This window comes from Dermacentor albipictus, chromosome 4 (genome assembly GCF_038994185.2).
Source record: "Dermacentor albipictus isolate Rhodes 1998 colony chromosome 4, USDA_Dalb.pri_finalv2, whole genome shotgun sequence".
NCBI classification, from domain to species: domain Eukaryota; kingdom Metazoa; phylum Arthropoda; class Arachnida; order Ixodida; family Ixodidae; genus Dermacentor; species Dermacentor albipictus.
Window position 1 is genome coordinate 94,432,703 of NC_091824.1, and position 72,089 is coordinate 94,504,791.

General features: G+C 46.8%; 1 protein-coding gene across 1 annotated transcript; it reads right to left on the reverse strand.

The window, feature by feature from the left end:
* Positions 1-1,959: 1,959 nt before the first annotated feature.
* LOC135919980 (phospholipid-transporting ATPase ABCA3-like) lies at positions 1,960-50,123 on the reverse strand. Its single transcript, XM_065454009.1, has 26 exons — positions 49,588-50,123; positions 49,156-49,515; positions 48,120-48,424; positions 43,248-43,481; positions 42,145-42,432; positions 41,465-41,696; positions 40,523-40,711; positions 37,620-37,801; positions 36,521-36,643; positions 35,959-36,073; positions 35,215-35,369; positions 34,571-34,726; positions 32,178-32,648; positions 29,346-29,522; positions 27,418-27,753; positions 25,151-25,348; positions 22,197-22,503; positions 20,757-20,882; positions 18,166-18,423; positions 16,480-16,670; positions 12,826-13,050; positions 11,557-11,751; positions 8,142-8,263; positions 5,471-5,644; positions 4,048-4,270; positions 1,960-2,857 (listed from the first exon to the last, which is right to left on the reverse strand). Exons 3-26 carry the CDS (start codon positions 48,378-48,380, stop codon positions 2,669-2,671), a joined length of 5,127 nt encoding a protein of 1,708 aa, XP_065310081.1. The 5' UTR covers positions 48,381-48,424; positions 49,156-49,515; positions 49,588-50,123; the 3' UTR covers positions 1,960-2,668.
* Positions 50,124-72,089: the final 21,966 nt, after the last annotated feature.

Here is a 72,089-nt window from a genome sequence, read left to right on the forward strand (position 1 = left end):
GCAAGATACGGAGTGATTGCTGAGGAATACGACCTTTGACGTATTTGTTGATTGCTGCGCGAGAATCGCTCAGTATGGTGTGACAGGCTGGGTCAAGAGTGGCCAAGGCGATGGCCACTTCCTCAGCCATCTCGGCATTTTGGGTAACGATGCTGGCAGCATGTCGGAGCAAGCCGCCTGCTGTGGTAACCGCCGCAAAGCGCCGTCCATCTTGGTACTCAGCTGCGTCGACGAAGGTGACGCCCGCGGTATTGGCATAAGCTTTGATGACGGAGATAGCTTGTGCCTTCCTGCGTTCTTTGTTGTGGTCTGGGCGCATGTTTTTTCGGAATAGGGTCGGCGTGTATCCATCACTGGATGTCGCGTGGTATTGGGTGTTTGTCTCCATGTTGACGGCGGTAGGAGATATCAAGCTTGGTTAGAATGCTGCGGCCCGTTTCCGTGAGGGTAAGCCGCCTAGTTGAGATCAACGTTGGGCTTCGATTAACCTGTCTAGCGTATTGTGGATACCTAATTGTAGTAGAAGTTCCGTGCTGGTGTGATTGGGTAGATTTATGGCCTGCTTAAAGGGTCCTCCTCTTCTGATGAGAAATTGGAGACGAAATGTTTTTCCTTTCGACGCGACGCGTAGACGGACGGACATCGACCACCACCGGAGGTTGGGTATGTACAGCTTCGGTGTAAAAAAATTATCCGCGTCTTCAGGGAGGCGAGCGCCATATGCAAGGCTGGTGTGTTGGTGCTTGAAGAAGGTATTGTTATCCCGGACAGCATTATCGGCGTCCGATATACAGAGCCCGAATGAACTCTTGGCTTGAAGTAGACGCATAGCTAAGGAAAGCTACAAGTGAAAACCATGAAACGCGCTTTTTATGAGTTGATGCTTTCGGTAGGACGGTAATAAAGGTTGGGTCTGCGATGTTCCAAGTCTCTACAAGGTCGGTGGTGTCCCTTTTCAACGAAAACAACCTTCATCTTCTTCAGTCTGACAAGCAAGGACGCTTTGTGCTTTTCTGGTAGTTCGGGTACATACTCAATGGCCCATGCCTGCTTGGTATGACAGAGGCCAGCCCATACCTAATCGCTAGGGGACGGGCTAGGGGACGGGCTAGGGGACTATTTGTCCCCTCCCCATTTCAAACGGGATTCCAATAAACCGCATCATCATCATCATTATGGTGGCATGTTCAGCGAAAAGGTGCGTCGAGCTGTTACAAATAACTTTGTCCAGTTGAAGGAAAAAACATCAAAAAGTCAAGAGAAGCTTTACCGCTGTTCAAGTATCCTAAACTATCATAATTAGGAAGACCCAACAAACAAATGCACATGTGGATCACTAAGAGTATGCTTTAACAGCGAAGTTTCGCAAGGAAGGAATCCCGTCCCGCGTCGTCATAAATGAAAGAGTATCTTGGCAACAACTTGTTAGCCAATATTTTTCAAAGCATCCGAATACGTTGCAGGTTGAGCTCCAACTCTGTTCCTTTCTGCTACTCTCTTCATAAACATTGCCTTTCTTGACGCGCTATTATGCGTTCATTTCGGTGTCATTATTAAAGCGAAAGCCTTTAGTGCCTTATGAGCCGAAAATCCGTTGTCCGGCGTTATCGCACCAAAATTCAATGGCAGCGAAATTGATGGTACCACGCCCGACCACTCGTGGGAGTCGAACACATGACCTTTGGTGTTAATTAAGGCCAGTTAATGAAGGCACAGTAAAGATATATTTAATCAAGGCACTCGAACCCACGACCTGTGGTGGGAGAAAACAAGTAATAAGAAGTAACAACGCATTCGAATGAGAATATCAAGTAATTTAATGAATGTCTCGTGAGTGCGCAGCCTTTCGCCTTTATGCTCTTTAGCGTATGCCGAATTGATCGTCAACTTTTGGGGTGTAATTACATAAATGCCACTAGAAGGTTCGTAGTTCCAACATGGCAAATACTCCAATGTTAATCGTGCGATTAACTTTTATTGAACATGAGCAAAACGCTAAGTGTTATGACCGCTATCATTCACAATTGACAGCATTTTGCCACCGTACTTTCATTGTGCCTTATGAAAAGAGCCCGCGAACAATGAAGAAACATTCGTGCTACGACTGACGCGCGTACGGGCGTGCCCAGAAAGTTTCTACGAAACGTCGATTGTCCGAGCGCGTCTACAAGTCAAACACGGCGCGGTTGGAGTCCGAGTTCAAAAAATCTACAGCAGCACTCCATGACGCAATTAGAGTGCTCAGGCAGCAATAAGTTACTGCGGGAGGCTTCAGCGCCAACGACAACCGTGCGAAATAGTCGTGTCCATATGGCTGGTGCAACGTCCTTCACATTAAACTTCCGAATAAAACGCTTTTAGCACTGAGGCACTCTTGATGAGGGATCGAAGAAGTGAACAGAACGATGAAAACGAATACAAACATGAAAAAGAAGGAATACAACATCGAACCGCTATGAGCGTCGTTATAACAATACACGCAGTATATACAATTCTATGTACAACAAATACGACGTTACATATTATACACAGCATATGTACAGCGTATGTACAGCAACGTACAGTGGTCCATATGCTGGTCGAATTGGCAACCAAATGCAACACAGAGCGCAGCACAATACGCCACTGGCCAAGGAGGTTAACTAGTGCCGTCAAGCTCGCCCGACAATCAGGAGGTCGAGGCGAGGGCCTTGGTAAAATTGATCTGCTTGCGGGCGTAGCTGACGAAGATCTGCTCCAAGGTGGTGTCGCACACGTAGAACTCCTTGAAGCGGTATTTCTTCTGTATGACCGCCATCTTGGAAAACATCTCGCTCCAGGTGGTGTACGTTGTGGCGATCCGGTATTCCAGCACGCCCTGTGGGCCAGTGACAAGGCGGTGTTATCCCCGTATCCCTGAACGAATGTCAGCAATTGAATTATCGAGTCGGTGAAGTCGACCCAGTGAGTTTGTGAGAATGGTCTAACTTTGGCAGCGAATATGAATGAGTGGGTTGGTGATAGAGTGAGTGAGCGAGTGATTCAGAAAGAGCGAGCGATGGTGTTGCGTATGCGCAGCGTTATACCTACACACGGTGAGGCCCACTCTTGCTCCTGTACGTAAATTAATGCGAACACTAAATTTGGAGTACTCGTGCTGGCATGGCGTAGCTTCTTTTGTGGTTCTTGCAGTCGCACAGCTAATATACCTTACGGTTGTGTTAGGAAGAGTTGCACGTTAAAAAGGACGAACACGGGAAAAAACGAAGCATACGGAAAGCGCGCTGACTATCTACTGGTTCTATTCGTTTCGAAGCTGCATATATAGGCAGTGTTCACAAGTGCCAAAAAAAGTAAGTGGGAGGAGGGGGAGATCGCATATCAAGCCTGCCTCAAGCCAATAAAAGCTGCACAGAATTTTTTTTTTCTGTGGAAGCATGCGGAAAACAATTAGGAGTTCTCTATACCACCGCAACACTAGCTTAAGTTCTTTAAAGAGCAATTGCAACAAAATTTCGGGTGGCGTAAGAAGCCTAGTTTTGTACGATGTAGGCATACAACAGCTTCCGCGCAATACTTACCTTGGAAATTCGTGTGGGTGTATCACGAAAACCTCCTTAATGCAAAGGTTTCCGATACCAGAATTAGAAACAAAAAAGAAAAAAAACCCCGCCGCCATTACCACTTATAGTACTTAGGTGCTCTATTTTAGGGCTGCAAATAAAAAAATAGGACATTTACCAGCCATGCAGCTTTGCCAAGGTTTGTTGAGAAGTGTAAGCGTCTGTAGGTGGCAGCCATATTTTCCCTGGGATTGCATGATTAGGCGGAACGAACAGTCTCAATAGCCTTCAGTTTGTTTTTATCACGTACTTGCCGCCATTGTTTGCTCGTCACCAGCTGTCACGTCATCAAACTCACAGTCCTTGCTCGAGTCGCGCTAACAGATGATGACTGGCCTCTAGATAGGGTGCGCTTGCTGTTAACGCGGGCGCGAGAGTTAAAAAAAATTAAAGTGAAGTTTCGTTGCAGCTGTCCTTTTTTGAGTGGACAGTGAAGAAAGCTTGCCTGGAAGGAGTGGTCGAGCTGGCAGCTGTGGAAGTCGGCCTTCATGTCCTGCGTCAGGTCTTCTCGGTACGAGGAGTCCTCGAAGGTGTCCTGGCGCAGTTTGATGGTGATTGTGTAGCCACGGCCGAACTTGCTCTTCAGCTCGTCCACAGTGCCGATGCACTCCAGCTGGCCCGAAAGCATGATGGCGATGCGGTCACACAGTACCTCGCACTGCTGCATGCTGGGGGGAGTAACGGGGAAACACCTTTCATTGCACGTACTTTCTGGCGTTATTAAAGAAAAGAATATTAAATTATGCATACGATCGACGTAGGACACGCAGAGAAGCGAATTGTTAGCGGAGTGCATTTGGAGGCAACGGCTTCCGTATCTTTTAAGTGCCAATTCAGGGGGCATTCCTTGCCGTTATGGCCTGTCCGCGCTTATGAAACTTAACGATACATACTTGAAGCGCTCATATTTAGACGGCTTCATTTTACTAAGGACCGCCAGGAAATAGATTAGGAGATGCTCTTAGGAATACAGGCATATTGGTAACAGGCAAGGTAGATGTAGAAGATTTAAGGAAGACAGGAAATATTAAGGAGAGATAGGCAACGCGCTAGACCGATAAATACATTACTATATGTCACCCCCCCCCCCCCATTTCGAAGGACATGCGATTAAGTCATAATCATCATTACCATCATTAACAGCAGCTTTAGAATCGAAATATTGAGTTGCTAGTTCGGAATTATTGTGGACAAAACTGGCCGGGGATAGGGGGGAGGGGTGTTTAAGCAATGCCACGAAACGTGGTAATGAAATAAACTCACTGGAAATCGTTACTGCCTCTTATCTAAAATTTTAGCGGGAAGGCGCCACTGGTTTATCTATACTTGGTCGTTCTATTTATGCAACAGTCAGTATATAGCAAAAATCTTGCGACACATACAAATGCTAGCTAGTCCACACTTTACCTTATAGGCTGGACTGCAAATAGGCTTGCACTATAAATTTGTACTATAAAGCTTGTACCACAATGTGTTTTTTCCCGTCTCTGTTTTTCCTCACCCAAAAATTGTTGCAGCGTTCCTTCCTGTCTCTCTTTTTCCTGGCCCAAAAATTGTTGCGCTTTACCTACGCTATTCACGATAAATTTCGAAAACGTTCTAAGACTATCGACTGCAAGGTATTTCTATCACTTGGTGGAACAGGTGGACTAAAGGACCTAATTGGTTTTAACATTGGCTTCAAATCGCGGAGCAAGGGGTGATCGACTTTGTTAATTCCGAAATGGCGAAATATGTAGTTATGCGTTAGAAAAGAGAACACCAATGAAAATATACACAGGCAGTACAGTTCACTCTCACTTTAGTTGAGTTGGCCAGCTAAGTCACCATTGCTCGTGAACTGGGTGCCACAGTAACACTGAACCAACCTGTTCGAGGTGAGCAGTATGGCGCAGTCTGTCATCTGGCGGACGATGCTGAGACTACGCCGTATCTGCGCCTTCGCAGCGACATCCACACCAGTGCTCGGCTCGTCCAACAGAACGACGCTGGGCAGGCCCGCGATCGCCAGCGCTATGCAGAGCTTACGCTTGTCACCGGGTCTGCATAATACAAAGTTAGTACGCAATTCGCATACACCATTTGTGTAACTCAATGCCTGCCCGGATGCAATAAAAACTCACGAAGAACAATGTGGCTATAAGCAGAATTAAGATTTCGAGCTCGAAACACAAAAGTATACGGCCTCTACGAGCCGATGTGGGGACTGAGAATTCGTTTAACGAAATAGAAAATAACCCGCCGTGGTTGCTCAGTGGCTAGGTTATGGTGTTGGGCTGCTCAGCACGGAGGTCGTGGGATCGAATCCCGGCCGCGGCGGCCGCATTTAGATGGGGGCGAAATGCGAAAACACGCGTGTAGTTAGATTTAGGTGCACGTTAAAGAACCCCAGGTGGTCGAAATTTCCGGAGTCCTGCACTACGGCGTGCCTCATAATCAGAAAGTGGTTCTGGCACGTAAACCTCCACAATTTTTTTAAAATAAAAAAATATTTATTCAGATGCGGTAATCAGTGCGGTGTCCACTCGTTGGCGGACACGTCATCTCATGAACTGCGCTTGTAGCGGGAAAGAAATAGCGTACAGAGAGAGTGGTATACGTCACGGTGGCGTGCATGAGCCATCCAGGGCGGAAAAGTGTGTACGGTCCGCAAGTCTTTGATCCATGATTCTGGTAAGTCGAACAGGTGTGCTAAGGGCATACGTCTTTGGCCGGCTGCCCTTGATGATAGTACGCTAGCTATCACGAATGGCCGCGTCTGTCTCTACGAGCTGCTGTAGCATGCATATATCTTTATGAATTAGGATTAATTCGTGGCAGAGACGAATGTTCCAACAGCAGTGGCTCCATGCCCGGACAGATATACCAGTGTAAAATTTAACCCAGAGCAGAGATGGACACGCAGCCTCATGTATAGTGTCGAGAGGTCATTGGTTCCGCTGAGATATGGAATACTCGCAGAAACGAGCGGCAAAAAAAAAAAATTAAGGCGGGGGTTTACGGGCCAAAATCACGATCTCGTTATGAGGCCCGCCGTTTAATGGGGGTCTCCGTAAATAATAACGAAATTATATATATAAATATATATATATATATATATATATATATATATATAGTCATATAATGAAAAGCCAACAAACACATGACACCAAGGACAACATAGGGGAAATTGCATGTGCTTAATATATGAAATGAAGTAATGATAAATTAATGGAAAGTAAAGTGGATGAAAAAACAACTTGCCGCAGGTGGGAACCGAACCCACAACCTTCGCATGTCGCGTGCGATGCTCTACCAATTGAGCTACCGCGGCGGCGTTTCCCCATCCACTTTCTTGGGTATTTATGTGTACTAGTAGAACCCTGGGAGTGTTAGCCAGCGCCCCCACTCACAGACCTTGGCGGCGGACGTGGAACGTCTTTTTTGCCCCAGGCGTCACGAGAGCGTGATCTTTTTCGGGTGAAGGCAACTGGTCAATAACTGATGGGGTACAAAGCATTCGACGCCGTAGGCTTCCCTAGCAAAGTAATTGAGCCTACCACCTTAGAAGGCCACCTACATACCACTTGTTTCTTCCCAGCACTCAATGCTTAAATAACAACCACTGGCAAATTCACGTCAGGCGTAACGTCGACGTGGCGTCATCCTGTTTATCGCTTTACTCAAGGTACCCACTTTGTGTTCCCCGCCAAGAAAGGAATTTCCTGAGGCTTTCGTGAATTTCCTGACACATTAGCAGCCTCATTCTTGATTGATTCGTGGGGTTTAACCAATACCCCTAGTTGGTTTAACGCCCAAGCACAACAAATGGGCTGCAAGAGGAGCCGTGGCGGAAGGCGCGGGATTAATTTCGATCACCCGAGCTTGTTTTGATGTGCGCTTGAAATCTAAGTACACGAACCTCATTGCATTTCGCGCCCATCGCAATGCAGCCTCTGCGGTCGGGATTCGAACCCGCGCCAGCGTGCTCGGCAGCAGAATGCGATACAGAACACTACGCCGTCACGGCGGGTAGCTTCAAGCCTGAAGTCGATGCGGACAACGCTATGTGCTAAATGGACGTGTCAGCGCCATACCTAATCATGTTCTAAATATGATACATGCTTGAGTGGATAAACGAACCAAAAAATAAAGAAATTCCTGAAGCAAGGGCCAGAATGTTCACAGTATGGCACTGGACTATTTTTTACAACCGCAATACGAGAAAATATGTGTGCCCGCGTCAGTTACGCATGCAGTTGTAAATGCAAGCATCGACGAAATTCTGGTATCTCTACAGTCATATTTACCTCTTGCTGAGAAAATGCGTTGACGAACAAGTTCTTGTTCTATCTGAAATTTCTCTATCTTACGGCTCGCTAGAGCATTAGCTTTATATTGATTGATACAGGTTGATTCATTACTTTCCTGTCTCTCACTGTTCCTTCTTTTATTATATATTTTTTTATAATGTATCGTGCCATTCGCCGAGCCCTGTACTTTGTTACGTGCTGTGCGCTCGGCCCACAGAGCTCAGTTAAGTCGCGAGAAAGCACGCACGTGTAGCTGCTGGTGATGTCGTTGGCCACGGAGGTCAGCTCCATGATGCGCAGCAGGTTCATCACTATCTCCGCCGTGTCGTTTAGCCGGAAGCCCCGAAGCACGCAGAAGAGCTCGATTATCTGCACCCGCACATTCGATGACGATTGGTCACCGTCATTGCAAAGAAACATAGGCAGAAGAAGCGGGGACGCGAAGAAAAGCAAGACACATAAGTTTCGTACCAGCATAGAAAGATGACAGTGCCGTAGCACATTTGGCCAACTGTCCGTTATCATACACCTTTGGATTTAATTTACTGCCCTCCTGGTAATGCGTCTATTATTTGCGTTTCGTTTCTGCTATCCGTTTCCATCATGACATTTTTGTCGCGGGAGCGAAACGTTTGTTGTGTCACGGGCTTGTCAACGCATTTATTGAAATTTACGCTCACCAGGAGTAAAGTGTACTAGCTTTCTAAATAATCTATTAAGAGAACCTACGAGAAGTCTCACATGACTGCGTTAGTAAAAGAGCCTCAACATGTTTGCTATGAGCCAGAACGATGTCTCCAAGTAACTCACTGCAAGAAAAGAATAAATCTCACACACGCTATCCGTCATTTTCTCGATAGCTGAAGCGTATTTTATCACAAGAAATATTGCGAATATTCCTGCTGGTAACCACGTATTACTAGAAGACTAAGCGTAGATCATCTTGCCAGCAGATATGTTCTGTAACACGCACTTTCGAGTGATTCTAACAGCCACTTTCGCCAATATTAAGCAATCACAGTTCCACAGGCAGAATACTTGAGGAACACGTGTCCAGCATGGTCGTGCAGTCAACGCCAGAACAATGAGTAATGCATCCACTTACACAAACAAACGTTCTGTACCGTTCACAATAGCGACAAATTGTGCGTGCTGTTGTGCAACGCCACAGAAAGAAAAAAAAAAGATTCTGTAACGGATCGGTGGCGCCATCTGTCTGTTGTGGAGCGCGCCGTTCACCCCAGCAGCGCCAGATGGCGCCACCATTTCGTTTCAAACCGAATTGACTTTCTTTGGCAGCGTAATTCAGCTATAGCGGCGCGGTTAAGCTCCGCAGTTCAGCAGCAGTTCAGCTGACGCGCACTTCAGCTTCATTGTGAACGAAAGAGGCAAATCAAATTTGCAAACGTGGTGTCGAATTTAACACATGGTCATGATCATGCACACCTCGCGCCTCTACGTTATGTAAAATGTATACTGCCCGGTGAAAAGCAACTTATAATATCATAAGCCTTATACTGCAATTACCAGCAACATGTACCATCTTATTGCTACTACTGGACCGCTCTCCGAGCACAACGTGGAAGAAGTCCCTTTAGAGTAGCGAATATTTCTCTAGCTGCGGTTTTTGTCCCGTTCAAAGTTTTGTATTTAGCGACACGCGTACTTCGTCAGAGTGTTGCGATTGATGTGTTCACTGCAAACTGTGGGTCAACACAAGTTATCTTTGAAAGTAAAAAGCTCACTGCTGTAATAAAAAAAATCAGGACAATTAGAGAACACTGAGCGAAAAGCGTACAACAAAACTTAATCTAAAAAAAATTAGCCCCTTCTCATCGAAGCCGGGACAAGTCGCCAAGAGATCTGTGAGCAGCCGATCACTCCGACCCATCAAGGTGACTGTGGCTATACATGGCGTCCTGCTACCGAGCCCGAGATTGCTAGTTCCACTCTCGGTCAGCCGCAATCGGGCGGGGCTGGAATGCAAGAACTCGAAATTTACGCGCCGAAGTGGTTGACATTATTCCGTTTTGGGTTATTCCGCCTTCCATCGCCTATGCTCTCTTAAGAGGAGCTTCATGTTGGTAAACGAAAAAATTACCGACGATTACGTTACTTCCTAATGCGAAATTTGAGCGCAGCAAATAAGCTGTTTCACCTTTTCGATAGATTGAGGCAAAGAAATCGAGCAACACATGTATGCGCTATCACAGAATTTTTTTTATTATTTTTCACACGTATTCCTTTAACAAAGACTCCACTAGCAGTTCTTGACAGTCATGAAGGAAGCTTTGTGGTCGGAGAAATAGACTGATATATGTTCGACTTGGTACACCAATGCTTGATTCTCAAAGACGAGATCTGTACAAGTGCCTCGCGAGGTTGTCACAGCCGTGGGACGCGTTACGAGCGAGAGGAACGGGATGTTCTCCCGCATAAGTGTTAGGAAATTGCTGTTTGCCTTTATGTCAACATTAAAGTCCCCCACTACTAACATCGGTGTGGATCGATGGACGGTTAATGCGAGTTGCAGGAAGTGCACGACGTCTTTCGTGAGTGCGGTAGCGGACTCACGAAAGCGGTATCAGTCGGTCGCTGCTAGCGCTGGGGGGATGAAAGGGGGGCGGAGCTGGTTACGAGGCCGACGACAACGCCGACGCGAAACCCAGGAACGGACGCCAAAGAGCCATTTGTGTAGCCAGCCCTCCTCCACAGTCTCTTCTCCTCCCTTCCATCATCCTCCCTCGCCCGGAGAGCCGACAGCGCGCATGCGCGGCGGCGGAGCAGATTCGTCGGCGAGCTGGTTACGAGGCCGACGACAACGCCGACGACGACGCGAAACCCAGGAACGGACGCCAAAGAGCCATTTGTGTAGCCAGCCCTCCTCCACAGTCTCTCCTCCTCCCTTCCATCATCCTCCCTCGCCCGGAGAGCCGACAGCGCGCGTGCGCGGCGGCGGAGCAGCAGATTCGTCGGCGAGCTGGTTACGAGGCCGACGACAACGCCGACAACGCCGACGACAACGCCGACGACGACGCGAAACCCAGGAACGGACGCCAAAGAGCTGCGCTCTAAAACTTATGACGTCGCTAGAGCGCAGGCGCTTGGGCAGAATAAGAGACACACACGTTTTGCTGTTTCTCGCCCAACCAATTCCGATTACAAGTTCGTGGCACGTAAAAATCGGAGGCTTTGGTGGTTTTCCTATGCGACAATAAAAACGCGAGACCAATTGAATCACGCGCTCCTGCCAGAACCTGCAGGTTCGCTGAAGGCATATCGGTATACCGCCATCTCTGTGACACAATGGCTTGGAGCAACTCAGTAGACCGTGTGTGGGTTTGGGTGTTAAATAAGCAACCACGAATTCACGTTGGCGTGAATGATGAAGGTTGGCTAATGCCAACCTTCATCATTCACGCCATCGGAGTGCATATCCGCGCAACTTTCCCACGTGCTGCATTTCTTTGCGCTGCTTTTCTTCAGTGTCGTTCAACGCATTACCCGTTACAGCCATATTATATCCCTGACTTCGTGTAGCATTGTCAACTAATTTTACCGTATATTTGGCGCTCTTTGGCCTGAACCGACCCTTGCGACACGACTGCCCAATAATCACGAACATCAGCACATTTTGCAGACTGGGTTACGCCCTATCGCACCTCTCGGCCGGTGAGGTGGTCGGGCAGGCCAAGCGTGTCAGGGCAGTAGCCGATCTTGGAGGCGTACACCCTTGGTGTGCGTGACAGCGACAACGACCCCAGGTAGACATCGCCCGACGAGCTCTCGGAGAGGCCGGTCAGCAGCTGCATCAGCTCCGTCTTCCCCGCTCCGGTAACGCCGATGATGCCAAGGCACTGCGATGGCGAGGCGTTGGCTAGCTCATCTGTTGGCTTTCAGTCTATCCATGGGTGCTTTTTCTGTGCACTATGGAGTATTGTCATCGATAGAATTTAGGACGAATGTAACTTAATGGTTAACTTTCTTTTTACTTGTTGGTACGTAGGTTTCTTTTGGCTTGTTGGAGCGCATTTTTTTGTGTTTTCGTTTGCTAGTGGCTCGCTGTTATCTTCTTCAGGGGTACCTGAAAGGCTTTAAAAATGAGCTCGATACTATATTCAAGGCCTACGATTTAGTCTTTGTGATCTTCCACACCTCACATACTTACGAGTAGCGTTAAGAGCTGAAAATACCCGCCGTGGTTGCTCAGTGGTTATGGTGTTGGGCTGCTGAGCACGAGGTCGCGGGATCGTATGCCGGCCACGGCGGCCGCATTTCGATGGGGGCGAAATGCGAAAACACCCGTGTGCTTAGATTTAGCTGCACGTTAAAGAACCCCAGGTGGTCAAAATTTCCGGAGTCCTCCACTACGGCGTGCCTCATAATCAGAGAGTGGTTTTGGCACGTAAAACCCCAAATATTATATATTTATTAAGAGCTGAAAATATAAACTAAACGAGAAAAGAAAGATCGAAAAGGAAAATATTTCCTCAGAACATATCTCGCGAGGACTGACGGCGGTAATGCGATTAACACCGCAGCAATGTCCCGCCACAACGCATTGCCACCGCCGAAACGCGCCCTGTGTGATGGATATACTCCCAAACGGGAGTCCTCTCTCGCGCTTCCTTATTAGAGTGCCTGCAGGCTTTTTCGAGCAGATGAGCATTCAGGTAGCCTGTTCCCCATGGACACACTGTGCCATCTAGCGGCAACATCGGGGAGTCTGCGCGAAAGACTTTTGCGTGGTCTCCAATATAGCACCGGTGCCGAGCGCTGCCTGTGAGCCATGTACTAAAGTTGGGTTCCTCTTTAGCGCTTCCCTGTGGACACGCTGCGCCATCTGGCGTTCTGATGAAACTCGTGACGTTCCCGTCATGATAAGCCGTTGCGAGGAATTTGCGTTCCCTAATACGCGCAGGCACGCATACCTGGCCGGTCTTGAGGGTGAAGCTCACATTGTTGACGCCATGGCAAAGGCCGAAGGACTTGGTGAGTTTGCTCACGACGAGTGCAAACTCTGGTGGAATGGGTCCCGAGCGCAACTTCTCAACAACCTCGGCCTCGTGGGCGACACCCGAGTCGAGCGGTGACGTCGCCAGCCGTGGGCCCTCCTGGCACTCTGAGAACGAGCCCCTGCTATGGCTCCTCTGGAACTGAATAGTCGTGTACCAGAAAGGCGGTTCAGCCGCATATGATTCTGAAATTGCCTTTACGGACAGCGTAGCCAAAAAGACATCTAAGCAAGCCAACTAGTTATGTCAATACAGCCGCAGTTAAAACTCGATGCAATGAAACCTGATTTTACGAAGTTCCCGATATAACGAAGAAATTTCCATTCTCCGGCAAGTACCAATAAAGTTCAACGTTGTCATCTACCCAAATTAAAGAAACTAGCCCGCATTAAACCCGATTTAACGAAGCTTTTCCAGAAATAAATTAGCAAAAAAACTACGCGCTTTTCCGCTCTTTGAAGAAGGATGACCAGTGAAGCTGTGTATGTGGGCCCCTTAATGGCGAACTGCAGCTCCATCGCGGGTCGGCCCACCATTGCATTATCTTCGGGATCAGCCCAGGTATGGGGAGTGCTCAATGCCTGCTTCACCTCCACCGCGGGTCGTCCTGGCACTGCACTATCTTCAGTATCGGCCCACATATGGAGAGCGAGCGAGCGAGTGAGCGAGAGAGAGATAGATCGATCTATCGATCGATCGATCGATCGATCGATAGATAGATAGATAGATAGATAGATAGATAGATAGATAGATAGATAGATAGACAGATAGATAGATAGATAGATAGATAGATAGATAGATAGATAGATAGATAGATAGATAGATAGATAGATAGATAGATAGATAGATAGATAGATAGATAGATAGATAGAGCAAATAATAAACGAACGGTAGGGAGGTTAACCAGGACTGAGTCCGGTTGGCTACCCTACACTGCGGAAAGGGAAAGGGGACGGAAAGATTAAAAGAAGAAGAGAAATTCCATTGGAGATATCATTCGATCACTCAGTCCGGATCACAGACGCTGGCTCAATCCGGTAGCTTTCAACTATCGCAGCAGCGCTTTTGTGGCTTTATGTAGCTGCGATATGCGAGGCCATGGTCCCAAGATCTTGTTCAAGGTGAACGGCTTTCTATCTAGCTGATTGAGAGCTGTGCAGAGGTTATGGCTTTCATTTTCAAAAAATGGGCAGTAGCACAGTAGATGTTCTATAGTTTTCTCGACACCGCAGGCTTTGCACTCGGCGCTATCAGCCATTCCAATAAAAAAAGTATGTGCATTGGTGAATGCGACGCCCAAGCGTAAGCGGCACAGCACTGTTTCCTCATTACGCGGAAGCCCTGGTAACAGCCGCAGTTGCATAGATGGATCGAGGGAATGCAATCGATGTTGAGTGAATTCAGGTGTACGCCACTTCTCCAATGTCATACGGTACGCTAGCTTGCTTAATTGTTGGGCTGCGTAAGTCCACGATAAAAATACAGAAACAAGGGTTGCTCCTTCGTGTGCTCTCCTAGCAGCTTCGTCAGCGAGGTCGTTGCCGCAGATACCGCAATGGCCAGGCAGCCACTGAAACGCGACGTCGTGTCCTCTCGCGCTCATATGATGGTGCATTTCTCCTATTTCGACATCGACACGAGTTGTTCACAGGACCCGCGACGAAGAGATGACATGTAAGGCCGCCTTCGAATCGCAGAATATTGCCCAGCGATTAGCCAGTTGGTTGTTAATATAATCAACGGCACCTCGGAGGAAAACAAGCTCCAAACCGGTCGATGTTGTCAAGTGAAAAATCTTGTATCGTATGCTTAGTGATCATGATGGTATAACCACTGCGCCGGTGGAGATGGTCTAAGTGGAAGAGGCATCTGTATATATGTGGGCTCGGTCAAAGTAGAAAGTGTGAAAACAATCCAAAGCTGCTTGCTTCAAGGCCAGGGTAGGCAGCTCGGTCTTCTTTCTTATCCCTGGAACCGTAAGACGCACTTGAAGTTGTTTTAAACACCACAAAGCTGAGGTTGAACGTGCTGAGGGTGTGAAGCCCGATGGTAAGGAGGCACGATGAATGCTGGCCTCGTTGGAGAAGGACGCCTGTGGTCGTCCTGGCAGGCAGACAAAAGAGCTTGACCGCATCCGTGAAACACGTGTGGAGAGTTTTGTGTACGCACGGACATGATCCTGGGTGAACTAGCCTTTAACAGCTTGGCTATAACTCGCTGTAAAGTTGTTTACGTCCTCATCTTCCTTAATTATTTATTAGACGACGAACGCGGGAGCAGTGGCACGAGCGCTTTCGCGTGGTAGCGGCGAGGGGCGCCAACTAGCCAGCTGTGGAAGACGACGACGCTGGAGCAAATCTTGATGATCATATTGTTGTGTTAGCACACGGACACGATCCTCGGGGAACCAGCCTTTAACTTCGCTGTAAAAGTTGTGATTTCTTTCTAATTTTGACGCAGACGAGTTTTCCTTCCCAGCGTGCGCTCTAACACTATCGCGTTAAAGCATCTTGGCACCCTAGTCACGGCCCTGGCTTTATTTTTACGAGACGGCACGCCGCGCCCTTGCACGGAACAACGGACTCGGCGGTCTCTAGCGTTCTTACGTACCAGATGGCGCTAGGGGCGGTGGTAGTTTCTTACACGCGCATGCGTGGGTTAGAGGGAAATACAAGGCCGCGGTACTGTTTGGGTGTCGCTACGTTACAATTTCAGACTTCGAAGGACCGAAAAATTAGTTACTCAAATTTCCGAACTTCCCGATTTAACGAGATAATTCGAGCGTGTGATTTGTCGAGCACTTCGACAAATCGATCGAGTTTCAACTGTATTTCTTCAGTTCCACTTGGTTCGCAAGCCTGCTGTTGGATCATGCAAATGATCTGTAAACTTACGAATGACGTGATGTACTGCAAGCCACAGACACAGCATTACCTGCTGTAACGAGTTAAAAGCAAGATTCTTCATTGAATCAGTCATTGTTTCTCAAAATCGGGACAAAGTGGAGAAGGTTGTGGGGACGTTGAGGGGGTAACTGTTGTGTGGTGCCATTGAGGGGAGGGGATGAATAGCTTTTAAATGTGAGAAGATGGTAGACGGATTCGCCTGCCACAGGTAGAGTAACCCTCTCTCTCATGAATTAATGTGCAAAAAGCCAGGCGCAATAGACCAGGAGAGAAGAATAACACTAACGACAGGACCGTTACCCGTCCTGTCGTTTGTGTTCTTCTGGCCTGGTCGATTGCGCCTCGCTTTTTACGCGTTCAAGCATGAACCAACTAGCCCAAGCAAAAGTTTTACGTCTCTCTCAAGGCGGACACCTCGAACAGCCTTCGGCAAAAGGAAGCCATCAGCATACTGCGCTTCCAAGTGGTCTCCTTTCAGAAAGCTGGGCAAACGTCAGTGATGCTTAGCCCATTTTATATAACGCGAACTCGCACATTGGCCATGTCATGGTTGATGCCCGTTACCAATGCAGCAGTGCAAGCCTACCCGCATATACATACCCACATATACAGAAATACAGCTTAGTTACAAGAACCAGCTGGCAAAGGAGGACGCATAGCTTACCGTCCCGCGTAACTTCCTGCGGATCCTGACGTACGCGGTGGCGTCCATGGCCACCACAATAGCTAGTAGCACGACGGCCTCGACCAGCATAACGTACACGTCGATCATTACGGCACTCGACAGCTCGTACGGCTCCACCATGGCTGGGCGGGTGCGCTCGGTGGTGTCGTTTACGTTGCGGGATGGTAGCGCTGAGTTGCATTTGACAGAACGAATAAATAAGACAATCACTTGAAAGAAAAAGATAGCATATCCGGGTAATCACTGAGCTCCCTCACTTGCCTGCTGTACATTTGCGATTGAAAGGTGTTTATGGTCGCCAAATCATCAGAAATAGATCGGGCAGTTCGATATGATGAGTCAATTTAAAAAGAAACAAGATATGTTGCTAGAACTGTTGGTACTGTTCAATCCTAACCTATTCATCTGTCTCGTTTTCAAGACTGTCGAAAACATACAAAATTATGTACGTGAACTTGAACCTTTACAGCCGAGGCTGCTTATCAATGCAACTTTGTGCGGATTTCTGATCATGTGAGTTAGCTGGGATAATGTGAAAGACAGAGCGTTAGAAAAATAAGTAGAAACAGAAGCATTTATTGACTGACAAAAATAATTCGACGACGTTAGGTAACTCAGTGGTCACTAAATTAAGCTACAATGGCGGCCTAGTCACCGACTATATGTCCAAAAATCAACAATATTTTCTCAAGCTCGAAAGTAGCCTTTTCGGAACTGTTCAGTATGCTTGTAGAAGTGCTATTGTTGGATAGTGCCAAAATCACTTTGGCGTCCTCCTGGTGGAGAGGACACGCACAAAAGTTAGCGTAATAGCAAACGAACAAGATCACATATAAATGGCAAGAAACCATTCACATAATATATAATTAGTTGTTACTTATACACAGCCTGTGTAATATTATTTTCGGAAGATACATCATGACAACAGCATGCAAAATTTCAAATCAGGTGGCGCCCGATCCTCATCGCATGCATGCAGCTACTAGCTTTCAAATTGTGACTTAGATTGCGACATTAGTATTGTCAAAATAGAAGAAAGTGTATCTGTGTGAAGTGTGGGAAGCCGACCACGTGGTAGAGGCAGAGAGTGGAGGAGAGCGCTTAAGAAAAGCGCATATGTATGTATATATGTTTGTATATATACGCTCTAAGAGGCACCACGAAGTGTGTCGAATAAGCTCCTGAGCAACGCTTTGCAATATGGAGAACGCAGTTTAAATCATCAATCCGGTGCCTCAAAGAGGTGGGACGTAATGCCAACGCACTTCACTCGCATGTACCGCTAAAGTGCCACTGAAGTTTTGAAAGCTTACTGGAGATGTCGACTATAGCCACGAACCTTATACTTTTCTGACAACCTATTCGCTCATGCTATCAGAAAAGAAATCTATTAGTCAACAGCCATCACGTTTTCTCTGTGGAGCAAGAGGTTGCGGATACAATTATCGACCGCGGCACGCTCGTGTTGTCGTGCGAGTTTAAAGAGGGGCGAAAACAGAGACCAAAAATAAAGTTAAGTCTTACCATCCCCTGTGCTCTCAAGAACATCGGGCGATAAAACCATATGTGGAAGTTTATGCCGCAGCCAATGCGTAGCCACATGTAAGCCTAACTACGCGCGAATCACGCTGACAGACGAATAGCTGTGCGCACGCTGCACCTTACCGCTGCAGCAGTACTTGAGCGAGATGGTGTGTTCGAGCTCGATGCTCTTGCAGGCGGTGGCGAGGATCTCTTCGGTGGCCTGGCAGATTTGGTTCTCGTGCTGCAGGCGCTGCAGCTGCGATATGCCGCGCGTGAGCGTGAATGTTGGCACGCTGCGAAGCAGGATGTCCAGCGCCTGCGGCACCAACGAGAGCAGTCGCGACTCGGCCACGGTGTGCGTGAAGTGGACGATGACCGTCTCCAGGGCACCCAGCAGCCCTGCGAAAATATTACATGAGCTCACGTACCTAGTAGGTGCACAGATCATTGCCGCTGTGGCGCGAACTCGCCGTAATTATGATAAAGAGAAGAGTGGGCAAGAGAAGGTAGCCATGCATGACTTCTCATGCCGGGTTGGTAATGATTGCACAATGCGTGCTTTGCGTATGATGGTCTACATGCGCAGTTGAGTGGGAAGCTCAATACGAAAGGAACCAGCCCTAATTGTTGCGCTACTGAATATGACCGCCACTTATTGACGCCTATACCTACCTTAACGTACGATGCTCACATGCGCTTTATAGAGCCGGACGTCATTGTCTATTCGTTAACTTTTCGCTAAAGAATCCGGCAGCTGCTATGAAAAGAACGTGAGAAACAACAGGACCGCATGACCAGGCAACTTGCTTTAGGTAACTTGAATCGAGACAGCAAATGAGTGCGCGTCCTAGTTCCTGCGACGTGTATTTATCTTTTGTGCTACTGGAGTGAACGCTCATACTTTTACGAGATTCAGCTGAGATCAGACGAAGTAAAAGCTTTGTGCAAAAATTGTTCGCTAGGAATAAACTCATAGCGCCACGAAGCCGGTCGGAATGAATTAGCTATGAAGCGGGTGACTGCTGCTTCGATCGGTGCCGTCATGCTAGGAGCGCGTGGGTTAGACTTGTGAGACAGCGAACGTTTAAAGAACGTTCGAAGTATTAAGTATGAAGTATCAAGAAAGGTGGATAAGTTTTCTGTGCAGAAGCAGGGATGCAACGAGGGATTTGACTAAAGCTGTACGGATTTATGAAAAAATAAATAATTTTTTGGCTATTCAGTGGCAAATGCGAGAGAAGTGCGTTCTTACTTTGCACTTCTAAGGTCCTGGTTGTAGGATTTAAACCACGTGAGCTACATTGGAAAGTGCTGTATAGGAGCGCACTCAGCACACGCTCTGGCTCTTCGAGGAGCGAAGTGCCAGTGACGATAGTCCGGAGCAGATCACCGTCAGTGGAACTATATATATATATATATATATATATATATATATATATATATATATATATATATATATATATATATATATATATATATATATATATATATATATATATATATATAGTCATATAATGCGAAGCCAACAAACACTGACACCAAGTACAACATAGGGTAAATTGCACGTGCTTAATAAATGAAATAAAGTAATGATAAATTGAGGGAAATTAAAGTGGATGAAAAAACAACTTGCCGCAGGTGGGAACCGAACCCACAACCTTCGCATGTCGCGTGCGATGCTCTACCAATTAAGCTACCGCGGCGGCATTTGCCCATCCACTTTCTTGGGTATTTATGTGCACTAGTAGAACCCTGGGACCTCATTTGCTGGCTTCTCATTATATGACTAATAAATATCGGGTCCCTCGGTTAACCCCCTTTCTTCTCGATTATATATATATATATATATATATATATATATATAAATGTATATATATATATATATACACACACACCATTCTGAGCTCTCCCACTTCCTTTTTAACTCTGCCACGTGACTGCCGTCTCACACCTCACACACATACACCTTTTTCTTTTCACTTTTACACTCCTAATGCTAACGCATCAAAAACATTCAACAACGCCTCGTATTGAACTCGTGGTTCGTGCTTTGTTTGGGCGGCCTTGAATCGCCCTCGCTGCATGTGTGCCTGTGAAGGCGAGAAGGAATTAAAAGCAGAAACAGAGCAGGCAGCTACAGCTGCATGAAAAGGCGGCACGTGGGCAGTAAAGGCACTGCAAGAAATTATTTGCACGGACTTAAAGGCTGAAAGTGTGAGCGAACGGCTTTAATGTTGCGCAAGACCACCTCAGCCACTGCACGTACGAAGAGTACGAAGACATTGAGGGCTGGCTTGATGAGATTAAATTTTTCAACTTCATATAAAATATTTCAGATGTGGAAAAATACTTACAGAGCTCCTAGGTGGTTACCACATGAAATGCCAGATTATGCATCCCAAAGAAATGCACTTTCGCTAATGAGCTGCTTTGGTGTGGGATTTTGACGTCTCCCAATAAGAAGACGTGGAATTACATATGTCTGAATGGTGCAAGTACTCAGTGCCTAGAGATCGATTTCATGACATTATGACAGTGGTGCAAGTACTCAGTGCCTAGAGACCGATTTTATGACATTATGACAGTTTACATTTTGCTTGCGCGAGTTTTCTCTTGATGTCTCAGCGACAACAAACGTGGACAGTAGGTAGGCGTATCTCTACTTGTATATGTACACAGAACAGTGGCGCAGTGCAGTAACGCGAGGGACGAGCATTAAGGAGTAAACGTACCGATAAAGAAGAGGAACATGACCATGATGGAGAGGGCGAACGAGCTGTCGCGGAATAGGGTGGACGCCACGTAGCAGAAAGGCACCATGGAGAGGCCGTGTGCCACGAAGAGTAGAGCCAGCATAGCTGCGAGACAGCGGCAGACTCTCATTGGGACTGCCCCAAGGTTCACATGTGAGAAACTGCGCCAATATATTGTGACGCCCTTATTCGACCACACATAACTCTAGCCAAAGCATCAAGCATTAATTACCCTGAAACTAATGAATATACGCAAGGCAACTGTGCCAAAATACTCCAAGGAGCATTTCATTTCAGGGGTGTTAACCATTGCATGCTACAGACGTGTTATGTCCAAACAACTCAGTCCAAGTCGCTCTTAGGAAGCACATAGCGCTGGCGGCACCAGAATTGCCACTTGGCTTAGCGTCAGACCAAGGCAAGGGTACATTTACCTACGACGCATACCAGGTTTTGTATGCGGTAGGGTCTCTGCCAAGGCCACTTGTTCACATTCTTGAATTAATCGCTGACTTGAACCTATGTTGCGAGTTGCGTTAACAAAGAAAAAAAAAGACGCAGCGCATGGTTCCAACTGTGTAGCGCCTGCCTAAAAGAATTTGAACGTTTTACTTATAGACGAATAGAGAAATTGGTTTTGGGTCGGAGCTTAAATGTTCGCCTTAACTCCCGTACCCCTCCTTGTGCCTGCAGATGGCTTGACGGACGTTAAATCGTGCCGATTCATTGGTTGATTAATACTGGGAGTATTAATGCCTGAAAGCCCAACGTTATCGTAGACACTGTGGTGGACAGTTCAGAATGAACTTTGTCCATTTAGGTTTCTTAAAAAGTCCGCCCAAATATTTCATTTAGGCGCCTCTAGAATGCGGCCACCATACTCTTAAGAGGAAGCCTGAAACTCGCGCTCAGCAACAGGACGTTATAGCCACTAGGGAACTCCAGAGAACCTAGCCGCCGGGATTAGGCAGTGGACCTGTGACTTGTGTCAAATTGCAGTGGCAGATTCGGAACGGTTAATCAACTACGCGCGCAAGTGCGGCTTTCAAGTCTAGAGAAACGCGTAAACATTCGTGGTTCCTACAAAGCCCTCCTCCGTCGCAGCAACCATGGCAGAGAGCACATTATCTGAATTAGTCCAGAGGCTACTAAATATCGTTTAATTCCGACCCACTGCAGTGATATTGCTTGAGATATCTCGGTTTCTCCTTGAGGGATCTCGGCTCGACAAGTGCTCCCGATGTGCCACTGTAATACGAAGCCGGCCTTCCCAGTTTACCAGTGGCACAACGCCTCTCCAGAAAAAGGACATTGAATGTTTCTCCTGAACGCTCCGAATCTGCAACAGCAGAATTCACCCCGAGACGCTCCAGGGCGATTAGAGGCAACTTTGACGACAGCGAGGAGGGCTCTTGTCACCTATGTATTCGGCTTTCTGGAAGTATCTGTGGCTGAAACAGATGGTGGGCACGAAGATCACGGCACAGCAGGCGGCAAGCAGGGTGTCAAAGATGAAGTTGCTGAGCCAGTAGACGGCGCCGGACACTCCCGTCATCATCTGCAGGTGCTTGAACTTGGAGCAGCGTTCGGCGACGGGGTACACCACGAAGCTGGCCGCGTGGAAGCACAGCGCCAGTGGCGTGAATGTGCCCATGAGCACTTCGACGAGGAGCGTGTCGGCGCTGAGTGGTAGGCCAGCGAAGAAAATCTTGCTCTTCAGCAGTACCTGCATGCAGGTAGCGTTGCCAGCCATTGTGTGATCATTTCAACGCAGATGCAGGGGTGAAGGTGTGGAGCGATAAATATTCGAAACTTGCGGCTCTCGCAGATTGCAGGGCAAGCTCCTGCTTCGGTTTGCTGTGTGGCACTTGGCACATGCCACACAGGGAGTGCGAATATTCTACTACAGAAATGTGCTTTGCAAATAACCAAAAAACAAACAATAGCCACGCAAACGAACATAAGTGCTCTAGTCAACGTGTGAAGAAGAAGTCGAGGTCTGCGCTGAATATGCTTCAATTCTATTCTGGGGTCTCACGTGCCAAAACCACGATTTGATAATGAGGCACGCCGTAGTGGGGGACTCCGGAATAATTTTAATCACCAGGGGAAATTTAACGTGCCGCCAATGTGCGGGACACGGGCCGTGTTTCTGAAGCAATTCGCAAATTTTTTTCAGAAATTTTACGGTTGCTCGGCTATGAAGCCACCGCCTTCGATGCGCAGGGTTCAGAAATGGGGCTTGAAGACACTCGAGCGGCCAGGCGGAGGGATACCTATTCGCGCCAACCCCGTCTGACCACCGCGGACCCACTATGAATAGGCAGCGAGCACGATTACAAGATTCCACCTTAGGGATCCCACTATCTATATCATAAGTTAAGCATTTAAGCTTGCTAATGCATAAATAAATGTCCCCTGTATATTTGGTTGCGTTATTTCTGTACCTATAGTGCGTATACACGCTCAGCAGCACGCGCAAGACGTTCCACTTACCCCACTGCGGCTGTGTCCCTGATAGATTATTTATATTTATTCAATAATTTATTTCTTATATAATCAGTGTTTCACCTAACTTGTGCTATGGTTCAAGAAAGAAAAGAAATGGTAGTAGATAATGCTGTACAACTGTTGCAAGCCCACCTATGACCGAAACAATTGGCTCAACATTTGAATTATTGAAGTATAACTAATTGCTTGAATTTTTTACTACAACGCATAAACTAATCGCAATACAAAATATAGGGCCCTATAACGTAAAACTATTCCAATATGTTTCTATTCCGATTTCCTGACGTCAAATTTGCGTAACCACCGACGCAAGCACCGGGCGGTCACTCGCAGGGTTGCCTGAACAGACCAATCAAACGCTCTCCTCGTTCATAGGAGGTCACTTTTGTTTGCTTGAACAACGAATAACATTGCCTACACTGAGCGGCTTGTCGTATCTAATTGGCTGACAAGAGGCGAGGAGAACGCTCAAGTGGAGAGGGATTCACTGAGGCAGAGCCAGTGCACTGAAAATCGATAACTGGATAAAGAGGGTGGTGCCGGCGTCTGCGATTGGTCGGCTTTCCCTTACTTAGCTTGTGGTGGCTGGTCGAAAATCGCGGCGGCATACAACGGAAACTTAAGAATGACGCTAAAACTGACCCCCAGCAAAGCAGAGTTGGCAGAATGAGGTAGTAAACGTGCCGAAAGTGCTTGAAAACGTTACACGGTCACACAAGAAGTTTTATTATATGCAAATACACCCATGCACTCCGGCAGGTGCGAGTAGCCAGCGTCTCAGCGATCGGCGGCAGCCTTCTTTTATTCCTGTCGGAACGGGGCAGCCTGTGGCTATTCCGAAAAAAAATTCAGTTTAGTTCGGCATATTAATGCATCTTTATCGCGTACACGTCACTTTGACGCGGCCAGCTTGTGCGGTTTTGTGACGTCGCGTGAAAGGCAGGTGAAGTGGGTGCAGCCCGAAAACTTTTTACCAATAGCCGAGGGCTAATGGCGAAAAGGTGTCGAATCAGAAATAACTGTTTTTCTTTTTTCTGTCAAATCATGCATAATCAGTGTGTGCACATCATATCAGATGGGGATGTATTGCGGTTTTCGTGACGTCGCGTGACAGACAGGTGAAGTGGGGACGGCTGAAAAAAGTTTTCCACCAATCGCGGAGGACTGATAGCAGAATTGGAATAGAAAAGTTTGGAATAGTTTTACGTTATAGCGCCCATACTCTCAGAAATTAGGGACGACTGTGAATATGCCTATGGTATAAATTGAGTAAGATATGTGCTCTTTTGAAACTTTTTAAAGCTTCACATTTAATATAAGTATGAAAAAGGAAAACCTACGAGTGACACCCAAGAACATTAAGCGCGGACCTTACTCTACCGTTTAAATTTAGCAACCTTCAGGTGGCAATTTTTCACATTTCACGTAACTGTGCACTCTAGTGAACCTATCGCGAGTAGTTCTGCCTCACTAACAAATTATTTCGTTATTCGCTGTACTAATACCATACGTGCTATTCTACTACCGATCGAGCAACTGCGGCACACGGAACACTGGTCGCCGAACTCGACAAACGCCCTGGCTCTTCGTGAGTGTTGCCAGTCTGGGTGCCAATTCACAAAGCCTTTCACTCGTGGGCAGTGTTTTACATTGGACGGACGCCATCGCTAATCTCTGACGTCACGACTGACCGGTTTTTGCCATCCCCAGTTTTAGCGCAAGAACTTCGATTTTTCTCCGGAATGCGGGTCCTGAGACTTGCACTTGCCGTTATTTCCATAGATAGAACAGTGCTACCTCTTACTGAATTCTACGGGCACCAGGCCCACGAGATCCTACCCTGTTGGCAGCCCTGTCTGTACCTGCAAATCCTTCTTCTCGCTGTCACCATTGTCGCCGCTGCCTTGGCGCTCAGCGGCCGTCTCGTTGCCGTACGGGTGGTTGTAGAGGAGGAAGCGCGCCGTCGGCCTGCGCGTGATGTTGCGCAGGAGCGCCGAGTGGTACAGGCTGACGATGAGCGGCGCTGCGTGCGGGCACTGGCCGTTGAACCACAGCACGGGCTGGCGACAAAGACGGAACGGCAGTCGAGCTCACTCCGCAGCTGCCACGATCACTCTCCCTTAACTACTACTCGAAAATTGCTGTCGCTCGAAAAGTGCCTCCCGCTTGTGAACTTCATGAGGCAGTTGGCGTCCGCACGCTGCTCACTATTAACCCGTGGGGCAGACGCGCGAAGGCAAGCAAGGATTGTTGACCGCCAAGTCAGCCAGGTAAAAAGATTATGGGGTTTTACGTGCCAAAACCGCTTTCTGATTACGAGGCACGCCGAAGTGGAGGACTCCAGAAATTTCGACCACGTTGGGTTCTTTAACGTGCACCTAAATCTAAGTACACGGGTGTTTTCGCATTTCGCCCCCATCGAAATGCGGCCGCCATGGCCGGGATTCGATCCCGCGACCTCGTGCTCAGCAGCCCAACACCATAGCCACTGAGCAACCACGGCGGGTTCAAGTCAGCCAGGTAGGCGCGGGAGAACGCGGTGAAGTAACTAGCGTCCGTGCACGCCGAAAACACGGCGACAATGCGACCGCGGTGGGTCCGATGTTTTCGCAGCGAAGCGTCGTGTCTGCTTATATACCTTCCCTGCTTTGTTCGCGTAATTTGCGGAAAGGGTGTGCGTTCTAGAATTCATGGCTGGCAGATCTCGACAAGCACGCACTTCAGTATAGTGAGAAATTGGACTAGTTGGCATCCGTTCATCTTCGAGATGAACGAGCGCGACATGAACAAACGCACTTTTCAGTTCTCGGAATCAGGGGTTTGCTTTCGCTGTGTACTTCGTCACTTATCGCTACTTGCGTTTGCTCAACTGTACTTGAACAACACTTCGTGTAAAATTTCTGGCCCGCTAAATATATCTACAAATGCCTACGACCCCATATACAAAACTACGTTTCTCTAAATAACAAAGAGATTAAACTGACAAGTGTCTTCGAAGTCTCCGACTATGCAAGCTGTCAGCCATTCAATGTTGCACAAAGGTCACGCGAAGCGCAAGCCTGGAAATTATCATGTTTGCGAGAGGCTTAGTTGAACACGGGATAAACCCACGTCGGTAAGTGCTCTCTGATTGATTCGATGTGCTAGCGGGCTAAACAGCAAAACGGGTGCTTTGATAAAATATATACCTATGTTTTCGGGGTATATTCCGCCGTATATACAAGCTTATCAGTAGAAATTTCGCTGGCTGCTGATTACGTATGTGTGCGGACCGTACATGATCTTATATTCAAAATAGGACGTGCATTAGACAGAACCAAGGCCAGACTGCACCTTCAATTTTTTTCAAGGCTAAACCACTCAGTGAAATCAGCTCCGCAATCATTGTCGCTGCGCGTGAGCATTGCGGCCACACATACTGGCACCTCGTCTCAAAATGAGCAACGGAATTATACGTGACCTCATCTATGCGCAAACATAACTGATCATGACGCTAAAAAGACAAAGGGCTTTCGCTGCATTGTTCAAGCTCAGTGTAGGCGAGCATGCGTAAGAACTGAATATTCTGCAAGTGATGAAGACAGAAGACCTTTTGATCTGACTGCCCCTACTAGATGGATTTTTACGGCTATTAGAATTGACTCCTGCATGCTGTCTAATGAAGTACTCACGCCTTTACTGGTGGACACTAAGTTTTCCGCTTACCGAGCGCGCACTATTGGCAGACAAGTCACATGTAGAACCCATTCTCAGTTGAAGTTTGTCCTTGCGGACCTTACATCATTTGCGTACTATAGTAGGGTAAATACGGTAACGAATGGAGCTTCCCGTAAAACGTCTGCCCCCCCTGCCCCCCCCCCCTCTTGCCCCCCCCCCTCATTATTCTCAGTTGGCTTTAACGTGAACGGTGAACTCAGAGCTTAGTACAAGAGCGTTTTATCCTATTGGAACATGGTCGCTTTGGACAGTGCTCAAACCCTCGACGCCGTGGTCAGCAACATAAACCAGCCATAAGCCACCACGGCTAGTCAGTAAGTAGCTAGCAAAAGTGCTCTAATACGACGCAGAAGACAAAGCATCGCGCTTTCCGTTAAAAACGCGCGTAAATAGTCAGCGATAAGGTACAAACCGTAGCGTTTTCTATGAGGACGGTGCCAACGAGCAAACGGTAGCTGTAAGTCCTCGGGTATTCGACGGCGTACTCTAGGAGGTGCGTGTTGGTGCGCTCGGCGCCGACGTCGACAAGATGGATTTCCTCTTCGGCGAAAATTTTCACGAGGTGGCGTACCACGGGGTCGGTGCTACTATTGGAGGTGATGAAGCCCAGCGCCGGAACGTGCAGAGGCCGGATGGAATATAACAGACGGTCCTTGTAGAAGTCGGCCGACACGATGTCATCCTCGGTGAACAGGTGTTGCAAATAGGTCGCCATCAGAAGCACGCACACGGGAACCACCCAACGGACCTGCGCCAAGGCCCAGTATACTTTAGCGTCAGAGTGTTCGTCACTTGTGAAATGCGAAGTCGAAAACTGTGAGCTAAAGGAGAATGAAATGTGGTGGGGATGGGTAGGCTAACTGGACCACGTACGCATTATAAAGGGAGGAGAGACAGAGAGAGAGAGAGAGAGAGAGAGAGAGATTGTGAAGATGAAAATGCACTATTTTGTGAAGCCCTTTATGAAGCACGGCTCAGCGCCTTTGTGAAAGTATGTGGTATACACAGCTAGGAGAAAAGAAAGAGAAGGTGTCGCGGTGGCAGGAACCATGGCTGACAGCGGCAGGTAGGCGGCGCAGTTACAGGTTAGATATCATCCCTGTGTACACATAAGAATGTGTTTGAACATAAGAACACAAGAATGTGTTTGAAGGCGGAGCTCGGGTGCCGACCGGAGAACAGAAGTGGCACCGCCGAGGAACAAAATGCCCAGCAAGAAAATTAGAAAGGGGCAGGGAGGGGGGGGGGAAGGGTCAAGGCGGTTTGTTTGTGAACAATAATTTGCCGAAGTCTAAGGGCATCATCTAAGGCACTAGTCTAAGGCACTATTAGGCGCTCTGTCAATGTAAGGCAATAAATCAACTGCTTTGAGCGCCAAGAAAATAAATGCATTTCTCGATTATGAAATTCACGCATATAATGCGTTGTAGTGAGTGACTGTCGTTCCACTGTGCTTGATGTGACTGGTGGGCGTATTCTGGTAATTTGCTGAACTAAAGAACGCCCTTATGTAAAAGAAATTATGCGTAGTGCTCTGAGACCTTACAAAAGAAATACCCCGATTTGCTTATACGAAACCTATCCGATGAACTGAGACCGAACTTTAGAGAGCCCGAACCTACCGCGCTATCTTATTCACTCTTCTGGTCATCAGATGCCCCACCGACAGCGCATCTCAAGACGAGGAGACAGAGTTTGGAAGCGAGCTACGTTTTTTCCTGAGTGAGTACCAATTAACCACCGACCCGAGCTGAATCGTCCATGGTTATACGCGCTTTGTAGGACGGGTTGTTTGACTGAACCTTCACTCATTCTGACGCGTTGATAATGTGTGGTGTTTTATGGCGCAAGGGCCAGGTTCGGCCATAGAGCGCCAGGCCAATGGTAATGAGATCAAAGTGAAGCGATAAATTCTGAGCAATGGATGTGACAGGGCTATAAAGGGGCCTAAAAGACGGTCACTGTAAAGTGTGTGAGAGCTACAAGTAATAAAACTATGACAATGACTACGAAGCGTGCCAAGGACATGAAAGATGCATTGTGACGGGATTGCAATGTGCTAAAATTGGTCATTGGATAAAAATTCCAAAAAGCACTACTGCTGTAACAGAACCCTTGACGCTCTGTTACGGTCCTTGACGCTATGCCTTTGACGTGTTGAAACACCACAACACGACGTTCACTCCGCTTGATGGAATAGCGTTCAATGAGCCTGGCATATAAAAATAGCACCTTCTGTATCCCAAACGTGATTAAGCCGGGTTTATGCAAGCGAGTTACCTTCTGGACAGTACAGAAATGCCTGACACGCGAGGGAGACTCTGGGTGTGGTCAACGTACAACGGGTGGGTGCCAGTCCCGGAGCCAGATGTAGAAGCGCTTCTTGAGTAGCCATGCCAGCTGTCGCGGGCACGTCCTCCTGCCAGGAGCACCGAGGGGCTTGTACACGCAGGCGTGGTCGCTCAGACGCGGAGATTCAGTATCGACGCCCGTGTGAAAGCTCGGGTCGTGGGTAACCTAAAAATAACCATCGGTGGTAGTGGCATGGTTGTAAGACCCAAGTCGGATTGTTGCAAATAAACAGCACCACGGAGAGCCCCTGTTTTTTTTATACCTTTCATAGACTACAGTGGGCTGAGTGCGCAACTCCTCAACTTAAAAACAAATTATTTTTCTCTCCTCAAATAAAAAAATAATTTCTAAAAAGACATCATCATCATCATCAGCGTGGTTACACCCACTGCAGGGCAAAGGCCTCTCCCATACTTCTCCAACTACCCCGGTCATGTACTGAGTGGGGCCATGTCGTCCCTGCAAACTTCTTAATCTCATCCGCCCACCTAACTTTCTGCCGCCCCCTTCTACGCTCCCCTTCCCTTGGAATCCAGGCCGCAACCCTTAATGACCATCGGTTATCTTCCCTCCTCATTACATGTCCTGTCCATGCGCATATCTTTTTCTTGATTTCAACTAAGATGACATTAACTCCCGTTTGTTCCCTCACCCAATAATGATGGGTTACACCCATCATTATTCTTTCCATAGCTCGTTGCGTCGTCCTCAATTAAGGTAGAACACTTTCGTAAGCCTCCAGGTTTCTCCCCGCAGGTGGGTACTGGTAACACACAGCTGTTATACACTTTTCTCTTAGGGATAATGGCGACCTGCTGTTCATGATCTGAGAATGCCTGCCAAACGCACCCCAGCCCATTCTTATTCTTCTGATCATTTCAGTCTGATGATCCGGATCCGCGGTCACTACCTGTCCAAAGTAGATGTATTCCCTTACCACTTCCAGTGCTTCGCTACCTATTGTAAACTGCTGTTCTCTGCCGAGACTGTTAAACATTACTTTAGTTTTCTGAAGATTAACTTTTATACCCACCCTTCTGCTTTGCCTCTCCAGGTCAGTGAGCATGCATTGCAAAGGTCCCCTGAGTTACTTAGCAAGGCAATATTATCAGCGAATCGCACGTTACTAAGTCGAGTCGAAAAAGTTGCAAGTCGAAAAAGACAGTGAGGAACAAATCATTTCATATTTACTGCTTAGCATTTATTTAGGAAATCATTTTGATAAAAAGCCTTTTTAATAGAAACAACAGCATGCGCGTAGGTACGTATGCGCATACTACCTCTGAAGCCACGATGCGTTCAAGGCGTCCGTCGTACTCGCTAGTACAGTCAGCAACTCCGCTTAGCAACTCCGGCTCCGCTCGGTGTAATTTCTGTGCGCCCGCGCTTGTGTGCGTGAGTGCGTGCGTGTGTATGTGCGTGTACTCGTGCTTCGACTCTCTATACACTCACAAAATTTCGCCGTATATAGATTCCAACTGGCTGGATTTGTTGCGATTCTCCCAAGTCGCGTTGTCGCCGTTTCCGTGAGAGAAAAAGAAAGCATGAAATGAGAAGAGTGGCACTTTCGCCCGAAGGCCGAAGCACTGACTGCGACTTGCGAGGGTTTAGCGTTGCGCTTGAGCTGCTCGGATGGCGTTCCAAATATACGTGGGTCCGACAAAAGCGAATGTGACGTACACTGGTACGCCAGAACTTATGGGACTCTTAAATGCTTTAACACGCCCTGTGCGGCCCGTAATGACATTTCACAGGTGCCACTACGCTGCCCGTCAAGAGCCACGCGAGTAAAATTACATCACTTTCCGATTTCAGCACTGATATTGTTTCGAACATTTAACATGTAACACCCTGAGAAGATGTAAGGTAAAAGGCATGCGGTCTCATTGCTGTGTGTCATGACATTTGTTTTTGGGCTGCCATTCTCATAATCTTTAGGAATAATTTGGTCAAAAACGAAATACCTAGGTATGAGCAACTTTAGTGATTCAATAGTGAAGCAATAGAACCTGCGTATACAGAATAGATAAGCGTACATGTACCTAAGTATATACATTGAGCCTCACGGCAACACCAAACGGTGACGACGACGGCAAGAATTTCACTGGAGTGTCCACATAATTGCTAACGCAAGAAAACGGAGCACAGACTTTTCTCGACCAAGGCTATTTTGATGAAACTGGGGATACAAGATAAAGCACAATTGCTTCGCATGAAAGTAGGGGGACGGTTGAGCTCGGTGTCCAGTGCGTTTGGAGTCGAATGACACCAATACCAGAAAAACGTAAAGTAGGATGCCATTGTCATGGTAAAAAGCAAAACTGCTTGCTAGGGGGCGTCGAACGAGTGCTGGACGTTCTACTAGTTCCATGTCAGCGTTCCATACTCAGAACAAAACTAAGTCGATTTGAAAATATCATCAATAATCTTAAGATTGTCTCATTCTCTCGGGTACGTGCTCAATGAGGAATAAATTCATGTTGCGACAAAGGAATGGCTATAGCAAGTGCCCATGTGTAAAATGTAAGCGAAGGACGCACCGTCAGGAGTGAAATAGTGCAATCGCGAGGACAGCGAGCAAGACAAAACAACGCGAGTTCTTTGGGTTCTGTGGATTTTGCTAGTTTATCCTTTACATTGCTACACCGATTGGCTTGTCCGCAAGTGTCCGCAAGTGCATTGTCCGCAAGTGCTCTTTGCTATTGGACAGCTGCCTTCGCTAATAATGTGTTCAGCCTCATGATTGCGTATATTTTTCTCTCACGAACAATCCTTGCGTAAACATGTTCTTTTTGTGAATACGGACCCCGAAGAACGCACCTTGTCCAAAACCTCCTCGAGCGACGACATTGCGACGCTCATTGCGCCTATCTTGAGGTTGTCCCGCTCGCGGTCCAGTTCCTTGAACATGGCCGTCAGGCGTCGGCTGCCCGGGTTGATCCCGACCGCGTACTGGACCTCGAAGTTTGAGTCCTGCTTGAGGACCGCGTGCGGGATGTGGCGCCTAAACAGCGCCCCGATGGCGGCCGCGTCGCACCCGGGTTCCTTCGCGATGCGGATGCTGTAACCGGCGCGGAAGCGCTCCCGCAGGAAGTCCGGCGAGCCGCAGCACCACAGCAGCCCCTTGTTCATGATCGCGATCTTGTCGGCCAGCACGTCGGCCTCGTGCAGGTTCTGCGTGGTCAGCAGGATGCAGCAGTGGCGCCTCGCCTTGAGCAGCAGTTCCCACACTTCGCGCTGGCTGCGCGGGTCCATGGTGCACGTCGGCTCGTCGAAGACCATGATCTTGCACTGAAACGGTCCCCCTCGAATCTTCCGTTATAGGCTCAGTTTCCCATCTCGCAATAGCGAGGCCGGATGCCAGCCGCATACACGCCTATGGATTATAATTTGTCGATCGCTATACAGCGCCGCGCGTGAGCCTTGTTTAACTTTCTTCTCGACTAGCCGGAAAGTAATGGAAAAGCAAAGCTTATGTGGAAGCTTTTATTGGGTGCTCGTTTAATAAACCAGGGGGGTCAGAGTAAATTCTGGGCCCTCCAATACGGCGGCAAAGGAGCGGATTTCTACAAAAAGTAGACAGCTTAGTTCACCGACAAAATCAAAGATCGAATAATATTGGACGTCTCGAAACGCATACCGTTTTAGCGTTCACGATACCTTCTTCTGAAACTTATACGTGTTTCTTGCTCACAATGCATCTACAAGGGACTTTCAACAAAACAGCCGTATGGCTGCCGAAACGTCAAATAATATTCGAGCGAAAGCTGTACTACGTTAAGTCTGCCAAGGTCATTCATCGCGTCGCAGTGACCTTGAGCCGCCGGAGTGCAATTGTGGCAGGTGTGACGCCACGCCTGGTGACTCGCTGCGGAGAGGCGTCGCAGCTGCGCTCACTCGGAGCCTCGCCCCTGCGGTACCACGCAAAACCAAGCCAAACAGAGCTTTCGCTCGTGACAACTAGGTTTACAAGAGTTAAACCTCAACCAATTTTGTGCATTTTGCCAGTGACCATAATTTCTCCCTTATTCCAACGTGCTACACCCAGCCAAACAAGTTTTTTGTCTAACTCTTGACGAGAAGCAGTCTTCGATTAAGACGTTACATGCACAATGGCAGCTAAAATCAGGTTTGTTTATAGTCTGCGCCGTACTAAAGCCACTGTTGTAGCACGCACGTAAAGGACGCTGTGCCCCGTGGTAGGGGTAACACTTCGTCAAATGCCGAAGTAGTGACGGTACGTCTATAACAGCTGAACTTTCGTGTCCCAATGCACGAGAGGAATTGCACATTCCAATTCGATTCTAGCATTTTATCGTGTGCATAGCAGTTGTGTCCTGTGACAGCAGGATGACAAACAGATGCTAATGACGCCATTACATGCGCTGCCCATTATGTGCGTTTGGTGTGTCCTCGCACTTTTTTCACCATTGCACAAAAAAATATCACAATATGTCCACTACTTTAACCTCTCACCGATTACAATTTTCGGTTTCGCTAGAAAGCTGCGCGTGCTGAATTTGGTGGGCAGTACAAGAAATGCCAGGTACGTGGGGAATTTTACTGCTTAGACCTCATACTGTGCTGAAGGTTAAAAGTGACCCATTTTTGCTTTCGAGCTGCATATATTCAGTATATTCTGCGCAAGATCTAAATACTACTTTGCCATTTTAGTATAATATAGCTTTTGTGACCTTCCGGTCAAATCGCTATTTTAGTTTCGGCACAATGAACAAAAAAGGAATCTCTTCTTCAAGGCATTCACAATGAAGTGGACAACGCCATGCATTATGCTTTTCTTCCCCCAAGATAGCCGAAAGTTTCGTATTCCCTCAATATGCGGGCACTTATGGTGCTGCGCGTCTAATTATGGGGTTTTACGTGCCAAAACCACGTTCTGATTATGAGGCACGCCGTAGGGGAGGACTCCGCAAATTTTGACCACCTGGGGTTCTTTAACGTGCACCTAAATCTAAGCACACGGGTGTTTTCGCATTTCGCCCCCACAGAAATGCGGTCGCCGTGGCCGGGATTCGATCCCGCGACCTCGTGCTCAGCAGCCTAACACCACAGCCACTGAGCAACCACGGTGGGTCTGCTGCGCGTCTACGCGGTTTCAAGAGTTCAAACACGTTTTCATGTGCGTGATTAGAAATAAATAGCTAAACACCAGCCTGCTGTAAGATGACTTTTTCCGGGGCTTTCGGGCTCACCTTAGACGCAACCAGGAGAGCAATGGCAACGCACAGCAGTCGCTTCATTCCGTCCGACAAGGTCGAGGGTCGGTAGCTCATGTACGAGGACATCTGGATGTCCGTGAGCAGCAGGTTGATCTCCGATCGAATCTTGCTCATGGCCAGTCCCTTCAGCTGCGGCACGGCATACGTCGGGACACAGTGTACGACCAGGTATTGACAACAGGAACAAGTTGAAGCGCACTTCAGCCCAGAACACTGCTCCCACGCGGAACTTGAGTGTTCTTTTCCCGCCGAGAAAAGGCATGAGCGTAGAATTCGTTATCGAGCTACGACATCACAGGCACGATGGAGGTGTTACCGGTGTTGGACATTTTCTTAAATGCTTTGTTGATCGTGCGCTGAATGTACGAGATAGACCTTTCCGCAAAGAATAGCCTAAAACTGTGTTGTAGAGGGCAGAATAGATCTTTTTCGTTCCATAGGGCGTTACGAATCAAACAAAGCAAAAAGAAGGAAGAAGAAGAAATTGCTAAATACGATACTGTCGGCGCTCTATATAGCGCAACACAGAACACATTGGCTTGAACCTCCCCTTCTTTCTCGTCTCGCGGCACGTCATGCCGTGTTACCGCAGCCGACCACTGCATGGTGGCCCTCACCATGGCAAAAAAGAGCAGGTGTTCCTCGACGGTAAGCTCGTCGAAGAGCACGTTGTCGGCGGGGCAGTACGCGATGCGCTCCCGGGCCTCCTCCGTGTGCAGCACCACGTCGTAGTTGTCCACAATTATCTGGCCACTCGATGGATGCACTAAGCCTGCGCCGATGGGTTCGCAAACTTCATTAGTAACGCTTCTGTGAGAAGTCAATTATAACATGACTCTAAGGCCTAATCCACACAGGTGTGATCCGCGCCTTCGCCTCACCGTCACAGCGCAAGTATCCACCAGGAGAGAGCACTTCCTCGTCTGTTTTCCTTCTAAAACGGGACGCCGGCGACGTTGGCCGATACTCCTAACGTCGCCGGCGGCCCCTTTTTCAAGACAAACCGGCGAGGAAATGCTCAGTTCTGCCAGACCGCGGTGCCATGACGGTGACGGGGCGGGGCGGATGATACGTGTGTTCTACCTAAAAGAAAAAGTCGCAGCTTTTTCACGTCCCCGTGGCAGTAACGTCCACGTCGCAGATGGCTTTCAAAACAAAGCGGCCCGGGTGGGTGCGCGTGGCTGCCTGGAGTACCCGCTTGTAACCGAGTACGCGCTTGTCTCGCTGCTATTATTGGCTCTCACCGGCTGTTGAAAAGGCCGTAAACAGAGTCGCGAGACACGTTATGGTGTGAGGACTCCGCAGCCATTCCTGGAATCATTTGGCTCAGCGATAACGATGCAGCAGTGAAAGGAACTTGCCTGTCACCATCTTGATCATAGTTGATTTACCGGAGCCACCTGGACCGAGAAGCACGGTGATCTGGTGGCGGAAGATTTTCAGGTTGATGTGTTGCAACAGAAAGTTGCGATAGAACTGCAAGAGATTGCGGATAGGTACAGGTAAACGGATAAGCACATATGATTTGATATAGGTAACCACACTAGACAACAGTCACCGGTGCTTTCCTATTTTACGACGATGACAGCTTGCCTGGCTTTTGAGCAACTCATGTGACCCGAGATTGTACGTGTAAGTGCCTTGGAAAACTTGCACAATTTAGGCCTTTCGTGCGACTCATTAGCGTCGATGTCTGTGTCGCAAGACATGAGGCCCCAGGGTGACCGGAAACACATCAGAAATAAGCCGACGAATCTCGCAGTGCAAACATCTCCTCTAGAAGCAAGCACGATTTTCGCAGTTGCTCCATCGATGCTTTGCTGTATGCCTGGCTTTAATTCGTGTCGTACCATTCACGCACAACAGCGAATGAATGCGCACTTGGTAAACGCCTAGCTCAATTAACAGCAGGCTATTTTGTACCTTCTTAAGACTGGTGACTTGTATGGCAGGAGTGAGATCTTGTGGGTCTGACTCGAACAATGTTGGGTCCGCGTTTAGCCGGCCCTTGACATTCTTCGTGGGCTGAGGAATCCAGTAGCTCTTCTGTGGACGCAGAAAGGAAGCAACAGCACGACAAATTTGAGAAGAGCATTAGTGCGCATTTCCGGCTACCGCATGCACGCTGATTTCAGTTGTGGCTACGCATAAAAGTGGTCGGGATATTCTTCTGCAACATACTGTGTTACGTCGTCGAGAAACTCATTAGTATACAGCAATGCGGTCGTCTTTCTTAATGTGCTGGCAATATTGCGATGAAGCTAGTCATTTCACTCTTTATATGCCGGTTAATACGCGCCACGGGCAGTAGCTTTGGTTTGGGCGCAGTGAAGCGTCATCCTCGTAAAGGCCGGGTAATACAAAAGATGGTGCTGACCATTTCTCAAAGAAAGCTTCCGTGCCTAAGAATTTATCGGTATGCTAAAAAACGAATACAAACTGATAAATGTTTCCTGATTCACGTGAGTGAGGCATTAGATTTGGCAAAACTGACTAAATTTGGAGTACAGATATTTACTGTACCGAAACCATGGCTGCGCAGAAAATGACATCTGCGCGCTAGTGACTCCTTTTTCTTGTTTTTGGTTAGCAGTTGCTCTTCTCGTTATTTTCTTAGGGTAGCTGCACTGGCTATTCTCTTGCGACGGCATGTTGTCCGATAACCACATGCAGAATAATAAGCTGGCTCTTCTGAACGATACCGATCACTCATAAAAACCTCGTGTACGCCTTAGCGACGGCTCCTGGTAAGCCTGCATGCCAAACGAGACCCTCTGATCCCTCTGTAATATGTGACCAGTATATTTATTTATGTGTTAATCTGTTGAATGTGGGCCTTATAAGGCCCACTAATTTTCTTCAGTTTGCGTTAAAATAACGAGCAAACTGTAAGCGTGATCCCTTTAGCGTCCAGCGCCGTAGTCGAGTAATTGAAAGCGATGAAGAATGCCGGAGAGACAAAGCCGCGAAGGCGTGGGCGTCGTCGTCGGTTCTGCATCGTTATGTTGCGCGATGCTCGTACCAGGAAAGGAAACCAAGGTGGCTTGTGGATGCCCGGACCCCAGGGTATGATGTTGTCCATGTACCATATGAGGAACACCATCAGGAAGCATGTGCACACGTTCACCATCAGCAGGTGCGACAGGCTCACGTTGTCCAGCGTAGACGCCGCGTCATCCATGTTGCTCCAGTTTACACCACCACCTGTTGGCCGAAATTTTACCTTTAAGGAATTGTAGGGAAACTTGCAATTGGAACCATATAGAATATTTTACACTATAGCTATTGCAATATAGAATAGCAAAAAAAAAGAAAAGATGGAGGAGTTATTTGAAATACTTTTAAGGAAAACGTTCAAAGCGTTTCAAGACGCTCTTGCGGGTAGTTGTTTTTGATGTCATGCTGCTGCCCTACTCTTCCCTGGTTTCACTTGCTGCAAGAATTGGTGTAGACTAGTCTGTTTGAAAAGAAGAGACTGGACATTGCACAATATGCCTTGGCATCGTGCCTTAGCTTTTCGGGTTTGACGATGTTTTCACATTATTCAACTAGTCTCGCATTCTTTGTCCAGAATGCACGGCATTTTAAAGGGAGATTTTCTATGTCAATCCAGTGATAAACTCCCTTCTCGCTGACAACTTGTGCTTGATTGCTTGATTCGTCTGTCTTTCTATGTTTATTCGGAAAATATCCCACTTTATTACCCGACCAAATACAGCGTATATGTCTGAAGAAATTTAAAAAAAGTTTTTGGCACTAAAATCTGGAAGTACAGACTACCTTGATTTCTCACTTAAGTCCCATTGTAAGGCGTTTCCTTGTATTGGTGTTCTAAAAGGTTACAACTTCTTCATAAAGGTTAAACAAACTCGGGCACTTTGACAAGTAAATTTGCAATGTCAAAGGGAGCGATTCCATTAACGGCGACATTTCAAAAGTAGGCACACAGACGGTCATATTTATGAGTCTTGACTTCGTATTCTTTGTATTATATATTTTGCAATCCAAATATGTACACGTCAGACGTACGCGCTACACTAGACCTTTAAAGTATGCTATGTTCACCATTATACATTTTGTCTTTGTATGACACGAATTCACCGTTGAGACTTGAAGACATTTTTACGGCACACCACGCGCTAGGTTTGTGAACTCTTGAGACCTTTGGTTCAAAGGAAATTTCAGATCATATGAAACGCTGAAAGGCTATAATTAATGTTCGTAAATGTAACTTATTTTGCCTATAGAAATTTAAAGCTGGCGCTGGGTAGAAATAAAATTCAATCTCGTCTTGAAATAAGGAGCATTAGAAAACTAAGTGCGTGCAGGCAACAAGCATAAAGCTACGTAATTGAGAATAAATAAAGTATCTACAGTAATTGTGTCCACCATTTTGTGAGTGTAAAGTGAAAAAATTAGCATATGCTTTTCGCGTGATACGAAAGTGTTAATTTGTGGGCAAGATTTTTGCATGATTTCCTTAAAGTAAGCAGAATTTTTATCTAAGTGACAGCTAGTAAATTAAGACTGATCTTTCTTTTAATCATTGGCCTAGCGGTGTGGTGGTTTATAAAATTTTATTTCTCCCTGTTTTGAAGGGAGTAAGAGGCTAAATCTAGGTCATATTTTGTTGCGGACCTATACGCCTTCAATTTTTCATTTGAATACAAAACTCTAACAGCGCTCATCTGATAAAAATGGCCCTCGTATTCCCACGCAAATAAATAGGTAAATAGAAGGCAATACGCATTTTCTTTAATTCCAAGCGCTATAAATAGATTGTAACCACTTGCGTGCCTGCACGTATATATAGCTAGGAAATAGATACCTCAGCTTCTTAATGGGCAGCTGTGGAATATTTGAGGTGGAACCAAACTTCCATGATGGAATGCGTCCCTCGTCTGCTCCTATTCGGCTTTTTGGGAACGCCTGTCGCAAGCGTGCCGCCAAAAATCGAACTGGTGCAAAGAGCCTTCGCGCGATGGCGGCACTTGTCCGCTTGACAGCGTCATCGAACTTCAAAGTTTCTCGTCACAGTTTTACAGGAACGCCATGCAGAAAAGCCTCGCCGCCGCGGAAACGAAGGCGTCTCTATCGTCACTCCTTGTCGCTTTATAAGAGAAAGAACTAATTTATTTTATCTATAAACATACTTCGCGAAGCGCACAGCTAAAGTCCACGGGCAATGAGGCTGTGCTCGTGCCTTCTGCTACTGATGCTATACCTCGCTTACTCAAGCAAGCTTCACCCAATTTAGATTTCATGACTGCGTTGGATGTGTGCTATTGCGTCATGCCTGTATTCGGAAAGACGCAAGTATTTGACAGTTTCAAAAAGTGAAATCTCGACATGAGTATGAATCGAGTAGCAAGAATTGTCTGATTAGCACTCGAAATTATAAACATTCGCAGACCCCTATTATTAATTTAAACCGCATTGAAGAGTGAAGTGATGACTAGCAAAGCTGTGCAATATTGTGCACTCCTATAAAACAAACAGCTCGGCAATCGTGATAAGTAATGCGCCGCAATAAAGAAACTTCGGCCTAGATTTGAAAATGTTCTAGTACGCTAGAATGAGTACCGAGCAATAGTTGTACCTTAAGCCACAATCGAATCATCAACGCTTAATAGCAAAAATACGTTTACAAAAACGGCTCCGTGTTTATAGCTTTGATTGGTCCAAAGCTGGCAATCCTGTCTTATCGGGAAGTTTTTGAGGCGTTCGGTGCCTCGGTTTTCACTGAAGCTCCTGCCTATAACTAATTCAATAAGTTAAGGAGCTGAACGCACATCACCTCACAAAAGCTACCTATACCAAGAAAAGACAAGGCGAGCGATTATTTGCTTAGGTTAACCAACTAGCTCAACAATGTATTCTTGTGAGACCAGTTTCGCCGCCTAAAAAGTTGTTCATTGATCTTACGGAATCTCTCGAAGCGCTCGATGACCATGAAGGCCCAGTGCAAGCCCATGCCGGGTGACATTGATGTAATTATCTTGGAGGCGCGGCTACGCAGGTAGTAGCCACGGCCGAGTGGGTTCTGCAGCATCAGGTACGGAAAGGCGATGCTGCAGATCCAGTATATCATCGAGAAGATGATCGAAAGTCGGCCTGCGTGGGGAATACAAGAGACCGCACTTTATACTGCTGAACGATCTTAATGCGATACTCTAAAGGAAATGGCTGACGGGAATGACTAAGCTGTTACAGTCAACAGAGATGAGAGATGGTGCAATTTCACTGAACGAAGAAATTTAGCTTGCTAGGAAGCAACGTAAAAGATGGAAGGCTGGCAACAGCACAACCTTCCCCTCGCGGAATGTGGTGCATGCAATGACATTTGACATGGTGCAGTTTGACATCACTCAATAGTGTAATGAGGGCAATTGGACGGGAGTGACAAAAATTGCCGATGGCGAGTTGCTCTTCCGATAAAAGTATTGCGAATAAGGATCAGGAGACTTATGTGGTAGTAGAGAAAGATTTCCGATTTATTTGGAGTTGACTTTCGCATATAGTTATTGTATCACATAGGTACTAAAAAGTTAGCCGGAGATTGAAACCACAAGAAAGTCGAATTTCTTCATGACCATAAAATAAGCTTCTTTTCTAGTCAGGTCACTCAATCTTTAGGTGCATTTGTGAACTTCTACTCTTCTGTTACTTTCGCGGCTTAGAAGCCAATCGAAACTTCACAGGAGCTTTCATGGCCGCAAGCTTATACCGAACGCGTATAGTCTTATTCAATCTCAATAAGCACTCGCCGGTTGTGGTAATTAAGTAGCCTCTGGTATATCAGAAACACGATCGATCAATTCATGCACTGAATAATCTCTATATAGGTTCTCTGGTTAGTCGACTCACTGCTGGTGAGCAGGACCGAGACGAACATGGCGTGCAGAATGGTGAGGCTGTTGAAGGCGATGAGCACCACGAAGATGAGCAGCGGGTCCGAGTAGCTGAGCGCTGGCTCCGAGCCGAACACAAAGAGAAAGAGCATGCAGACGCAGCTGAGCAGTAGTGTGGTGAACGACGCGCTCAGGAAGTGGCTGCCCCAGTAGACGAGCTCACTAGTGCCGGCAATGCTCAGCAGCTCCTGCATCGGCAACGCATGGTTGGACATGCTCAGAACCGGATCAGAGGCTCCCCATGAGGAGTAGTCCAACACCTAAAGAGTCACGTCATCCCCAAGATTGGGTATAAGCGCACACAGGTGCTTACACACAATGTGCCTCTTGGGAACGTCACGTAACATGGAGCACAAAACAATGGACAGAAGACTAAGAGGGCAGACGTAATAGCCTGTCTTAGGGGGGCTAGTGTTTAAAAGCCAAGTAACATCAGGTAATAGCAACAACTCGCTGAATAGCAAAGATATTTACGTGGGTGAGTTGTTTCAGTATCTTCAATCTTTTCAAATGAAGCCCATATTACCACCTATTTTTCGCCATGCTTGACTTGAATATGTTTAATTGGCCGAGCTCTCGATTCTGAATTTGGGAAACTTTCACAGCTAGCACGTTGGAATACACTGTTAGGCGTACCCGCATTCCGGAGCACTTCTCAGCAGTGATCTTGGCGACGACCGAGGCGAATGGGAGCAGGAAACCGATGCCGAAGTGGAACACCAAGCGGCTGTAGGTGCTGTTGAAGCCCTCGTGAAAGAAGGCTGGGTAAGGAAAGCGTTGCAGCTGCAATTGGGCCGGCTCAGCCGTTGCCTCGCCGAACATGGCCACCAAAATTTGGTGCAGCATGTGGCGCTCCAGAGAGTACTGCAGGGGCAGTAAGGCGTTCATCTCGCCCGTGGAGAGCACGCTCAGCGGACCGGGTTTCTGAGGAAGTGTTGAATGAAAAAACACAACTCTTAACGCTTCCCGCTATGCCAGGGGATGTTTTAATACGCCACAGTTCAGTAAAGCTATATAGATGACTGTTAACCCGATTAACTTTGGGTTGCAGCAGGATGTCTACGATTCACAGACTGAGCTCCACAAACGCGCCCTCTTCTGAAAGGATGTCTCCTTTCTCTACAGTCCTACTGACCCATGTTCAACTGCTGTTCACACGGAACCCTTCTCCACTTAAGTACTCAAGGTTCTCACTTGTGTACTTGCTACTGTGGAACAATCACCTAATAGCTCCCTGCTCGAGACTACTGCAGGCGCTTGGCAAACATCGCGCCGACTGAGAAGTCAGTGCAAGCAAAAGCAGGTCACAGGCAGAGCAGGCAGCGGCCTATTGCGCGGCCATCTTATTGCTGCACCATGTTTCGGCGTAGTTGTTCGGTTAAGTTGCCGCATAAGGTGGCTCACATGACAGTGCTGCTCTTATGCTATTCGTTGGTCACGCTAGCCTCTCGTGAAGGCTATTCGCGCCCCGTCGTCCGTCAGGCCAGCCTTTATGAGAAATATTTCCTGGAACTGGCCATGGTTGCGGTAACACTAAAGGAAACGCTATATTTAATGCTCCATGGAAATTACTGCAGCACGAATCTAAATTCGAGCGTCATTTGCTAATAGTTGCTGAATAGCTCCCCTGTCGAAGATTATGCTCCGTTTTACTTTCGTAATCTAAGTTCAGAAAAATAAAGTAAAAAAAACGTAAGGGTCTTTAATTCTCATTTATGTTCTCCACCATGCGTGCGTACCTCCAGTTCTTTCCAATATCGCACTTGTATGTCGAACTTGACGCCATGCATGCGGACGCGGTACCGAATCTGGTCCGGCAGGTTGTGCACGTCGCTAAGGTCCTCTTCGAAAACGACGCCCACTACGGAGCCGTAGGGATCGTGGCCGCTCTTCAGGCGATCGTCTAGTTCGCCCGCCGTCGTCACCGCCTCGGCTGACGGGATGGACAGGTCTTCGCGAACCTTGCGTATCACCTGCGTCCGCTACGTGTGAGGACTCTGTGACGGGATACTGCACTTCATGTCACCCCCAGAATTTGTTTTCCTTTAGTGATTCAAGATAAACCCGTCATATTTACGCCATCGGCACGAACGCACGACAACATTGAGTAATATTTGGATCCTTGCCCATCATTTTCCCAAAGCAAGGCACTTGGAAACAACATGCACATGTTATGAAATGCACGCGTTACCAAACGTACGGGCTGCCGCTAATACCATCGTTCTGGTAACTGCCTTGCAGCTTGCACCAAAGTTTAGCTGTTTGGCAGCAAAGCAGGTAAAATTGGCGCGATACCTAATCAGCCGCGCATGGCCGCAAGCGTCCTCTAAAAACTTTTTAGCCAGCGAACCACTATAGACGGGTAGCTTTCCAGAGTGCGAGGTCCCACTCGATTTCGCAATAATCTGAGAGTTGAGTTGAAGTTAAGCTGATGAAAGCCTTGCGAAACCGTAGAAACCTGCAGCATGTCACAAAAAATGTAAAAATAAAGAACAGATGGTTATTGTCGGGGATGGGCTGCTGTAGTTAACTTTCTTTTTTTTTAACGCAGGGTGTAGTTGGCGTGAAATGCTTACGGACTGCGGTACTGGAAAAAAGTAATTTCTAAGAAGTTTGAGGTCGTAGCCAGTAAAACCGTATCACGCGATATTGTCCCTACACACTAGCAAAAGCTGGAAATATGAATATAAGGTTGTGGGCCCGAGATTCGGGAATATTGAGCTATTTATCCGATAACATACTCTATGACTCTGCGTGACATTATGCAACATGTTCCTCCGCATTAAGACATTGTCTACTCGGTCATTATAAATTTCTGAGGTCTCATGACTTCAAGTCTGACGCATTGTTACTCAGAAATTAAGAGCTAAGGCCTCTCATATGGCTTCTGCTACGTACCGAATGAGTGCAGGCCTTACCATCTTTAAGTTTGACTTTATTTGCCACATATACACATAAGTTGTTTCGACAGAAAACGCCGCATTACTGCAGCTTGACTAGTCCCACATCCCTGGTTCCCGATGACAGCAGAACAGCAAGAGAAAATTATGCATCAGGGGAATGACACAATATATATGCGCTACATGCGAAAAAATGTTTGAAAAACTAACGACACTACATATTTAACACAGTATGCTCAAGATGTAATTGTTAGAATTTGTGCAATGTGGTCGACAAGGAATAGCTTAACGTTTGAAAACCATAGCACTTGCGCGGCCGTGGTACGTATACCAGAACTCTGAGAGTGGGTTGAAATGAGAAGGAGGATTGTGCTCCAATTTAGTCACACTGCGCATGTAACGTCCATTTTTCGCTGTTTCACATCTGAAGGACAGTATTAATTGGTATTCATATGTTTTCATATGAATTTGATTACTTTAATCTTGACCAATATTTACGAAGTTTATAGATTATTGGTACGTCTGTAGTAGGGCTCAGGGCCTTTTTTGTAATACAACCAGAATATTTATCGACTGTTTGGTTTGGTTACCCCACATTAATCACCTCAAGTTCGCGTTCTATGACTTTCAGGGCTGAAGAAAACGATAATGAATGTATAGAAGGTGTACGTTTTCATAATAAACCTAAATTTGCTACCCGCACATATCTGGACACTTGCTTTAATTAATATTTATTTCAGTTTTACTGGACTCCAGAGGGCGATGATATTGCGTGGGAGGTGTTTCTGTACCGGGCGTATGGGAACACTTGACGTCGATGTGCAGTATCGAAACGAACTGCATTTAATCAGGGTTCACGAATCTTAAGCATACTCCTTGAATGAAAGATAGAACTAGGAGAGAGCACTGGGGGAAGCACGATTGAAGCCAAACGCACCGGCCAAACACGTGATCAGCACGTCAGAGCACGCGGTAGTGTTTAGTTCTCCCACTCTGCAGGCAGAATTACAGCAGGACAGCCGAACAAGTGTGTACCGATTGAAAGCTAACGGAAAGTAAACATTATACTGAGCCCCAGAAATAACGTGCTGGGCCGATACGGCCAGGAAAAAGGACAAGATAATAATAATATTTGGGGTTTTACGTGCCAAAACCACTTTCTGATTTTGAGGCACGCCGTAGTGGAGGACTCCGGAAATTTTGACCACCTGGGGTTCTTTAACGTGCACCTAAATCTAAGCACACGGGTGTTTTCGCATTTCGCCCCCATCGAAATGCGGCCGCCGTGGCCGGGATTCGATCCCGCGACCTCGTGCTCAGCAGCCCAACACCATAGCCACTGAGCAACCACGGCGGGTAAAGGACAAGATAATGGTTTCAGGGAGAGTTAGCTTGGTTACCCTGTCTGCGAGACGTAACGCTCTCTCGTAGTTTGTTGCCTACATTGTATACACCAGAATTTATAGCACATTAAGACGGCTGCCATGTTTTTTATTGTGATGATGGTGGTCTTGTGAACTCCGCATGGGCACTGTGGGAACGGCGCTGGCTACGACGGGCCACAGCCTGTTCGCGGTTGTCAGTCACCTGCAATGACCAGCCATTTTGTCTTCTCTGGAGGCCGTTAAGTGTGTTTTATACCACAGACTTAGTTTACTGAAAACCCCCTGCTTCAACGGAGCTGCAATGTGGTCTGATTCACTGCACTTGCAATGTCGTATAGTTGCCCAAGATTTTCTCGATGATATCTGCGCATTATAACATTGTTGGGCCTGAGGCAGTATATGAATAAACTGGATGACATCTGGTTCTCGCAATTTTGTTTTTTAAAAGGACAGTAGCGTGTTTGTGCCGCGCGCTACTACCATACCATGTGCAGAATTGTTTACATTGCTTACTGTGGTGTTCTCTTAGCATACCACGACCTAGATGAGCACAATAAAGTGATTTTGTATGTCTTTGCACAATGCATGTATTCACAGGGAAATGTCGAGCAAGCACGAACGGCATGGTCTCTTTTAAGTTCGGTTGACACTGACAATCAACACATTCAGCAACACAACCTATTATTGGGCCGTTGCAGTGTGCACGAGATAAAAACATTACGCATTTCTCTCTTATATACCTTGCTTGGGCTGCTATAGTTAAGGCGCTTTTCTACCGTCTCATTCAATAGAAAACAGGTAATAATTTGCGTCCATGTATTGCTGAAGTGGGAACCAGCTCTGATAGGAACTGAACATTCTTAGCGCGTAGCTGAATGTGAGCATCGAACAATTATTAACAGTTCAAGCAGCTTGACACGGTACGCAAAAAAAAAGTGACGCAATTAGGCGTGCATAGCACTGTTTCTATGGAAGCTAGGCATATGCTGGTTTATTTTTTCGTGGTGACGACTACTTGAGTGCGGCTGATTTTTCTGTATGAAAAAATTGAAGACGCTTGTGAAATCTGAGGAAACAGCGGAGCTATGGTTCTCCTGTGTTTCCCTTGCGATTTTCTTTTGTGTACCTGTTTCTTTTCTATTCATTTGTTATGATTATCTATTCTGTTATTGATTAATTGTAGGATTATTCGCTCTCTGACGGCGCTGGCGTTCCCGCGCGAGCGCGCGCTAACGTTCTAGCGGTTGCGCCTCCGCTGTGTCCGGAGCGGGTACATGCTGCAGTTCACCGGCGAGCGCAGTGGAACATCCCAACCGTTCGGCGTCCATGGCGCGAAATACCGTCTCACGGACGCTCTCTCTCTCTCTTATATACCCATTTCCTCTCCCCTCCTCCTCTGCCGCCACCTAGCGCGTGCTGATTGGCTCACTCAGAGCAGCGCACCCTCTCGCGGACTCTCGCTGTGGTAGTGGCGCCATAGGTCGGCCCTGTGGGGAACCTTCTCCTGGCGTGACAGACGCGCGCACGGACAACAACCACGGTCAACGCACATTGTGAGCCCCTAAACAGCTCCGCTGTTAAAACACAGGACACTAAAACCACCAACTTTCGTGCAGTTTTGTTACGGTGGCCGTAACGGAACAATGGCTGCGCAAGTTACGAATTAGACGCGCGCACCCGATCAATTTCTACTCATCTTTTATTGGTATACGAAACGCGATTGTAGGTACGGCCGTGACCTCCTTGGGGTTTCCGTCAAGAAAATGAATAGAGAAGGTTCAAAATAAGACCGCAGAACGACCATACACGGCACTGTTAACCCAATGCCGCAGCGTATGAAAGTAGGACACTCGCGTCGTTTACGACAGCAAAACGAATGCCCACCGAGCAAACATACTTGGTACGAAAGCTTTCCGTGACAAGCCCAATGACGAATGGTGTTTTTCAGGCGTCGCGGAGAACTCGTATGGCGAGTAGACACAACGCAACCTTCTAGTGTCTGCATGTACTGCATGTATACGTCGCAGGGCTCTTCCGTGAGCCGCGTACTCTTTCGCTTGATGTTGGTGCAGCCAACGACGTTACGGTGCCACCGGCAGAAAGACCTTTGTTCATCCGCGCTTCCCAGAATATGCGGAAAACAATGAACACGGCAGGTGCAGAGGGACCGGTCTAAAAGCACCACAACAAGTGAACCCACACCGCAAGTAGAGCCATTATTTCTGTCTGCCGCGGTCTCTGATGGAAGGCAACACCAGGCGTAGAGAGTAACGGCGCAGCTGACACTCGCGCTACGAGGCTATACACAGCGGGTCTATGCACCCACCTTGGCGAGCAGTTCCACGTTCGGCGTGTAGAGAATCTTGGTGGCCGTGTGCTCCCAAAGCTGGAGCGGCTGGGTGCGTCCGTAAAGCGTCAATCCCACGGGGTCCCCGAAGCTCAGCTCCAGGCTGTCCTTGCCGATGCCGTACATGGCGATGACGGTGAATGCAACCTCGAGCAAGGTCCACACCACGTGACGTCTGATTTGGTTGATGTAGACATCTTTCCATAGGATGATGTACAACTGGCGCATAGAGCTGCCCATTTCTGGCACACGCAGATTCAGCGCACGGGACAAGAATGTCGTCACTGTGTGTGGGAGAGAAAGAAATAGAGCAAACATTCCGATGCCTTTGTCAAGCTGCAACTTAACTGTACCTTTCGGTCATCAGGGCAGTGAGCATTGGGAATTCGGACATATTGCGCTCGGAGTCAAAGGCACGCATGGCATTGGGAACTGCGAGGGAATAATTTCACATACGTCCGGGCTCGTTATAGGCTTACTGCTGGGGCAACTGGCGGGACTACTTCTATGGCTGCACCTTCGACTTCCGAGCTTTGTGCCAGCGGACTTTTGGTTCTGTGATATCCCTTGCGTTGCCCCAGATACTACATGCAGGCTCTTCAAATAAAGAGAACACGACTGAACTGCGGTCAGTGCCTTTAAAACGTGATACAAAGGTGAAATATTTGTACTCATGTACTTATGCTAAATTGCAGTGCAAAAGACCTGTAACAATGTGAAAAAAAAAACAAAACCACTGTTTAATCAAAAACGTCACCTACAACCTAGCGTTCACTTATGCCTCATGACTTTAGTGTTATTACGGACGAAGTAAACAGTCAAAACTGGGGAAACTTACGGAACACCTAGTGTCGGTCCTGGGATCTGCAATGAACCTAGCGTTGACCCTGAATCTACGACTCGGGTCCTAGTGCTGTTTATAAATGATGTGCATGAATACAATGGCTTAAAAAGATGGGTACACCAGCTAGTTGCTTGACACTTATCATGTTGCATGCATTTACTTACGACTTACGTTGCGCAGACGACTCCCGCTCCTTAGAGTCACTGGTTTTCACAGATGGGTTTATGGCGTTGTTCTCGGCTTGTGGTTGCTTCTTTGGGTGTGACCTCTTCCACTCTTTGATTTTGATGTGTATCTCCTCTAGCTTGCCTTGACGCTTGTCTTTCTTAGCGTCGTAATCAGCAGCTTTCTTTGAATCGCGCTTCTTTGCCTTATCGGCGTGCTTCGGAGCCTTCAATGGTGCTGACGGTGACGCCAACGACTGCGGTACGGGGAAATACGCGTGCGATTCGCGAGGAAGCGGCTCCACTGAGACAGGCGCTGCCAGGAGAGCCTGGAGTTCACGGAACGACTCCGGCCCTCCCAGTGGACCTGGCGCACGGTGGAGTGAAAGAGAGGTGCATTCTCGTGTAACTGGTTGCCTTGATTCTACTCGAAGCTCACCTGTAACTGCCGGAGATGCTGTTAACCCTAGTGCCCGAGGTTTCGCCGACTCCTGCTGACGCGGGAAGTCTTCTATTGACGGCTGGAAAGCAGCCGTGGAGGAGCCCTCGTTCGTCGGAAAAGTCTCGGCCGATGGCCAGGGGACAGAAAGCCCAGCGCGCTTTCTCCAAACACGATAGCGCGTTTTCGCTAATTTAGAGGTGCGCTTTTGCTTAGACGGCGTGCTTGCAGATGGCTTTTGTGCACTAACGGGTTCATGATGTTTTGAGGAGTGCTTCTCTGGAGAACGTTCCAAAAACAAAGACGCCTCGATCTCACAAGCGATGGATGCAACTTTGGTTAGAAGCTGCCCGGAGTCAGCGTCCAAACGTATTTCACCTTCTGCTGCATCTCGATCGGTGGTGGTACAGTTCAAGAGGTGACGTTCGAAATGGCCGGGAGAAAAACCGCGGTCCGGGCCGTCCGGCTCTTGGGCGTTTCCGTTTCGGCTCCCGGATCGGTGGACTTCACGAAGGCCGTCCACCTTACACGCTGTACTTTAATCTTCGGGTACCTCTGTCTCTGATGAAACTGCCGTCCTTGTTCAGCGGTGGTCTGCGCCTCGCACTAGCACTGCTCCAGGTGTAGACAGCTTGAAGCGAGTAGGATGCAGGCGGGTAGCAGTGCGGGTCTCCTCAATCTTCGGTCTCAGAGTAAGCCAACTTGCTCGGCGACAAACACTCGTGGCCTTGTCTTCATGCTAGAAATTTCCAGCAGCGAATCTGTGATCTATGACAGTCTTCAGCGCTTCCGACACATAACGGTGTCAGAGATTGACCTACACTGTGGATGGAACGACGCTGGCTTTACCTCCGCAGGGCTATTTCCACGAGCTCGCGTTCGATCGGGTCTGCAGGCGCCCCCACGAGGTTTCTCGCGCTCATTCGATGATGATGACGATGATTACCCTAAAGTTTTTCGCATAAAGCCACTCACGGGGACTGGCCAATGGTCGGATATATTTTACATATGTGTTAAGGGAATAAATTTACAAATCGATAATCTTGATAAATAACTCAAGCAAGTAAACTCAAAGATGATTCAGTAAACAGCTAGGATAATAGAACACAGAAAATTACAAGAAAATGTACATATATATTTATAAATGCGGCAGTAAGGCAACAATTAAATAAATAATAAATTAACAATGAAATCGGTTTGATTCAACAATGAATTTCTATATGGCAATGAATACATTCCTGTGTGAGTGCACAAGCACAGGAGCCCCGAAAGACAGACGCGCCGAGAGTTCAATGGCAGGCCGAGCTGTCGCACTGTAATTAACAATGTCCTTTTACCCAGGGAGGATAAACGGCGGCAGTCTACTAAGTAATGATCAATTGTTTCATATGTATTGCAGAAATGGCACAGAGGAGAAATTGTCAGACAAGATCGTTGCATGTGAAAATTTAAGGGTAAATAACTAACATTGCAGTTTCGTTAATGTCACTTCTGTCTGTCGTGTCTGGCAAAATTTCCTGCTACAAAATAATGGTCAATTATGGTGAAACGCCTCTTCTTCTTAGACTCGTCTCTAAATCTCATTGGAATTTCATCATTTGCTGACCACGCCTCCTATATACCTAGCCTCTTACACCGACCCGGTGGCCTAAGTTGTCCACGGGCTTGGGCTACTAGGTATGTGCTCCTGGTCGAGATGCCGTCGTGGTCGTTCCACTAGCGTCATTCCAGCTTCGCGATCTTACTCTCCAATATCGTCATCGTCACGCTTTCTACTCCAACCCAGTGTTCCAAGTTGTCTGATAGCTTGGGCCACTAAGTATTTGTTCAGGGTCATGAGGCCGTCGTGATTATTGCATCGTCGTCATTCCGGCTTTGTCATCCGACTGTCGTCATGCCATCGTTATAATGCCATTGACGTCGCACAGTCGTCGTCATGTTACCGTCGTCACGTTGTAATTTTGTCATTGTCGCAACTTCAGTAACGTCATCATATTGCCTACACGGCAAAAAGCCATGTAGCCTGGGACGGCAGAAAGTTAGGTGGGCGGATGAGATTAAGAAGTTTGCAGGGACGGCATGGCCACATTTAGTACATGACCGGGGTGGTTGGAGAAATATGGGAGAGGCCTTTGCCCTGCAGTGGGCGTAACCAGGCTGATGATGATGATGATTGCCTATATGCCGTCGTCATTGCATCGACAGACATTTTTTCGTCATTGTATTGTAACCCTACTATCGTCATTCAATCATGATTATGCCACCCTTGTCATAGCGTCATCGTCAGACAGTTACTATCTTGCCTCCATTGACGGGCTCTCGTCGTAATACCGTCGCGGTCCGGCAATCATCCTCCCTCCAGCTTCGTCGTCCGACTCTCGTCATGCCATGATCGTCTACAGGTTTCGTGATACAGTCATCGTCATGCCATCGGCATCACACACTCGTCTTCATCCCGTTGTCCTCATGCGAGTGTCATGCCATCGTCGCCGCTGCATCGTCGTCATACAGTAGCAGTCGTGCATTCGTTGTCATACCTTCATCGGGATGTCGTTGATGTCGTTCTACCTTCATCATTGTAACTTCGATATCCGACTCTCGTCAAGCTGTCGTTGTCATACCGTTGTTGTAGTGCCATCGTCATTAGTCTGTCATTTCACCCTCATCATCACTGCAGTATCGTTATTCCATTGTCCTCATGCCGTCGCTGTCATACCCCCTTCGTCGATCCATCGACGTCATCACTTGTTCGTTATTCTATGGCAATCAAGCTGTCGCTATTAAATTGTGGTTATGCTACCGCTACCATGCCATCGGCATCACTCGTCGTCGTCACATAGCCGCAGTTATGCACCCGTTTTCAAATCGTCGTTGTCACTCCATCTTGGTCGGGTCATCGTCGTCATTTCTGCTTCTTCATCCCCTTGTCATTACACCATCGTCATCACCTCATTGTTCTCATCTTGTCGTCGTGGCGTTGTCGTCGTTGCGCTATCATCATAATTTAACAATCGACATCTAATTGTTTCCAAGCCATCACCGTTGTAACTAGCTCATTTGTCATTACATCGATATCATTCTTTCTTCGTCCTTCAATCGTGACTGTGTCGTGTCGGCGTCGTACAGTCGTCGTCATGCATCCGTGCTCACGGGTGACCTTGGCAAGCCAGTGCCATAGCAAAGTGGGACGATATCGGAGTGTGTGGCATAAGCCCGAAGCAACGAAATTCACAGAATTGCCACTACACGTGTTAAATAAACTTCAGGAATATAGGGTCTGTCGCTACGACAAACGACTGCTATTCGAATTACCTTCAACAGCCATCGTCAGCTGAGTTCTGCCGCAATTTAAGACGAAAGCTTTTCTAGGCCCATGGTGAAGAAAGCTCATGATGACCTGACCGCCGGAGTGTCCACCAAAACGTCATGACGCCATATGAAGACAGATTAAAGACAGATTAAAAAAAATGAGAAATGATTGATAGCGACAGTTAGTGAATGATAACGTTGTAATAGAGACTGGTAGAGGTTAATAATGACCCGTATGACTACCAATGACTTGTAATGACTACTAATGACTCCGAAATGACCAATATGTCTAACGACGGCTTGTAATGACACAATTGATTAGAAATGATTAGGAATGTCTAGTAATGAGTAGTAATTACTAAAATTACTAATTAATTTAATACTGTGGTTTTACGTGCCAAAAAGTCTTTCTGATTATGAGGCACGCCGTAGTGGAGGACTCCGGAAATTTCGACCACCTGGGGTTCTTTAACGTGCACCTAAATCTAAGTACACCGGTGTTTTCGCATTTCGCCCCCATCGAAAAGTGGCCGCCGTGGCCGGGATTCGATCCCGCGACCTCGTGCTCAGCAGCCTAACACCATAGCCACTGAGAAACCACGGCGAGTTACTAAACTTACTACTAATGACCTGTAATAACTACTAAGGACTACGAAATGACCATTATGTCTAACGACGGCGTGTAATGACCACAATAGGTTAGAAATGACTAAAAATGCTTACTAGTGACCAGTAATGACTAATAATGACTAAAATGACTTTTAATAGCTACTGATGACTGTGATATGACCAACATGTTAATGACGGCTTGTAAAGACCACACTTGATTAGATATGACTAAACATGCCTAGCAGTGGGCAGTATAATGACTAATAATGACTGAAATGACTTATAATGACTAGTAATGACTAAAAATGCTTAGTAATGACCAGTAATGAGTAATAATGACTGAAATGACTCGTAATGACAACTAATAACTATGGTATGACCTACATGTCTAACGATGGCTTGTAATGACCACAATTGATTGCAAAGACTAAAAATGTTTAGTAGTGAGCAGTAATTACTAATAATCACTAAATGGCTTGTAATGACTAGTAACGAGTAATAAATGACCAATATTTCTAACGACAACTTGTAACGACTACAATTCATTAGAAGTGACTAAAATGCTTAGTAATGACCAGTAATGGCTAATAATGAATGAAATGACTTGTAATGACTACTCATGACTACGATATGGCCAACGTGTCTAACGACGACTTTTGTAATGGCCATAATTGATTATAAATGACTAAAATGCTTAGTAGTGAGCAGTCATGACTAAAGGAAGAAGAAAAGGAGAAGAAGCAGAGAGAAAGAGGTTAATGATAAGAGGAGGCAGAGTAGGCTTTCACCGTTCTCCTCTTAAAAGAGATCCTGAGACCCTGTAACTTTTTCGAACCACTTTCTAGTGTTTGCGCCGAAGGGCGAGTTAGCCTATAATGCTAACTGACTTGATGATGTTATGTTTGGCACAACTGTCCCCATACGTAGGCGGCGCAGTATGTATATACCGAGTTTGCACTGTCAACTTAACACTGTCAATCGCTCTTATCAGCTTTGTTGAGCAACATTCGCGATTTCCCGCCAGCACTAAAACGCCAGGCTTTCTTGCTTCGAAAATACATCCTTGTCATTCCCGAAAGATAAGACATGAACTATCTCCATTTCTTATGTTGTTTTCGTTCTAACGTACGTTATTCCACCTCTGTACAGTATGTTTGCAGTATAGTATTTATTTATATTATTAATCGCCAAATAGTGCTGCTAAGTCATCACCAGTATGACTTGCGCGAACATATGGCATAGCTTCATCGGGATTGTGATGTTCTTGCTTTTTACGTTGTTTCACTATAGCTGTGGCCAAAGTTGCTGGACATGTTCGAAGTGGTAGAGCCATTACTATCTCGTGTTTGCGGGCTTTTTAACCGTTTACGTTAGGTCTCTGCTCGGGTGCCACGGAAAATTTGTTCTTTTCAATGATACATCTGCCAGTTTAGCGTAGCTTTAGTATTGGGTTTTGTGCATCTTTATATATATATAGAGGACAAGCAGTTTCTGGTGATACTCAGGAGTGATCCAGTAACAATATGAAGTCATAGACACAAATGTTCTGTGGCGAGACACTTGAGAATTGCCAAGCGTAGCCCACAGAATCAACGATTGAAGAAACACAGCTGCAACGCATTTTTTTTTATTCATTAGATCACTGCAGATGATGGCATGCCATTCATGTTAGCGCAACGTTCTTTTGTTTTTCCAGGTGCTGATGATATCTGTGGAGATATAGTAAATAAATAAAAAGAAAAGCAAGAAATAAAAAACCCGAAAACGAAAAAAAAATTAAATTATGGGGTTTTACTTGCCAAAACCACTTTCTGATTATGAGGCACGCCGTAGTGGAGGACTCCGAAAATTTCGACCACCTGGGGTTCTTTAACGTGCACCTAAATCTAAGTACGCGGGTGTTTTCGCATTTCGCCCCCATCGAAATGCGGCCGCCGTGGCCGGGATTCGATCCCGCGACCTCGTGCTCAGCAGCCTAACACCATAGCCACTGAGCAACCACGGCGGGTTAACCCGTAAACGAGTAAGGTTATCTGAGTTCCTTGAACGGTTCACCCCAAATCATTTTTAGGAGCAGCCTTCTCTTCTTTAGACGTATTTTCTGCACGCAGCACTACTTCATCTATGGCGAAGCGCCCATTTAGCTGCCAAATTTAACAGATTTCAAAAGACAACTCGAAAATGCATGGCACTTCTTAAACATTTATGACCTAAAATTGAGAAGATATTTCTGTACCTGGTTCGAATGCATATGTCCCGACTAGACGCTGGCTACGTAGCTGAATATTTCTGGCACCTAAAGCAAGAAATCGAGTGTTGAGGAATCCATTTGTGTGGGCAGTTTGAATCCGGTAAAAGGTGTGATAAATTAGTGAACGAGCAAAAGTGAGAAACGATGGTTGCGCGCTTGCAGCGTCTTCACGTCACCGACGAAAGGGGAATCTCTCAACTGCTTGCTTTTATGCTCAAAGGCGTTGACGCGGGACGTGGCTGAGCCAACTTCTGGAGAGCGCTCTCACGTTCAAGTGCCTTCTTCTCGTGAAGTCTTTTTTTTTTCTTTTTACTTTGCATTTCTTCGTAGTACACGAAAAGCTTCCTCCTATCGTGCTTTTAGCGTGGACTTGCTGTGTTTATGCGGAACTCTTCCTTTCGTCGGTTTTCTTTTTTAAGCTACGCGTAGAACAAGGCTGGGCGAGCGTATTTTAGTACGCCGAACGAGGCCCCATCGCCATCCACTGTGCATAACCCCGCGCGGAGGATTTCTTTGCGAGACGTTATTCGATTCGACCCGCGTTCACACATGCGTGCGAAGCAGGTGTACTAGCAGCTACAACGTTCTAAAGGAGAATCTGCTTTGTCGCAAGGAAATGCGGGGAAGGCGACGAGTACACAAACGAAGCTTGACAGAAGGGTGCACTCGAAGCAAATCAAGAATACAAGCACGTTACCCGCCTCTCGCGCGGGGCTGTCGCAGTGGAGCCGGCGGCTGTCCATAGTGGGGAAGACAATATAAGGCCGCGTCCTTTTTCCAAAAGCACTTACGTGAACAGGGATGACGTTGCAGCGGGCGCATTTGTGTGCACGGAGATTCTTGTCTTTTTGCTCCGAGGACTCGTTTGTCTCTGTTCTTCTCTTCAGGCAAGGTGGGCCCGCTGATTCAGGCTCTACGGCTTCTGTGCGCCTCTTTCGTCCCGATGAATCCGGTTCCTAGAGCTGTTCCTGATCTTTTTAGGTATGTGTGCGTACTGAAATATGTCATGCCTTATAGTACACTGCCCTTGTACTGTGTTGCCTGTCGAATGACGCAAGCTAAAGCAAAAACTAAGGGTAGTAAATTTAACTGCCTCCTGCTAGAACACCAAAAATAATGTCTGAAGACAATAGAAGTTACAGAGTGCGCGGCAGAAGTGCCACAAGTAGACTTCGGTGAGGCCTCGCAAGTATTGCTGTCAGCAATAGCAATATTATGCAGGGCGTGTTGTACTCCTTCAGTGATATTTTTGTGTGTGTGTGTGTGTGATGGGGGCGGGATACAACGTATGCTGCGCTACATTTAAATAGTTGATCAAACCGTGTGTGGAACTTCTTATTTGCAGAAGTAGCAACCGCACATTTCTCGGTGCCTTCGGAAATTGATTGTCGAAATGTGCTTGACATGCCACAGCATATGTTTGCACAATATTTACGAGCTAATGAATACACTACGTGAGTAATAATAAAGGAAACACTGTGAAATCATTAGTTTTTAGTTTTTAACGTTTCAAGCCAACACTGAGTCTGCGAGAGAGGCTGTAGTGGGGATCATACTCAGGAAATTTGAGCATTGGCCATGCATGTGGTCATTTGCCGCACTTCATTGCAGTGCGTCAGCGTAACTCATTGATCATTCTTTTAAAAAAATATATATCAGAACGCCGCCTGAATTTCGACAACTGTCAGTTAGCAACGTCGAAAGCGTATGCCCAGTTTTCGTAACTTTGTGGCTGCGTTACGAATAAGGGCGATGAATGAACACGTTGTCGAAGGCGACGTACCCTCTCGACGTTGCTAAGTGAAAGTTGTTGAAATTCCGGCTGACCTCTGAAATATATATATATTTTTGAAGACGCCGGGATAAAGTTACATTGGTGCACTGTGGTGAAGTTCGACAGATAACCGAGTAGCAGTGTTTAAAACGCCTCAATGTGAGCGCTCTGCACTCAATTTGTTACTGCCTGCACACGCAAAGAGATATCAAAGCAAGGCTCACGAGTGAAATCGCGAGTAATACGCTCCTTTATTATTATTTTCCCCTTCCTCCTGTCTGACTTTAACACTGGGGGAGGGTATTGTTCCTCTTCTTCTGTGCCGGTTTTTTATCCTGGCTGCTGCAGAAATCGCAAGATATTGAAAATCAACTCAAGCTTAGCCTGATTGACGTACTTTTCACGATCTAGTATAGGAGCATTAGTCTAAACGTATAATTATGTTATATCAAACTGGATATTCGAAGCGGCCACCGCTGATATGTAGCAGCCATAGCTTGATATACAATCATGATCAAATTTCAGTGCTTAATAAAGGCAGTATCACAGCGGAGTGTCCTGGAAGTGCAGGAAATTCAGCCCCCCTATTACGTCAGACAGAAACTATCCCCGACCAAGTGTGCGACAAAGTGTACAACATGAACACCTGCATAGCATTTCAGTAACCGCTTCCGAAAAGCTTCGCTTCACAGTAACCGCTTCCGAAAAGCTTCGCTTCACATAGCTTCCAATGTGTGCCTTGGACCTGCATAATATCTTTCCATAATCTACAGGATATGCATAAGGTAGATAGAAAAATTGCACATTAATGAGGTGATTCTTTGAAGAGTGGGTCATGTCGCCCATTTCTGCAGTTTTTTCTTTATATACAAAGAAGAGAGGCGAAGAGAGGCGCTAGACGAAGCACTTCCAACAATCGCGTCGCTCGTTGTTCAGAAAGAAAGCGTGAACCCGGGAACGCGTGGCTCGCGCGATGAGCGTTCTCTAGCGGCGGCGGCGGTGCCGCAGGCGAAGTAGCGCATGCGCAGTCGGTCCAAAGCCCACACCAGCGCTTTGTTTCCGCGCTCACCGCATGGCTGGCGTTGCCAGAATTCAGCTTTCCACCTCACCGATTTCGCCATACCCTCCTCCGCTTTCCGCCTCCTGGTTGAGCTGCAGCCTATACTCCACTTTCCTTCTCGCCTCTTTCATCCCCCCGCTGCGCCCCGCGTTCGCTTTCATAATTCGCTGTGCTCGTTCGGTTACGCCGACGCCGACGCTCGTCGCAGGAACGAGCACCCAAGAGCTGCGCTCGAAAAACAACTTTCGTTTAAGTATGTCCTCTGAAACGACTGTGGCAGACGCATCATGGTGTTGAGGCTCACACTTCAGGAGCTCACACATTAGGTCAGAAGCTGGAAACGTGTGCAACGGAAGCGCAGCCATTTTCCGAGGCAGCCAAGAGCGACGACGGCATGTTTTCTGGAATCGCCAATGTTTTCAATAACAAAAAAGGAAGAAGAAGCCAACTAAGGATTCGTGGGGTGCAGAGGCCAGTGTTCGTGATTAATAGTTTTGCGCTGTCACAGCGTTTCCACTAGTCATCACCAAAGGTGTTACCGTCATTTACCCGCCCGGTGATTGATTATCCGCGGCATATAAAAGCGACAAGCGCACGAACTCCAGTCAATCTGTTCGCATCGCCAGACCGAGCTGCAGGCGCATATAATGTTCTGCATTTGCACGGAAAAGGTCGAGCACCTTTAACACCGGAGATCATCAGCCACCCGTGCGGCATATGACACTGTTTTCTGTGCCTCTAAATGTTTTCGCCTTATAATTGGCGTCCCAAACCTCGAGAAAAGCATGAACCAACTAGCCCAGTAACAAGTAGTGATACCAACCTGATAACTAAGCCGTAAGTTACACTTTAGTATGAGGAAACGCGAAGTAGATAAGACAAGTTTCCCTTGTTCTTGAATCCAGTGATTTTCATAGCGAGCTTTATGCGTTGAGTAAGCGACTATTTCTCATATAAACAGAGAACCAGCGCACGTCTCATACAACAGGCTAATCGCTGACACGATGACACGTGAATCTCAACGCCAATGACAGAAGACTGTTTATATTTTCTTTTGACGCCTGTGTCCTTCAGTCTATGTGGCCTCTGGGCTATTCATATTTGTAGCGTTCTCCCGAACATCCCAGCCCTCTTTGGCAGCCCTAATTTCTGGCATTCTCACCAGCCATCAGCCATCATAGTGTAGTTTTTCCTTAAACTTTCATATTCGTTTCTGCAACGAAGCATTCAACGTTATTAACGTAAAAGCAAAGCAAAGCAAAGAGCAAAGGAAAGAGCATAGCAAAGAGCAAAGCAAAGCAAAGCAAAGTTCTCTTAAAAGCAGCTGCAGGGCGCAAGTTCAAATACACGCATGCCATTCTCGCGGGGATTCATCCTGCGGCTGATCTCGAGGGCCGAGCCAATTCGTCTGGCTAAGAATCGCATTCTTGTTTAACTCCGCATTTCAAACCCATCATTGGGGTCGGCGCTTCCGCTCTGCACAGCGGAAAAACGTAAAAAAAAAACATAACAATGAAGGAGGCAGAAACGGGCCTGCCTATTTCTCTCCGGCATGATATGATTCCCGACAAAACCAGATGCCAGACATAGGGTGTTTCTGCTTGGTTGATCATCAAGATACACAAAGATACCAACACAAGAAAGGCAGACAACATGCCAAATAGTTTTGAAGCGGTGGAGCGAGGTTGACGAAGGGAAAAAAGAGTCTGAGAAAGACAGACTGCAGACGACGCAGAGATGAGTTGGAAGTAGTGAAGCCAGGGAGAAGGAACAACAATGGGAGGAAGCGTCAGAGATGGCGCACGACTTCGCAGAGTGTAAGCAGAAGCGTTGGAATCTTCACATCCGAGACGCAGCCGACCGCGAGTGACAAGATGCAATTCGGTTAGAACTGGGCTGACTCGTCGGAGCAGTGCGCCTTCTCCTGACTCGCTGCCATCCACGTTGCCGCAAGATCCCTCCTTTTTTGAAAAGCAGGGTGTGTCAGGGACTAGAGAGCATCCGCTGCGTATACGCGTTGACAGGAAAATGCGCCTTCAAGACAAGCTCAAGATCGCAACGGCGGCGATTTGTGTATGTTTAGTGGTCTTAGTTCAGCGCCGATGGGTTTGGAGCGAAGTCTCTCTCTTTCTTCGCTCGTTCTTCAGTTGGTATGTGAATGAGCATGGCCTCAAGTCCAGGCTACAACATCACTTGGCAGGCGCCTCCACGTCCTGACATTCTAATGGCGTGCTAACGTGCAGCACATGCATGCGTGTCACACGAGTGCATAGATAACTGTACTCTGTTGTTGCCAACTGTTCTTTCCCCGTCTTGAATTTTCGCTTCCGATCTCCACTGTACGACAGAGCTAGTTAATTAGAATCTCAAACGTGTATTTCAAGCCACCCTTGAAAATAAGCTCCCTGGAGATGGAGTAAATATAGCATAAAAATGTTAGGAGGCTTCTGTTCCTTACATGAAAATTCAGCCAGTATTCATAAGAAAGAATTGCAGCAGATACAACTAGTCCGCGTATATATATGCAACGAAGCTTTGCATGAGTGCATAAAGAGTGGAAACACGAGTAGACGTGGTTGCGTGCGCACACAACCACAAGCGCGGGCTCACACAAATTATTAGAGTTGGTGACTACTAGCGTACGTAGTGCAATTCGAATGAAGCCTGTACGCAAGAAGCGTTTACTTCCTCATTACCCTGCAGCCACGGATGAATGGACAGATGTTATGAGCGTCCCCTTTGGAACGGGGCGGTGGGTTGCGCCACCAAGCTCTTGCTATTATACTACCTAATGTACTACCTAGGTTAAACAATAAAAAAATAACCACAGTGAACTCCCACAATCAAATTTTCTGATCCACTATTGCTAACTGTGCTTTCATACGCCTCCGTTCTTTTGTCGTTTTTTGTCGCGCTTGCATGAATGGAAGCGCCATCTGGTGCTGCTGCAAAGAATCTAGTGGCAGGTGCGGAACGCGTGCCCAGCTTTGATTGGTTAGCCTATTCGGCAAGGGAATAGTTAGGCAGCTGCCGCCGTCATGAAACCCGGCGAAGTTCGCAAAGAAAAGCTTCGCTTTTAAAAGAGACCATGGTTGAAGATGGCACTGCTTAAGTGCATGTTCAATTACCTGTTTACGCTCACAAAATTACTGACGGCCTTGCGCAAACTCTACCGACTCCTGACACGAAATATTTTATTTTTATCATAACTAAAAGAAAACGGAAAAAGGCATTCTGCTGAAATCATAAAAACATTTCAAAGTTGCTTAAGTACTCTTGAGCAAAAGGATAGTAATAATGCATTTCAAGGGCAGTTAAGAAAAATTAGATTTAGGTGACATTTAATTAAATTCTGGGGTTTTATGCGCGAAAGCCGCGATCTGTTCGCGAGGCACGCCGTAGCGAGGGGACTCCGGAATAATTTTGACTACTTGGATTCTTTAACGGGCACCTAAATTTAAGCGCACGAGCGTTTTTGCGTTTCGCCCTCGTCGAAATGTGGTCGCTGTGGCCGGGATCCGATCCCGTGACCTCGAGCCCAGCAGCGCAACGCGATAACCAGATCACTGTCGCGGCGGGTATAAGTTTAGTGAATTTTCGCTTACTTGTAGTCCTCACACGCTAGCCATCAGAACATAATAATTAATGTTAAGTTTTGTGGGATGCTCCATTTTATACATAATAAACTGATGGCTCATTTTGATCGTTTTCTTGGCGGGGACCAATAAATAAAACATTGAACAATATTTTTTTCCCTCTTAATAAACGTACAAAATCGTTTTTGGTTCTCTGGGTGCAAGTTACGCGCACGCGAACAGCAAAAAGCATTGATGACTTACGGTAAGGTCCACTGCACAAAATAAGTGCGCCAAGGAAAGAGACTTCGCGCTGAAACACCCGAGGACCATAGTAAGGCTATCGGAGAACTCAGCAGCTCTCAGAAGCGCAAGGTGCGGCTTTGTTCTCGGAATTCAAGCTTGAAACGAAGTAAGCTGAGCCCATGGCTTGTTATTTCTGTAATTCTCTGTCAGAGGGGGCACTTAAGATCGCTCAAACAAGAAAGAAGTCAAATGAAAAGAAAAAAAAGCGTTTGAACAAAACGAAAAAGAAAAACAAGATATTGTGATAGTGGGCCTGGGGAGAAGTTTCGCGCTTGCGTTCGTTCGGGAACACTTATCGCAAAGCACGTATTGGCGCAACACCGTAGGCTTGTCACGCTTCGGAAGGAGCAGAACCGAAACGTCGTTTGCTCTCCGCGCGATAAGAAACCTTATTTTGGCACCACTAAAAGCGGCAGAGGGAAGCCATACAGTGCTCGTGGAGTCTCGACTTCCGAACTGAATGGAAGAATCGATTTCGCCCCAATTCACTGGCGTCAGAAGTCTGTATCCCAGTGTGTGTGGGAGGGGGGGGGGCAGTCACCCCTCCCCATCTTTTCACGGGCCTTAGTATGACTGCCACTGCAGATACGCGACCAGGTTCTCGGCGGTGGGAACGTGAGCTCCCTCCCCGCCTCTGCTTATACTGTTCGAATTGCGTATCCTTGGCCATTGGCTGCACCCAAAAGCTGCATCCTCGCAAGAAAAGAAGGAACAGGGGTCGAATGCACGATGCTTTTAGTTCGTAAGAACAGTCCATGAAGGGCCAGACAGCCTATGCTAATATTACGTCTGATATTACTTACTGGCTGCTGTGTGTTCTCACCAATTGTTGTCGCACACGAACGGCTGTGCTAATACGAACATCGACTTCTGGCGCAATTCAATTTACCTTGCCTGACTATAAATTTGGTTTGCTTCAATTTTCCCCCAGAGTTCAGAACGCGCGGTGCCCTGCGACCTTCGCTGCAATTGAACGGAGACTGCAGCATTTCACATTCTAGCAGTGGCACGTAAAGTGACGTTGAACTAATTATCGTTGCGACGAAGAGGTACAGGGCGTTCGCAGCAGAACCGTCGAACTCATGGCCGCGCCATCTGGAAAATGAGATCGGCAATAGCCGAAACCGTTTGGCCACCTACCAATGCGATTGGTTCTTATTGTGTATCGAGTCGGTTATTAGCTTTCCTTACTACTCAATTTAGTGAGCGTGTTTTGAAAGCGCCGATTCTGGAACGACAGTTTTGCACGTTGCTGCCGTGCCTTCGTAAAGAAATCGAAGCCTAGCCCAGAAGTGATACACAGATGGTTTTCGCGTGACGTCACATGCACAGCTTCGCACCGCGCTGGCACCCCAGGACCCCCCGGACTAGGCAGCCCCGACGACGTTAGTTGCTGCATATTGTCATGCATACATTGTTTTGCTTATTGACCGCGACTGCTTTTCACAGGACTATCACCATTATCAATTAGTCACTCGGCGCGAGACCACCCGTCGTAATATTGCGTATCATGCTTACAAAGGGTTTGACCCAAAGATGGCGGCCACGATGAGGTCAATGCAAGTTATCTATACTTCACAGTCGCTTGCATATTCTACTTTGCGCTGAACTTTAATATTTCTTTTTTTTTCATTTGCAGCGAAGGTGTGTTTACCACTAGCCATGGTAAGCATCCGCGGGCTCCATTCCCGCAAAGGGGGAGGGGGTAGCCTCGCGGCTTACGTTGCGATAGCAACGTGGCCGCCGATCCCAGAGATAGTGCAATGCGCAATACCGGGCCGACCTATGGCGGAGGTGAAGCAGACTTCAAGCACACCACAAACTTGCAATATACATATACATATATATATATATATATATATATATATATATATATAGTGCGAGGGATGGCGGTTCGCTCGGGACCACTGTCAGTTGCACTTAGCTCTTCCAGGATATGTCGAGTGAATCCCAGAGCACCCCCTTGCAATGTGGTGAACGTGGTTTATATCATGGATCCTGGACTTCGGTGAGATGCGACGTAATGCTAACTAATTTCTCTCGCATTAACCGTTAAATTACTCCTGAGTTCTTTTTTCTTTGCCTGAGGATGACGAAGTTCCCGTCTAGCCATACAAACAAAAGAGAGAGATGAAACAAAGGACGATTACGTTCGGATTAGACCATGCAGCGTTTTGCATTGTACTGTGTAACACACACACACACACACACACACACACACACACACACACACACACACACACACACACACACACACACACACACACACACACACACACACACACACACACACACACACACACACACGCACACACACACACACACACACACGCACGCACGCACACACACACAAACACACACACACACACACACACACAAAACTAAGTAATCAAATTAGATGAAGAGTGCTCAAGAAACTTGTTGTAAATCGTGATAGAAAGAATAGCATCAGTAAGATCATTCTGAAATGAAAGACCGTAAGGCAGTGCTGATCCCTTATGAACAAGAGTGTGCTTTTCAAGGTGCATTTGAGTTCACAGCCGCAGCAATATTAGGGCCTATTCGTATGCCACGATAAATAATTTTGAATTGCCCAATTACGTAAGGAGAATACAAGGATGGCGATTTCTGTTTCCTTGTATTCTTCTCACGTACATGCGCTATTCAATATCGCTTACCATGCACTTTGGGCTTCAGTGACTATAAAGAAAAGTGTACGCCGCTTTAATAAAATTGACGAACACAGATATCAGAGCGCGAAAATTGTCGCCTTTACCTTCATTCATTCTTTGTTTTACGGCACGGGTGTTTCCGCTTTTCATTCCAAGTTTTGAATAAATGCCCTCTAAACATTTCACAGCTGCAAGCGATTGCTCCTTTCATCTCTAACTTCTATATCGTACAATGCTAAGTTCCGTTTCGCAGTTTGTGACGTACTAACAGTGTCGAAAAAGGAACTGATAGGCACTATAGTTCGTTCTTGTGCGTTAATATTGAGCTTTCCCTTATGCATTGCAGGGGTGGATATCGCACAGCCAGCGCAGGAATGGCTATACGCGCTCAAACAGCTCTAAAGAAAAGGAAACCGAAAAGCGAAGCGGAGGAGAAGAAAGGAATAGGTACAGAAAAAAAAAACGCGCCAGATACTAAGCCGTTTGGCAAACGGGCGAACTTCGCGGTACACGCGTCGACAGCGGCCTGCAATCTTTCTGCCTTGGCTACTTAGCACCTTCGAGGCGCTTTGCCGTCAACACCAGGCGTGCGCATCTCCCCGCTTCCACGCGTGATGCACTTATCGCGGCCTCGGCTGTCGCTGCAAGCTGCCTTCTCTCCGGCTCTAGTCTCCATCGTGTTTGTACCGGTCGCGGCCTAGTGGCGAATAATTTCCATTATTGACGTGCGCTATTTTTTTTTACTCTTTTTCCTGCCCTTTGCGGGTATGCGGGCTTTCCTTTTTTTTTACACACGTCGTTCTTATGTGAATAGTATTGGTACGACGCTTGAGAAACGGCGTAATTCGGGTGTATTGCTTCGAGTGTTCGCGGAATATTAAGTACTGCCTATAGGTGGCCGCAGAACCTACACCTATGCCACTGCTATCATTATGTACGTCTGCTTGTAATTGCTTGCGCGCTGAGTTCAGGCTGGATAAGGCTTTTCTTTGTTTCTATTGAGGAGGATTCGGGGGGGGGGGGGTGTTCTATAGAATTGAAATATTCAGGTTGGTGGTTTGTACTCTCTCCGAGCTGCAATATTTTACCTATTTTCTATATCAATCTTACACTGAATTGTTCGCGGCGGGTGAGTCTTTGTTGGGTGATACGACTACGTATAGCAGGAGCCTGTGATGGACGGAGTAAGCTCGTGTTTTGTACTTCAGGACCGGTTTGCCTGATCTTGTCTGCTAAAAGAAGCGTAGAAGTATAACTACCGGATAATGAAGACTCATCTAATTTGTCTAACGAGAAACCTTCCTTATTTATCAAAGTGACTACTCATCACAGAGTTTTTTTTTTTTGCATCGGAAAGGACTGCGATAGCATTGACCAACGGTCCACCTGGTTGCCGAGTTTGAAATCCAAAGTTAAATGATCGAAAGACAAATCATTTAGCAAACAGTGCATAGCCCAAATGAATATTCATAAAAAATGATATCTCAAGTTATATGAAGACGGGAAAAACTTACGGTATCAGTAGAATATTCCATCTCAAAAACGGGCATTCTTTCTAGTCTCCTGGCTTCCCGAGTATGTTACTTCAGAAAGTTAACGCATCATTCGCCAAACCTGTGGGGCAACGTGGTATGTCCATCCGCCTCCTACACTGTCTCTCTCTCCACCCTCCCATCACACATAACTTATTTTTGCTCCTATTGTTATCTTTGCAGACTGTGTTGCATTTTAGAACGACTGTGCAAGAAACATGCTTTAAGGGTCACAAGCACAGGAAGCGGGCGTATGTCGAAAGCAGGACCACTGTCATGTTAGGTGTAGTCTTTCGTTCGATTCTATTTTTTACTATCGGATCAACCCCCAGTCACTAGCGGCCAATTCTGGTGATAGCACAGGCGCATCATTCGTCTAACCACTGATCAAGTATGAAAAGAGACTTGCAGTCTCTTCTGTCCCTTCTGCCTCTGTTTAAAGCTATGTCAGCTTTGTTGTCGTTACTACCATCCATGCAAGAAAGCACGCTCCAGAGGTCACAAGAAGGAGAAGCGGGCGTAGGTGGAAGAAATGCTTAGATAATGAAAAGGATTGTCTTTTGCTAATTTCTGTTTCTTCCCTGTCCACAACCGTCCAGGCTAGAGCGGCTGATTCAGCCGATAGCGCAGGCAGAGCGTTCATCTGACCACTGGAGAAGGTGAAGAAGGAATAGGAGAGGAATTATTTGTGGCCAAGATGCGATGCGATTCTGTGCTTTGCCTACAGCCGTTGTGCTCGGCTTCACTGCACATCTTTCTTGCTGCCCTTCCTTTCTTTCATTTATTTGCAGGCAGTTTCTGGTTGCTCGCTATGGGGGGGATCGATATGCAAAAGAGAAAACTAAGCGAAAATACAATTTTCCTGAAAAAAAAAATACACGTGTGTGAGCCTTATCTATGTCGTATGATTTCTATAGTTGACCAAGTAAGTAGATTTTGACTTAAAAGCCACAAATAAATAAATAAATAAATAAATAAATAAATAAATAAATAAATAAATAAATAAATAAAAGAGATAGCGCTACTGAATCAGTACGACACGCCAAGGAATCCACCCGTGTCCACGGACTCGAGGCAGCCACCTAGGCTGAGGTGCTGGTGGCCACACCCCGCCCAAATCACCGGACATCTTCAATAAAGTTTTCACTCACTCGGCTACTGACCGAGGCATGTGACCGGAAGTTGTCTTGGGTCGAAATCAAATCGTAGCCTCTTGTATTCCTCCCTAAATGCTATTCTAATTTTGCGCATATTTAATTAAAAGAAAGCATCCGTCAGCATTCGGGAGCCCCAGGTCTCCGTTTATATTCATTTGGATAAAAACGAACAAGAACAGCGAGGGTGGTGGGGGGAGGTCAACAGAAGCTTCGGCGTAAGTTTTTGCGATGTTGTTTTTATTTCAACTCCGAAATGGCGCACCGCGAATGAACTAAAATTCTCGCAGACCCATTAATCAGCGCTCTTAATATCTCCATGTCTTCGCTAGGCAATCGCTGAAGAATACGCCCCGACTAGAAGACTTCTAATGGCCGTCCTTTGGGGGCCCAACAATGACCGGGGAAGCAGCTGAGGCTCTTTTCATACTTCCTCGGTTTAACTTTCAATAGCGTTGCTCTGGGACCGACATCAATACCGTGGCTTAACGTTTCGCGTTTTGTTCCTCCTTGCTTTTTATTTATTTAGGACCGTCTTCTTTGGCTCTCATTCAAAGCAGTTTTTCAGAGAAGTGGTCCACTTCACGCCCGTGTAAGCGTCATGAATACTACAAATGAGATGATTTACCTTAGATGTGTGCATATTGTTAGGCCAGGTTCGGATTGGCTACAAAGTCAGTATGAAGTTCTCTCGATCAGTTTGTCTTGTTTATTTTATTGATAATAATAAAGAAATGCAATTTAGATTTCGCATTCACTTCCGAATTCTTTCAAAGGTCCTCTTGAGTTCGCGTATACGACATACCAGAGATTGAAGCCAATGTGTGAAAAGTAAAAAAAAAAGAAGTTCCATTCACATCATCTTTTTGAGGTTCTGGAAACTGTTAAAGCAACTGCGATATTTAAAAAAAGTATACACTAAAGAAGAAGTGCGATTAACTCTGCGTCATGTTGTAGTTACGTGTCTTTTTGTGCATGTCTAAAGTCTTTGCCGTGCAATTATCGTTATAACGAAAATCGCGAACAAGCCCCACTTCAAGCTCTTTTGATCAGAAAGTCTGTTCAACTGAAATAACACACTAGGACATTCTTTTTCGTGAAAGCTTCAGGTATATGATTAAAAAAAAGGAGAGCGAGGAAAAACAGAGATAATAGATGAGGAGATGAGAGTCAGAGAGGTTAACCAGTACAGCTCTACGCTTGACTACTCTTCACTAGAAGGACGTAAAAATTATAATAAAAGGGGAGATATGAAAATAACCTTTCCGCAGAAGCATGAAGAAGGCCGCTGCCATTGGCTACCGTTTTGAAGCGAAAAGCTTCACTACGCTAGTCAACATCGCGCTTCCCGCAAGCCGGCGCATGTCGGAATTGGCTCCGCAAGCGTGTTCGGAGTTGGGGCAGGTGGCCACTGCCGCGCGCTATGCGTCATCGTTTGACGTTCGCCGCAGGCGCGTGTTTATCGCGGAGGCCGACTATATAACCGCTTGCCAGAGTATAGGCGTGCGCATTCAACATGGAAGGAGAAGAGAGGGATACTACCGATACAGAGATCTGTGTTTATGGCTGTACAGAAATCGCAAGAAAATGTGCCCAACAATGATGAATGAAGAATTTTAAAAATCCTGCATAATTTATGGTATATATCATCTATAAGCAATTTGCATAACTACACAAGGCACACGTATAGAATAACCATAAGCTAACCAAAGCATATCCACAAGTGAAACCGTAAGCATAACCATAGGCTAAATCATAAAGCATAACCATAAGCTAAACCGTAAACATATCCATAACTTGCTTACTATCTCCCTTTCATCCTCTTTCTATCCCCCTTTCCCCCACCTCCAGTGTAGGGTAGCAAACCAGATGCTGTTCTCGTTGACCTCCCTGCCTTTCCTATCCTTGTTTTCTCTCTCTATCTATATCCATAACTTAAACCATAAGCATATCCATAAGTTAAACCGTAAGCATATCAATAGGCTAAATCATAAAGCATAACGATAAGCTAAACCATAAGCATCACCGAACCTTTTCGCTTCGAAGTATCCAGGCTTAACCTTAGCTAAGCCCCAGCCAATTATTTCAAGACTTGTCCGTTGCTTCGTTTCCTTTAATTCTTGCATCGCAAGCATAGGGGTCTCTGTGAACCTCTTCCAAGCTACGCATCCCTGGAAAGCCAGACTCCGGGCTGGGTAGAGGGGAGGGGGGAGGGGCTATTTGTACCATTTTTAAATGAAGGAGAGTGACCGGCGATGAGGTCGCACCACGTGCCTTCCCCAACCGAGTCGGGTAGCGCCTAGAACCTCATGGATATACAGCCAATTTATACTACCTGCAGTTCAGAGACCGTTCGACTGAAACGACATAGTTATTGGCTGACAAATGCTTTATGATATAAATTGTTCAGTTATGAATAATTATACATAATTAAGCTTCATTCAGAGCTTACACTAAGTTGGGTTAGAATATCTGGCTAAATGCCCGAGATATCTATATACACCTGTATATATCCCAATGAGACATTTGGCCTAGTTTGACTAGGAACGTTGCTTGTCTTTATTAAATATTGCTAATGGTGGCACTGCATCATGCATTTTAATGTAGGGGACAATGATAAGTTTGCTTTCAAGAAAATAGTATCGCATTATATTCTTGTGAGCCTAAGTCTAGACATTCTTAACAACTACAATGAGGGACAGGCGAACTCAGCTGAAAAAAAAAAGAGAGAGAACGAGAGAGAGCACGACAAGGACATAGAGGCCGTGTGAACAACGGCGATGATCGCAACGGGTTGTTGCGTCTCGGAGCCATGAATACGTGGCCCCGACAATGTAACTATAGAAACTTGGTATATAGGCCCCGCCGAGTCTTGAATTTTTCTTGCAAGACGAGGGCCCGCCTCCGCAACACCACGTAGACGACTATAGCGTAGAACGCGCGCATATTCTTGTGGGATCCGATGTTGTCGCCGTTCACGCGGAATTGTCTTGCGACGTTTTTAGACGAGCTTTTCCGTTTTCTGTATCAACGCCTCCCGCGCATTTGGGTGCTTATTTGTGCTGTCATTTTCGCACATGGGTACTAAATCGTATTCTCAATAGGACTGCATGGTACATCGCCGTTGCTTGCCTGCGGAAAAAAAAAGAGAGTTCTTTACAGGATGCCCTGTACTGAAACCATTGTGCCTTTAAGAGTGCAGGTGAAAGAAGAAAAGAAAATGTCGCAGTTGATAGCGATAGCAAAGTGTTAGACAACTACCCAAAGCCATGGTTGTAGTTTTGTCGGCCTTATAAGCTGCAGGGAACATTCGCTTACTATGTAAGTTAACAAGCATTGTTTCCCGCGGGCACAGCGAAATACGAGCATATGTCACTAGATTACCACCAAAGTTTGCTGTCAGTAGGATGTCGGTATAAAGAGCCCCGGCAGCGGGAAGCCAAAGCTGCGTGCTGCCCTCTCGCTTCATCGCGTCTCGGAAACTTGATATTAATCCCCATCCAGCACTGTATAGTGCTGGATGTGGCTTAATATTATATATAGGCATATATCATATACAATATCATATATAGGCGCCATGGACCATAGTGGTTTTATAGCCACGAGCCATCTCGGCTCACCGCTAGCCTCTGCACCACCGCAGATTACCTACAAGGTACGGTGCATGGGCCACGTATGCGCTGAGCCGGTCGGACTGCCATGTGTCGCAACGGCCGGGCTGTACAGGTGGAGACGAGCTCACCTGCTACGCCCCCGCCTCCCCCCCCCCCCCCCCCTCCCACGTACATACTTGATTTCGTGCCCTTAAGATTTGGCTTGTGGGAGAAGGTGCGCATTAATCCACAATCCTCCTCAGCGCCTCCTCGCACACTTCCCCTCGCACCCTCAGCTACGGTGCGCCGGGTGCAATATAGGAGTTTGTCGCACTCGGTCGTCTACGGAATATCATGATGACGCAGAAAGCTTTCCTGTAGTATCCATATAACTGGTATATTTAAAAATAAAAGGAAGTAGTCGAAGGAAGAATACAGAAAAACTCGACGGAATCAGCGCGAGAGCCGCGACTTTCAGCTGAGAAATGAAAGAGCACGTGGTTTAGCTGACAGCACTAGGAGAACTACTCGGACGAGATTCGCGTCTTGCACAAAAGAATAGGCATTGCCTAAAAATCCTGCGCTTCCATAGCAACGTTTTCGGTATTTTTTTTTTCAGTGACGAAGTTACTGCGAGGAGTGTAAAATATGTGGAAAAGGTAGGTTT

Excerpts from the sequence above, each read along its gene's own strand:
- LOC135919980 (XM_065454009.1), bottom strand. The coding sequence starts at position 48,380 with ATGGGCAGCTCTATGCGCCAGTTGTACATCATCCTATGGAAAGATGTC. Across the intron at positions 34,727-35,214 it reads ACCTGCTCTTTTTTGCCATG|CTGAAGGGACTGGCCATGAG; the intron begins GTGAGGGCCACC and ends GCCGTGCCGCAG. Across the intron at positions 4,271-5,470 it reads ATACTGCTCACCTCGAACAG|CATGCAGCAGTGCGAGGTAC; the intron begins GTTGGTTCAGTG and ends TACTCCCCCCAG.